General features: G+C 31.4%; 7 protein-coding genes and 1 long non-coding RNA gene across 11 annotated transcripts in view; 5 read left to right on the top strand and 3 right to left on the bottom strand.

The window, feature by feature from the left end:
• LOC128195750 (uncharacterized) overlaps positions 1-457 on the top strand; it is a 1765-nt gene extending 1308 nt beyond the window's left edge. The window contains exons 1-3 of the mRNA XM_052874153.1: positions 1-15; positions 130-405; positions 449-457. The exon at positions 1-15 is cut by the window's left edge and continues 1308 nt beyond it. Coding sequence (XP_052730113.1) covers positions 1-15; positions 130-405; positions 449-457 — 300 coding nt within the window. The remainder of the gene's footprint in view (positions 16-129; positions 406-448) is intronic.
• A 14594-nt stretch (positions 458-15051) lies between these two features.
• Positions 15052-19491, top strand: LOC108324984 (synaptotagmin-3). 2 transcript variants are annotated; one of them, XM_017557952.2, is made up of 12 exons: positions 15052-15425; positions 15597-15695; positions 15815-15865; positions 15951-16074; positions 16823-16941; positions 17048-17149; positions 17255-17329; positions 17655-17731; positions 18110-18359; positions 18583-18954; positions 19045-19173; positions 19267-19491. In XM_017557952.2, the coding sequence occupies exons 1-12, from the start codon at positions 15315-15317 to the stop codon at positions 19396-19398; spliced, it is 1641 nt and encodes a 546-aa protein (XP_017413441.1). In that variant the 5' UTR covers positions 15052-15314; the 3' UTR covers positions 19399-19491. The 2 variants fall into 2 exon arrangements, with proteins under 2 accessions (XP_017413441.1, XP_017413442.1); XM_017557953.2 differs by lacking the exons at positions 15052-15425; positions 15597-15695; positions 15815-15865; positions 15951-16074 and having other exon boundaries at positions 16833-16973.
• A 2277-nt stretch (positions 19492-21768) lies between these two features.
• On the bottom strand, positions 21769-23774 carry LOC128195925 (uncharacterized). Its single transcript, XR_008247839.1, has 2 exons — positions 23525-23774; positions 21769-21993 (listed from the first exon to the last, which is right to left on the bottom strand). It is a non-coding gene; the product is annotated as an uncharacterized LOC128195925 (long non-coding RNA).
• An 11713-nt stretch (positions 23775-35487) lies between these two features.
• LOC108326401 (E3 ubiquitin-protein ligase WAV3) lies at positions 35488-40270 on the top strand. The gene is made up of 2 exons (XM_017559893.2): positions 35488-36136; positions 37716-40270. The coding sequence occupies exons 1-2, from the start codon at positions 35906-35908 to the stop codon at positions 39672-39674; spliced, it is 2190 nt and encodes a 729-aa protein (XP_017415382.1). The 5' UTR covers positions 35488-35905; the 3' UTR covers positions 39675-40270.
• Positions 40271-43464: 3194 nt separating this feature from the next.
• On the bottom strand, positions 43465-45177 carry LOC108325304 (uncharacterized). 3 transcript variants are annotated; one of them, XM_052874956.1, is made up of 5 exons: positions 45043-45148; positions 44754-44844; positions 44428-44631; positions 43988-44114; positions 43465-43911 (listed from the first exon to the last, which is right to left on the bottom strand). In XM_052874956.1, exons 3-5 carry the CDS (start codon positions 44586-44588, stop codon positions 43834-43836), a joined length of 366 nt encoding a protein of 121 aa, XP_052730916.1. In that variant the 5' UTR covers positions 44589-44631; positions 44754-44844; positions 45043-45148; the 3' UTR covers positions 43465-43833. The 3 variants fall into 3 exon arrangements, with proteins under 3 accessions (XP_052730916.1, XP_017413845.1, XP_017413846.1); XM_017558356.2 differs by lacking the exon at positions 44754-44844 and having other exon boundaries at positions 45043-45177; XM_017558357.2 differs by having other exon boundaries at positions 44754-45147.
• A 1124-nt stretch (positions 45178-46301) lies between these two features.
• On the bottom strand, positions 46302-49085 carry LOC108324720 (BTB/POZ domain-containing protein At5g03250). The gene is made up of 4 exons (XM_017557653.2): positions 48991-49085; positions 48384-48453; positions 46979-48193; positions 46302-46889 (listed from the first exon to the last, which is right to left on the bottom strand). Exons 1-4 carry the CDS (start codon positions 49047-49049, stop codon positions 46380-46382), a joined length of 1854 nt encoding a protein of 617 aa, XP_017413142.1. The 5' UTR covers positions 49050-49085; the 3' UTR covers positions 46302-46379.
• Positions 49086-53246: 4161 nt separating this feature from the next.
• Positions 53247-60290, top strand: LOC108324008 (dolichyl-diphosphooligosaccharide--protein glycosyltransferase subunit 1B). Its single transcript, XM_017556789.2, has 9 exons — positions 53247-53449; positions 53941-53985; positions 54871-55502; positions 56415-56562; positions 57108-57287; positions 57392-57460; positions 58283-58372; positions 59782-59930; positions 60023-60290. The coding sequence occupies exons 1-8, from the start codon at positions 53339-53341 to the stop codon at positions 59902-59904; spliced, it is 1398 nt and encodes a 465-aa protein (XP_017412278.1). The 5' UTR covers positions 53247-53338; the 3' UTR covers positions 59905-59930; positions 60023-60290.
• A 2626-nt stretch (positions 60291-62916) lies between these two features.
• On the top strand, positions 62917-69501 carry LOC108325585 (protein ENHANCED DISEASE RESISTANCE 2). Its single transcript, XM_052874955.1, has 22 exons — positions 62917-63046; positions 63137-63307; positions 63885-63959; positions 64087-64140; positions 64224-64289; positions 64365-64426; positions 64649-64776; positions 64849-64895; positions 64981-65081; positions 65182-65277; positions 65363-65427; positions 65513-65584; positions 66227-66373; positions 66472-66758; positions 67125-67188; positions 67272-67447; positions 67948-68049; positions 68165-68215; positions 68301-68444; positions 68547-68642; positions 68794-68895; positions 69161-69501. The coding sequence occupies exons 2-22, from the start codon at positions 63152-63154 to the stop codon at positions 69251-69253; spliced, it is 2184 nt and encodes a 727-aa protein (XP_052730915.1). The 5' UTR covers positions 62917-63046; positions 63137-63151; the 3' UTR covers positions 69254-69501.
• The last annotated feature ends 1750 nt before the right edge of the window (positions 69502-71251 follow it).

The raw sequence follows: 71251 nt of genomic DNA, 5'->3' as shown, positions 1-71251 counted from the left end.
ATGCAGTTCGACTTGGTGGTGTCAACCCCAGCGGCTGGAGAGGTTAGGACGTCTACCATGTGCGTTAGATGTTCTGTTGAAGTAGAGGGGCGTAGATACAAGGTAAACTTAATATGTTTGCCTCTCAAGGAATTAGAAGTGATTCTGGGAATGGATTGGCTGAATACCAATCGCATCCTCATAGATTGTGGGGCTAAGGAGTTGATTTTTCCTGAGGAATGTGAAGAAGAGTTAGGAGTGACGCTCATTCAAATTAAAGAAGATATAATGGAAGGCGCCAGTTGCTTCTTGATCATGACGCATGAAGACCGAGAGCTGGCGGATAAGAGTTTTGAACGTTCGTTCAATAAGTACGCTGAAGGACGAACGGTTGTGGACGAATTCCCGGACGTTTTTCCGGATGAGGTGCCTGGATTGCCTCCCGTTCGTGAAGTTGAATTTACCATAGACTTGGTAACTACGGCAGCTCCTATATCCGTTCAACCGTATAGAATGGCACCTGCTGAATTGGTGGAGCTTAAAAAGCAAATAGAAGAGTTGATGGACAAGAGGTTCATCCGTCCAAGCGTGTCACCTTGGGGAGCGCCCGTGTTATTGGTGAAGAAGAAGGATGGCAGCTCTCGGCTTTGTATTGATTACCGTCAATTGAATAAGCTGACCATCAAGAATAAATATCCACTGCCTCGCATTGACGATTTACTGGACCAGTTGCACGGAGCGAGCGTTTTCTCTAAGATAGACTTGAGGTCAGGCTATCACCAGATTCGGGTCAAGGAAGGAGACATCCAGAAGACAGCCTTCCGTTCGCGTTATGGACATTATGAGTACGTGGTCATGCCGTTCGGTGTGACGAACGCTCCAGCAGTCTTCATGGACTATATGAACCGCATCTTCAGGCCGTATTTGGACAAGTTCGTGGTGGTGTTTATTGATGATATTCTCATCTACTCCAAGAGTTGTGAAGAGCATGAGGAACACTTAAGGGTGGTACTTGGAGTGTTGAGAGAAAAGGAACTGTACGCTAAGTTATCTAAATGTGAATTTTGGATGAAGGAAGTGCAGTTCTTGGGTCACGTTGTGTCCGCGGGTGGAATTTCAGTTGATCCAGCTAAGGTACGAGCGGTTTTGGAATGGGAGAGTCCGCGCTCGGTTACTGAAGTTAGGAGTTTTGTTGGACTGGCGGGCTACTACAGGCGCTTTATAGAAGGATTTTCTAAGATAGTAGCACCGTTGACCCAGCTGACCAGGAAGGATCACCCGTTCGCTTGGACCGATCGGTGTGAATCTAGTTTTCAAGAGCTGAAGCAGAAGTTGACGAGCGCTCCAGTGCTAGTAATTCCGGACACTGCCAAACCTTTCGAAGTGTACTGTGACGCATCTCACCAAGGTTTGGGGTGCGTTCTTATGCAAGAGAAACGAGCAGTGGCGTACGCATCACGGCAGTTGAAGATACATGAGAAGAATTACCCAACGCACGACCTAGAGCTAGCAGCGGTCGTCTTTGCTCTAAAGATTTGGAGACACTACTTGTATGGATCCGTCTTCCAAGTCTTTAGTGATCATAAGAGTCTCAAGTACCTCTTTGATCAAAAGGAGTTGAATATGAGGCAGCGGAGGTGGCTTGAGTTCTTAAAAGATTATGAGTTCGAGTTGCTTTATCACCCTGGTAAAGCGAACGTTGTAGCGGATGCTCTAAGTAGGAAGGCGGTTCATATCTCGGCAATGATGGTTAAAGAGCTAAGTTTGGTGGAGAGTTTCCGAGACCTGAGGTTGCAGTTCGAGTTGGAGCCGAACAGTATTAAATGCTGCACCTTGAGGATATCAAGTGACGTGTTCGACCGAATCTGGAGGAAACAGCGAGAGGACGAGGAATTGGTGAAGATTTTTAGTGCGCTCGGTACGGATCAAACCAAGCATTTTAACGCTGGAACGGACGGCATGTTACGTTACATGGGTCGTACGTGCGTTCCGAATGATGGCGAGCTAAAGAGAATTATCTTAGAAGAAGGTCATCACAGCCGTCTTAGCATGCATCCAGGCATGACTAAGATGTATCAAGACCTTCGACGTTCGTTCTGGTGGCCAGGAATGAAGAGTGATGTCGCACGATTTGTGGCATCATGTTTAACCTGTCAACGTGCTAAAGCGGAGTATCAAAGACCGGGCGGCTTACTACAACCTTTGGATATTCCTGAATGGAAGTGGGACAGCATTTCAATGGACTTCGTGACTCACTTGCCCCGTACGGTCAAGAATCACGACTCTATTTGGGTGGTAGTGGATCGTCTAACAAAGAGTGCTCACTTCCTAGCTGTCAACTTGAAGATGTCCATGACTAACTTGGCCAAGCTCTACATCAAAGAGATCGTTCGTCTACATGGAGTGCCGTCCAGCATCATCTCTGACCGAGACACAAGATTCACCTCTCGGTTTTGGCAATCGTTGCAAAGCGAGCTGGGCAGCAAACTCCAAATGAGTTCAGCGTACCATCCTCAGACGGACGGTCAATCCGAGAGAACAATCCAGACGCTCGAGGACTTGTTGAGGACGTGCGTACTCGATCACATGGGCGTTTGGGATGATGTACTGCCGTTAATAGAGTTCACCTACAACAACAGCTTCCAGTCCAGCATTGGGATGGCTCCTTTTGAAGCACTATACGGACGCAAATGTCGCACGCCACTTTGTTGGTTTCAAGAAGGAGAAAGCATATTGACTGGACCAGAGCTCGTTCAACAAACAACGGATAAGGTGAAATTGATACAAGAGAGATTGAGAACGTCCAGAAGCAGGCAGAAGTCATACGCAGATAAGAGGAGACGACCACTAGAGTTCAAAGCTGGCGATCATGTTTTTCTAAGGTTGAATCCAACTACTGGAGTAGGAAGAGCGTTACGATCAAAGAAATTATCTCCCAAGTTCGTGGGGCCGTACCAGATCACAAGGAAGATTGGACCAGTTGCATACGAAATGGCTTTGCCTCCTCAATTGTCCAACCTTCATCCGGTATTTCATGTCTCCCAACTCCGAAAGTACGTGTCTGACCCCTCGCATATATTGGAACTGGAAGATGTTCGTCTTCGTCAAGACCGAACGCTGGAGATGAAGCCAATTCGCATTGAAGACGAACGCACTAGGTTGCATAAAGGGAAGGACGTTCGTTTGGTGAAAGTGGTGTGGGACGACAAAACTGGCGATTCTACTTGGGAAGTTGAGGATGCCATGAAGGACTTATACCCTCATCTATTCCCTGGTAAGTCTTCAATTTTCGAGGACGAAAATTTTTTTTTAGTTAGGGGGATTGTCACGCCCCATTAATTAACCTGCTTATTCACCTCTCTACTTCCATAAATGCACCTTGCCACGCGTACACCTCCATTTGACACGCACGCCCTTCATTTAAAACGCACTCACGTTCACAATGCATGCATGCTGACAAGTGTCACTTTGGAACGTTCCAAAGCGTTAATGGAATCCAAGTGGCAGCCGGCGAGTGGACGTTCGTCCTGCCTGGGAAGAGAAACTTAATTTCTGGAAAACTCTTCCCCTTCTCTGCACACTTCATCTCCTTCCTCAAACTCTCTGACCTCTAAAATTCTCTACCTTCTCTCTAGAACCTCCATTCTTCTCTCTACCATAACTCACGTTCTCCTTCTCCGATCCAATTTCAGAAATCGTAGAGGAGATCCAGACGTCCTGAGCTTTCCATCAAACCGAACCATTTCCAGTTCTGGTAAGTTCACTTGGACGTTCGTTTCTGGAATCTCTGCAAACTTTGATCCAACTGCATGCATGGGCGTGAACTCAGTTCTTTCGTCTTCTTTTTGTAACTTTTTAGTGGAAGAGTCTAAGAGGAACGTTGAGAATAGAAAGTCACCTTGGACAAGTAGAAACCACTCATCTTAGAACGCGCACTACAATCCGGGTAAGGGAAGCTTATTGGTTTAATTCATGAAATTTCTGTACTGCATGTGCGTTATGTAATGCTTGAATTATGATTTATGATATTGGACTTGGGAGTTTATGAATATGATTCTGAGATGATATGAAAAAAACGATGCATGTATGTACTGGAAATTATATGCTGAGTGTATGAATGTTCTGTTACGTTGTATGTGGATGATTTTGTTGTTTGAATGTTAGTATATGATGTTGATTAAAAGCATGAGAAGCATGGAAAAATACTATGTTAAGATTGATTAAATGCATGAAAGTTATACTGGAAAATGAGTTACTGTAAAAGAAGATTTATATGAAAAGTGCATGAAATTGAACGTTCGTATCGATACGGTCATTGACCGTTCGGTATTATCAGTAAATTCTTGTATTAGTCGGACCCTTTCATTTGGAAAGGACTTCCTTTGAGAACGAACGCCCTCTTATATAGTTTTACGTTGTGCTTTCGGCCAGACGTAAACATCACGAGTGTTGTGTGAGAATTGAGAAGTCTGATAATATCCCTTTGAACTTTTAGTCAAATTATTAAAACATGAACTTTAAATATCTCATCTTATATAAATTCCAATTTCTATGATTTTGAATTCAGCTAAGAGCCTTGACCTAAAAACGTACGTCCTAAGTGGCGTTCGGTCTTAGACCGAACGCTCGTTCAAAAAGGCAAACGATTAGTAGCGCTCGTCCTTATGTCGAGCGTTCGTCTTTGGTAGCGTTCGACCTTATGTCGAGCGTTCGTTCGTGATAGCGCTCGTTCTTTTGTCGAGCGTTCGTATTTGATAGTGTTCGACCCTTGTCGAGCGTACATCCTTAATAGCGTTCGGCCTCTGTCGAGCGTTAGTCTTTAATAGCGTTCGGCCTTGTCGAGCGTTGATCTTTAAATAGCGTTCGTTCTGATCTCAAATAGCGTTCGTCCAAACAGTGAATTAACGTTTGTCTTTTTATGAAAGTGGAACATAGAATGAAAATGTGATGTTGAGGGAAGTATAAAATGTGCGAACCATATATGAATTGATATTATGATTTTGGAATTTGAACGAGCGTTCCAGGGTGGAACGACTCTTGACTGGATATTGATATTTGTTGTATGAACGTGGTAAGCTTAGATGGTGATCCATCCTGATATTCCGTGAGTGCTCGTTCTCAAGTAGAGAGGAGTAGGTCATGCGTGGGAATGGCAGGAGGTCTAGACCATAACTGTAACTTGGCAAAAAGACTAACCTCAGGTGGATACTGATGAGCATTCCAGTTACCCCACCTGAGTGCATGGATGCCTTAGCTACACAGGTTTCATACAGTCCGGACAGTCAGTCTAGTATCAGGAATTTTGTTGAATTAATGTATGATTTGAATGTATGCGTTATGAATAAATTGATATGTTTGATATGTGTGAACTGTATGTTTGACTTGAATTAAATTCAATGAGCTTACCCTTGCGTTTTCCATTGTGTTGTCCCGTCTATGTATACCCGTCTTGTCGAATGCAATGATCATCCGTGTGGATGTGAGCAGATGGTGAGGCGTTACTTGAAGAAACGCTGGAAGAAGAAAATTTGGAGGACGCCAACCTCGTCGAAGCTGAAGTGAAGGCCGAACAGTGAACGTTCGGTTCTAGTTAGTGTATTTAGGATGTCGAGCGGCTGTGAGCGAGCGCTCTTTGGTTGTTTGTAATAGTTTGGACGTTCGGTCAATTTTGTAAACCGTTCGTCCTTATTCTTTTGTAAACGCTCGTTATTTAATGTATGAAAGGCCGTTCGGCCATTTGTTTATTATCTTTTCCCTTTTCTTTTAAAACTGTTTTGGGTTATTAATACGTGTAATTATTCTAAGTATATGGTTGATGACTGTATAATTTTGGGATGTTACACTTAGTCACAATAGTATATATTTTATATATGAATTATTTGATGAAAAATGTTAAAGTTATATTTTTTTAGATATAAAGATTTGAAATATTGATATTTTAATATCTTAATTTCTATTTTGATAGTAAGCGTTAATAAAAAGTATTAAATTATGTTGTGAACTATTTGGAATTGAAATAGTTGTGAAAGTTGTTGATAAAATTTGTTGGTTTAAGTTTGAATTTGAATTTAAAAGTTGTAGAGATATGTGTTAAAAAAAAACTTCTAAAAAAAATTACATAGGATAATTTTGAGATTTTAAAAAGATTTGGAGATGGAGGAAGAAATGATTGGAAGTGCAGGAAGAAGCTTCATCGAGACAGATGATCTGTGTACTGGGCTATAGAGAGGCCAGGTTAAGGCCGTATTATTATGGGCTTAGTCTTGAGAAGAATAGGAAGAGTATTTGCATTTCATTTTCCCTTCCTACACTCCTATTATAACTAACTGCATTACCATATTAAGAGGAAAAAGACTAATACCCTCCTTTCACTGCACCACGCTACTCTTGCTGCCAGCACTGTCATAATCTGGCTGCACCTCCATTAAAGAAAAAGAAAGAGTATTCACTTTGAAAAAAAAAAACTCATTTTGTAAAGCTCACTTTATAATACATTACATATATTTTGAAAAGTTTATTTTCGAAAAATTGTTCAGAAAGGTAATATATATATATATATATATATATATATATATATATATATATATATATATATATATATATATATATATATATATATATATATATTCTGGAAAGTTTAATCAAGAAATTTTGTTTTGGAAAGTTGATTTCATAATGCATTTCGTTTGTTCCGAAAATTTTTACGAGAAAATTTTATTCCAAAAATTTTGTTCCAAAAACCTTTTTTCAAATATTATGTTCCAAAAAGTCTGAAAACTTGCTCTGAAATATTTCTACGATAAATAATTTTGGAACTCACTTTCACAAAGGGTAAAATGATTATTTTGAAAATTTTGAAGTTACAGTAAGAAATTTCTTATGGGGTGCAGAAAGGAAAAATCTTTGAACTTACTTTTTGTTTCTCACTCTTTGCACCGCCATTTTCTTTAACAACAAAAATATTATTTTCATAAATTAATTTCTGAAAAGCATTTTTGAGAAGAGTGTTCCTCCTTCGACCACTAAATGCTTCATGTACCATCTTATGCTTAATTTGTCCTTTTAATAAAACGGATGTCAACATTTATTTCACCTTGAATGAATGTTGATATCCGTGAACGGATTTTCACATCCGTAGAAAGTTACATCTTTTAATTTATTTTTGTTATTTTAGTTTATTGTTTTTATTTTAGATTTCATTTCAATAATGTTTTTATTTGTATATATAAAAAAACAAAAAAATTTAAATACTCTATAAATTAACTTAAAATTTAATAAATTAATAAACTAAAAATTAAAAAAAAACCTAATGTGGCATATCTATTTAACTAATTAAAAAAAATTAAATAATCAACTAAATAATAATAAATAATTAAAGTAAAACAAAAATTAATTAAATTAAATTAATAATTATTATTTCATAAAATAAAATAAAATTAATTTATATATAATTATGTAATATATTATAAAAAAACAAAAAATAATTAAATACTCTATAAATTAATTTAAAATGTAATATTTTAATAAACTAAAAAAAAACTTAAACAGATGTGACATATCCGTTTAACATAATTAATTAAAAAATAATATAATTAAATTAAATTAATAATTATTATTTCATTAAATAAAATAAAATAAATTTATATATAATTATGTAACAAATTAAAAAAAAATTCTATATATTAATTTAAAATATAATAAATTAATGAACTAAAAATTAAAAAAATTAAAAAAAATATATAAATTTTGAATGGATGTAGCATATCCATTGAAGAATTTTTTTTTAACATATGTTGACATCCGTTGAATAAAGAAATGAGAGTGTAAAATTTTTTAAAATATAAAAAATAGTTTTAAAATTTTTTAAAAATGTAGTAGTGCACAAGCAATGTGAGCAGTGTGGCGGTGTAATGTGTAACTCTTTTTGAGAACTTGCAACTTAATACTCTATAAACTAAACTATTATTTAATATGCGGTTTAACTACCAAAAGAAAGTAGCTTCTGAAAATGACTTAATTCGGTTATTTTTATGTTATGTTCCTTTTTAAATAGCTTAACGAGTCGAACAACGTGACAAATAAAACATAATAAAAAATAAGTCAACATAATCACAGGCAAGTTTTCGTGTCAGCATCTTCATATTTGACTCTATTGTCAATAAAGATGGTAAAACCCATATACAATAGAAAAATACGTGTTTTCAAAAGTGAATGTGATCATCCCAAAAGCTTTTTACATGGTATAAGGTGATTTTAATTCACACTTTTTTCCCTCTTTTCGTTTCTGTTTACAAAAGTATTTCAAAAAGTAGTTTCAGTTGGAAAGTTGCGTTGGAGCTCTAATTAAAGTTTTACATTACACAAAAATAGTAAGATGTTAAAAAAATCTACGTGCTTGTAACAAAATTTTAAATCAAAAAATATATTATAAACTCTCATATAATTACTTATTAATTAGATTTATTTAATTTAAGAAAAACGTTCTGAAATTAGTTTTTTTAAATGGCCAAAAAGTAGCCTGAGCGTGTAAAGAGATAATATTTTGGTTTTGTGTCGATGCATCAACCATTTTTAGCACCATTGTCAACAACAATTGTAACCAAACCCTAAATTCAAACATAACATAATTTAAGGATGTTATGTTTTTAAGACTTAAGAGATGAAAATTCAATTGCCTCCATATCTGACTAAAATCTGGAGTCATAATAGAAAACTTGCACGTATCTTATGCAAAATATTTACTGCTTCACTATGTTACTCAATAACTTCATTTTTTTTTTGTTTCTTCGTGTTACGAAAATTTGCTATTATTAGTATTAATCAACAAAAACATAAAAAAAACCAAATACCAGGAAAGATACGAAGTACACTTGAACTTTATTAGAAGTTAAAAGCATGGTTTATGATATCATACATAATGAGTGGTTCACCAACCTTTAAGTGATTAACGTAATAAGCAGTCATAAATCCATAAACTTCACAAATTTTCAAACTTTTGGTCCACGTGTCATTAGTTCATCTAAAGACTGTTTTTTTTATCAATATTTCACGTAACTTGACAGTGCTCGCAAATAGAAGACCTAGTCAACATTACTCCAATAGTTCTACGCCAGGTCGTCACTGATTAACATAATCATTATCGATATAATATATTATTTTCTAAATGGCACCTTTAGCTTATGCTTCTTATACACTTTCCTAAAATGAAGACACGTAGCATTATGCTGCAATTACTTGCTATAATATTGCATATATATTTTTTTTTTATTATGTTTATTAGTAAAAGATAGTGTATTTAATTATTTTTCTTAATAAGTTTACTTAAGATAAAGATTTTAGTTGAACCTATCAAACCATTTATTAAGTATGTGATCAAACCATATGTGATGTGTGAGTCATTTTATAATTGCTTTAGTTGAAAAACACATAAGAATTTGTTCTCACGTCGTTCTCTATATCATTTATTTAATTATTTTCGTCGTTAACATATTTCTTCTCTCAATTTATTGTAATGTGCTTTTGATTATTTTCCTTTTTTCCCCTCTTTTTAATGCACAAGCACAAAATGTTGTTTTTTTGGGTCAAATACGAAGAAAATAAACAAGGGCATGGAGTGTTTGAACACATGCAATGAGATCTTAATCAAGAAGTAATATGACCATAATTATTTTATTTTAGGGGGAAAAAGGAATATTCTTAGTTTCCCTTTTTCTGTACTATGTTAATGAATTGTTCATATACGCTACCGAATCATAGTTATTTAATGGAAGAAAAGTATTAATAAAAATTGTACTTTTCAGAAAATTTATTGCCCAAAATTAATGGACCATACCTTAATTGGTTATATCCTACTATAAATGATATATTTTTCCAAATACCTTAACATGCCATCAAAATCCATTACTTTCGCATCAAACAGCTGTTCGGGGACATTTTCTTATCAAATGACAACTATAGGTTTATTTATAATAAATTATTTGAATTTTAAATTACTATATATTATTTTTGTTTGAAAATTCAAAGTCTTTACCATGCTTATCAGTTTCTATAATTTCGTTTTATATATATAGAGTCGGTCAAGCACATAAACACGTGCATGTGATTCCAGCCATACGATTTATTTAGTGATCTTAAGGAAATGAAGTAGCTTGGTTCATTGTATCAAATTTGTTAGTATGAAATATGTAAGGTATGCTTGAGTATACTCAATTTCAATGTTATATTTATTTTGTAGTGATAGGCATTTTTATGCTTAACTTAACACTCATCGTAATATTTATTTGTTAATTAAAAAATAGCGCTCAGTTTATCATTGCTTACCCTTTGTTCACTTGAATGGATTTAGGGGAGAGTGATTGAGTGGATTTGAAGATAAATTTTTTCTTGTTTATTTGAGTGATTTTGGAGGTAATTGAGATTGAATTTGGAAGCAACGTTTGTGAGAATTTAGGATTTGATTGATGTGACAAATTAAAAAAAAATTTACTTCTAAATCCACTCTCACTTACCTCCAAATTCACTCAAATAAACAACAAAAAAATTTATTTTCAAATCCTCTCAAATTCACTCAATCACTCTCCCCCAAATCCATTCAAGTGAACAAAGCATTAATGTTGTATCAGATATAGATGAGTTTATGTGATTTGAGAAAAATAGAAGATGTTCAAATGATCAAATTGCTATTTTCTACTTTATATTTTAGTAAAAAACAACTTTTAATGTCAAGAAACATATCAACTAGCTTAATTGATCAGCTAAGTTTCATAATCAAATCAAACTCAACTAAGACAAATAACATGATAAACATCCAAAACAAACCAAATTCAGTAGATACAACTCAATCAAAAAATCACAAATTTAAAGATATCTTTAACTTAAAAATAATGCAATTAGTCTCCCTTACCTAGAAGACTAACTAAACAATTCGAGAATCCTTATAAGACCTTCAGACGCATAAGAAGTTCTATATGCCCCTATGAAAAACACAAACACGATTATGGTACATCATTAAGATCACTGATCAGCATAACTTTTATAGAAAACTCAAATATTACATGCGAATCAAGATTGTCCACGTGCACATAAAGAACAAACACCAAGAAAATGAGTTAAAAATTAACTTACTCTATTGAAAAACCAAATCGAATAGAAGCAAAATAGCTCATTGCAAAGATCACTCTAATAGTCTTATATTTTCGAACAAAGGAATGAACAATGAGATAATATTGGAAGAAGAGAGAGTGGTATATAAAAAAAAAGTATTTAAAGAAATGATATGATTTTCAAAAAATAAAACTTTTATAAAAATTTTATTTATACTTTAAACTTTTATTATTAAAATAATTGAGTTTCACAATAAAATTTATTTTAGAAAACCTAAAATTTTCATTACAAAAGTATAGAAAAAAAATATAATAAAAAAAACTATAAAGTCAAAATAAATAATATATTCTTTTTGAAATTGTAATAAATTAAATGTGTCCATTAACTTGTTAAAATCCACATAGTACTATCTATTAGTGAAGAAGAGAAAAATATATAGAAATTAGATAGATAAAAAAAAGCTAGAGAAAAAAAAATATATATATATATATATATATTATATAACAGTTTACTTTTTTTATATACTCTGTGTGTAGAAAGTTTATAAATATATATTATTAATATAGTTATTATTTTGAATAATTGTATTTTTTTTCATCTACTATCTTCTATTAAACCTATAATATTTTATTTAATAGATTACTCTACTAGTGAAATTTTGATTTAACTTAGTCTGCACGCATATTTACAAAACTGACCAGATAAAACAGTGTATTGGATTATGATTTCAGAATATTTGAAAACAATTTAAAAAAATATGCGTATACTGGAATCAAAAGTTCTAAATGTTATAATTAACTTTATTGATATTCAATTAAGATAGTTATAAAACTCCAAACAACTGTAATTTTTTTTATAAAGTAATTTTTATTTTAGATAACTAGATAAGCATCAAATGAGAAAAATAAACATCCGGATGGTGGTTTTTTCATTGGTGCTCCTCTACATTCTTGCTCATCATAGGTCTCGTGTTTTCCACCGTCTTTATTATTACGAAAAAGACAATTTAAAATTATATCTAAAATTTATTATTTAAAATTGTTTTAACAACTATGAAAATGATCAAGGAAAGAGAGTTTTGGAAAGGAATATTGTTGTTTGAAATATTTAAATATTACATGTCTATTTACTTTCAGATATTTGTATTAAAATTAATTTATGTTTCAATAACTGTTCAAACTGAAGTTTCAAACATCTTCTTTCTCTTTCCTTTTTTTCTAGCTGCCAAATGTCCGCTAAAGCAACTTTATTATAAACTTCCAACGTGATCATTTTCAAATGCTGACAACTCAGCACACGTTTTCCAACTGTATCAAAAGAAATAAGATATCAAAATAATTACTAAAATAAAACTAAGAAAACAGTTACAAAAATAAAGTTAAATATTTTTTTCTAACATTAAATACTTTTATTTATTATTTATCTCTTCACATAAGAATGTTCAACTCTAATTTAAATGTTAAATAACAAATATTTTATTTATTATGTAATATAAAAAACTTATATTTTTATTAAGGTATTCTTAATTTTTGTTTCACTTAAATAATTTAGATTTATAAATTATTTTTCATTTTATCATACCCTTAATTATATCTCTATTTTCTTTGTGTGATTTCATTTAATGATCAATCAAATTGTTTTTAAAACAAATTGATCGTTTTTTTTAAATATTTTTAATTTTTATTTAATTTTATCATATAATAATATTATTTTGATATTTATATACAATTATTTTTATTTTCTAACTCATTATCATAATTTTAAATTGTATAAAGAATATTTTTACTATAATAAATAATTTTATATAATTATCATTAATCTTTTTATTACCATTCAACCTATTGAAATTCTTCATCGTTAAATTTCAATTATTATTAGTTTAATCTTCATTTTTTATGTGATATTTTTCAAATTATGTGTTATAAATTATTTTAATATATAAAAAAATTAAAAATGGAAGTAAGAAAGAAATTTAAAATATTTTTTAATTTGAATATTTTTTTTTTGTAATTTTTTAAAAATATTTTAAAATTTTACCTACTTTGTTTCATTAATATTTATAAATCTAATAAATGTTTTGGTTTTTATAAAATTTTATCTAGTACTTTATTTTGATAGAATTTAAAAAATGGAAGTAAGGAAAAAATTTTAAATATTTTTTAATTTGAATTTTTTTTCCCTTTTATAATTTTTTAAAAATTATTTTTAAATTTTATCAATTTTTTTATTAATATTTGTAAATTTAATAAATATTTTAATTTTTGTAAAATTTTATTTAGTACTTTATTTAAAATATACACAACTATAATTTCTTTTATAAATATTTGATATTCAAAAAATAAAAAAATTATTTTAATATTGAATAATTGATAATATTATATTTTTTTCTACTATAATTTTTTTATTTTATAATAAATTAATTAATGGACATTAAAAAAACATATAGACACATATATTAATATACTCGTTATCTGATTAAAATGAAAACGAAAAAAAAATTAATACTCAGTTGAATATGAATTTAAGAATAAGAATAATTTTTTTTTATTTGAAGATAAGTATGAAAAATTAAAATTTTATATTCCATTACCATCTCTAAACACCGGTATGGAAGTGGAGAAGAAAAAAAACTAAACAAGTAACGGCAAACTCTCTTGTTATTCGTTTTTCTTTTTCATACTTTTTTCTTTGTCCTTTCTGAGCATTAACTTATCATAAATTACAATTATATTATTTCATTATCTAGTGTTTAATGTCATAAATTACAATTATTTTACTTAATTATCTAGTGAGTAATGCCATGTTTTATACTCTCTTTCTTTCTTTATTTTCCTTTAATTTTTTCGTCTTTATTTAAGACAGTGTACTATTTCTGATATTTATGCGTACACAAACATTTTAATAAATTCTTGAAGGATAAAATTTATGTGAATTTTAAAATATGCGTATGCGGTATTTTTTTTTCTTCAATATTTGATTAAATAGAAAATTAAAAAAGGTTTAACATATTTTGGGTCAATTTTACATTTTATTATTTTAAATATTATTTTCCATGACAGGTTGAAACATTGCGTATATTGCAATGAATATATATCAATTATGATAAAAATAATAAATATCATGGTAGAAATATAAATATAAAGACTAGGTAATTATAATAATTAAATATATTATTAGTCTATAAACTTATACGTAAAATTGAAATTTAGAATTCAATTTTGTTTAAACTTTTTGAATCTTTAAATCTAATGATTGAATATAATTATTTTATCTCATCTCAATTTTTAATGTTAAATAATATATTTTATCAAAGACTAAGCACATATTTAATCATATTTATAATGTTATTACCTAAATACTAAATATTGATTATGCTGATAAATTGAAACATATATTAATATATATTTTTTTCACCATAACAATAATACTTTTTCATGTAATGATCTTAATATCTATAATGTAAAACCAAGAATTTTAGTTGTATTACTTATTTTACTCAAATAAATAAATAATTATCACGACTAAGTTAATCTAATTAATTTTTTGTATATTATTCCTAAAACAACTTCGATTTAATGATTGTACTTTTCAATTAATTTTTTATTTATGATATCAAGTTTCAATAATAAATATGTCAGAAAAAATTGAGTCGATATTAATAAAACTAATTGACATCAATTAATTTTTAATTAATACGAAATTAGTTATGTTCATATTATATTTGAGTTTAGAGGAAATATTATGTTTATAAAAGTGAATATTGGAAAAGATAAAATTCGAGGATGGTTTAAAATACAAATAAATTTATGGAAATTAAAAAATGACGGGAATTAAAACATATTTGACTTCCACAATAATAATTACTAATAAATATAGTTTGAAATAAAAGAAATAGTAGAGTAGCAACTTGGAATGGATGACACATAAGATTTTGTGGTACAAAAAAGGAAGGTGTTCTTTTTTTGGCGTTGAATGTAATAACATAGGCAAAGGCAGGACCTTTGTATTGTATTGCATTGAAGTGAAAACAGAGGGTGGTGCGGTGTCTCTGTTCTTTGGCGCTTTGTCTCTGTTCTTTGGCGCTTTCATTCGTAATCTTTCTCAAACACATCGCACCCTTCTAGTGTTTCTCGCTTTCCTCGGAAACTCTTAAATCATTTTCTTGGGTTTTTCTCCTCTGCTCAGTTTCACCACCATTCACTTCTTCTTCTCCTTTCACCCAAAGCATCCAAATGGGGCTGCTGAGCAGTTGCTTCGGGATTATCGGTTTTACTCTTGGGATACCTATTGGACTCCTCGTCGGCTTCTTTCTCTTTGTCTACTCAGAAACCAAACTCGTCAAGGTTAATAACTTCTTGCATGTTCGTTATATTTTATTCGAATTCTTTTCTCCGTCACATGCATTTCTTCTGATCACTTCGGGGGAAACGATTTTGGGGTTTACTCCTGTTTTTCGTTTTGAATTCTGGGTGATATTCAAAATCTGATATTTTTTTATTTATTCAATGTTGCAGGACCCTGTTGTTAGGCCGATTAGTGAATTGGGCCCACATGCTTTGGAGGAACTTCTACCAGAGATTCCTCTCTGGGTGAAGACACCTGAATTCGAACGAGTTAGTTTTTGTGAATTGTGATATTATAATTTTTTTGTTTTCTTTTTGGGTTTTATTTTTTTTTTAAGGTTTACGACGATGGTGGTGTTACTGTGTTATTGATTTTGTATGTTCTTCAGATTGATTGGTTGAACAAGTTTTTGTCGGATATGTGGCCTTACTTAGACACGGTATTTCAGTGATTCCATTTCGATTTGGGTTTCATGGTGCTCCTGTTGGATGATTCTTCAATGATATTTTCGTTTTGGTGTCCAGGCAATCTGTAAGATTATTAGAAGCACGGCACAGCCGATATTTTCTGATTACATTGGGAAGTATCAGATCAAAGCAATTGAGTTTGACAAGTTAAGTCTTGGTACTCTTCCTCCTACCATCTGCGGTAAGTCTTTTTTCACATCATCCCGATCTTTTGTGCAAATACTTAATTCAAATTTCTGTTCCGCAAACACCAGTGTTTGTCTTATAATCTGTGAAATTTCACCATCCAAAGTGGAATTTCAGATTAGAACATGGTTAGTAACTATAGTTTCACCCAGGACATTTTTAACCAATCCATTTCAGCAAAAGGTACACAAATACAGATTGACATTAATGTCATGTAATCTATCTTGGAAATGAACGAGAAGGTTGTCTTGAGAGTCCCAGAGATTTTTAAGTAATTGTAGTGCTTTTTTCCTTTTTCTTTTCTTTTGCATCTTGGGTGCAAGAGTGAGCACGCGTTGAGTGAAATTACTGGGTGATTATACTAGGAAAGGCAAAGGGAGTTATACTCTTGACTGCAATAAACCAGAACATAAATATTTGATATATCTCTATTGTAATCTCACTGGCATCTGTCAAGAGTCTTTTGCATAAAAATGCATGATTAAGGATGAATCCTTTGGATGTTTGAAGTACAAATTAACATCATAAAATAAATTTCACTTGAATAATTCCTGGTGAGAAAAACAGCATTTTACTATGTGCTTTTCCATCCATCCTCAGAAAAGGCTAATTTACCTTATATAAGTTTGCAGAACATTTTATTGGTGCCTTTACCATCTGACAGGTTATAGGACGTATTACGATCTAGTTAAAGTAGTACTATACTGTTTTTTGTTTTAAATTCCTACATGGTAATTTTGCAGGTATGAAAGTTGTAGAAACAAATGAAAAGGAATTGGTGATGGAACAAGTTATCAAATGGGCTGGCAATCCAAACATAGTGTTGTCTTTGTATGTGTCATCTTTGAAGATCACCGTTCAGGTCAGATAAGCCTTGAGGCACAATCCTAAATGGTAAATGTTTTTTCTTTTTTGAGATCCTTCTAGATGATGCTTTCCTTCTGGAAATTCATTTTGATTCTTTGCAGTTGGTGGACGTACAAATATTTGCAGCACCACGAATAACTTTAAGACCTTTGGTGCCTACATTTCCATGTTTTGCAAATATTGTGGTATCTTTGTTGGAGAAGGTAAACGAAACACTTTACTCAAGCCTATTTTCATTTCTTGCCTTTTCTGATGTTTAAAGTTAGAAGAAATTCTTTCTTATGTAATTAATTATGTTTAATTTCCAGCCTCACGTGGACTTTGGGATGAGAGTATCTGGAGGGGATATCATGTCAATACCCGGTATCTATATATTTGTACAGGTGCTTCCCTCTGTTTTTATACCTTCTGATTTTAATTTCTATTTGCATTAGTATATTTGTAGTATTGAACTTACTGGTAAATTATGGTTAACCACTACGTTCTTGTGGCTCTAGTTTGTGCATAATGCACTAGTCCTGTGCTCATTTAATCTTCAGTTATTTAGTGATCTGCTGGATTATTTACACCCCTGCATAAATTTATAAAGGGCTATTTTTGTTGCTACTTTCTTGTCATCATATTTTTCTTTCCTGCATTTCCAATTTCCATTATATTTCATAACTCGATTCGAGTTCGAGACCTAACAAACATAGTTGTTGCATACAGGATACAATAAAAAAACAAGTTGCAAATCTCTATCTCTGGCCTCGAACCCTGGAAATTCCTATTCTTGATGAATCAATGTAAGTTTGTATCCAATGATGAGAGTTCTATGTGTTAACAATATTAATTTTTTTCTGGCCTATGACCTTTCTAAAATTTTATCCTGCCTTTTAAAATTATACATAAACAAAAAATGTTTCCTGCTACTTATCTGAAGTTGAAGGATGACTTGTCTTCAAACGCTCATAAAGGTGATAACATGTTCTTTTTCAGTGTTCTACTGTTGAAGGAATTACACAAAAACTGCTATCCAATATCTTACTAGAAATATGTTATTATTTAAAACATGATCTATGAAAAATGTTGTTAAAAGAAATTCTGCATTGCTGATGTTTAAGTTCAAAATCTGTCTGTTCTATGAAAAATGGTTCCTGATGCTTTCCTCACATCTCTTATAGGGTGGTAATGAAGAAGCCCGTGGGGATATTACATGTGAATGTGGTTCGTGCTCAAAAGCTCTTAAAGATGGATTTGTTGGGAACTTCTGATCCTTACGTTAAACTAAGTCTTACAGGAGACAAACTTCCAGCAAAGAAAACCACTGTCAAGAGAAAGAATTTGAATCCTGTGTGGAATGAGAAGTTCAAGATTGTTGTAAAAGACCCTCAATCTCAAGTTCTTCAATTACAAGTTTATGACTGGGACAAGGTTTTCCTGTCTTTCATCTGTTACTTGTTCAATTTTGACAGAAAAAGCGTATCATAAAAATCTTATCCATAATAGTATCTTTCTTCAATCTTGTTCTTCATCTCTGTCCATTTGATCCAATGACATCAGTTGAAGAAATCAAATACTTTTTTTGGTCAAAAGTTGTTGGTGACTTTGCAATTTCTCATGCCCATGATTTTTTTGTTAATTGTATTCTTGTAAGGTTGGTGCACATGATAAGCTGGGAATGCAATTAGTCCCTCTGAAGGTTCTTAAGCCGTATGAGAATAAAGAGTTCACACTGGATTTACTGAAGGACACAAATCTGAATGAAACTCCAAACAAGAAGCCTAGAGGGAAAATTGTGGTGGATTTGACTTTTGTTCCTTTCAAAGAAGACAGCAGCAAGTTTGGTGGACCTTCTGAAGGATATAGCAGGAAGGAAAGTGGAATCGATGTTGTATCCGATGATGAAGTTCAAGAAGGAGCAGGTTTGCTTTCAGTTGTTATAATAGAGGCAGAAGAGGTTGAGGGGGAACATCACAACAACCCATTTGCAGTGCTCACCTTTAGAGGGGAAAAGAAAAGAACAAAGGTACACCTTTTCCTTCAGTATGTACAATTTGATTCAGGCAACTTTTTATGTTCATCACAAAATTTATTCCAAAATTAAATTTTTTTACAGATGATGAAGAAAACTCGTCACCCGCTATGGAATGAAGAATTCCAATTCATGCTAGAGGAGCCTCCTCAACATGAGAAGATACACATTGAGGTCCTGAGCAGGAGGAAGAACTTGAGTTTTCTGTCAAAGGTAGACAGATTTATTGAAATTTGATTTTTTGATAAATTGAATGAATGTATTTATAAGCGTTAATTAGGTTGTTTGATTGTGTATGGTATGCAGCAAGAAAGACTGGGGCATGTGGAGATTAACCTTAGGGATGTGGTGCACAATGGTCGCATTAATGACAAATACAATCTTATAAATTCAAGGAATGGAGTGATGCATGTTGAGATAAGATGGAAGGTGGTTTAAGAAATCAAACTATATACCGGAGTTCACATATCTACAACACATTTTCTCTTTTCCACCAACATTTTTGGTACAGATATCTGTATATATATATATATATATATATATATATATATATATATATATATATATATATATATATATATATATATATATATATTCAATCAAGTGTTGTAAAACTTTCTCGTAAAAACGTTGTTTCTAATAATCTACCAAAATATATAATTAGAAGAAACTCTTTAAATAGTTCATTTTTAAACTAATTAAAAATATATTAAATGCTCTTGCTCCTTCACAAAACCCAAAATATATACAACACAATCCTTTTAAACTAGAATATGTGTCCATTAATTAAAGTAAAATTCCTTTTTAATTTGAATATGTTACTTTAAAACCATTTAAAGAGAATTTTATTTCGATTTAAATTGTATAAAAAAATTATTTTCTTACTTGATAAATGAAAAAAACAATTTAAGTATAATATTTTATATACTCTTTTTATATGATAGAGGATCAATTGGTAAAATATTAGTGCAAAGTCCGAAAGATAGTTTTCAGAGAAAAAAACAATAGTTAAAAGTATATTTCAATTTTATGTTTTTCTTCTAGTTATACCAAACAAGATTATTATTTAAATTAATTTATAGTTTTTTTTTTCAAAAGTAACTACTTATTAGTTTTTCACTTTTATTTTAGCATTTTAGTCAAATTCATCCCAATCCCTCTTTCAAAGTAAGAAAGATGCTTCATATTGACGAGAGAGAATTTAATCCAGTTGCAACTACTAAATTAGTTTTTAGGTGTAAGAAAATTGATTCATTAAATAATGAAACCTGGATATTTTTAAATCTTTATAGCAAGTAAATATGTCATAAATGCTTTATCTTTCTTAATAAAAGCATTAAATATCTTTCTTAAAGTACTAGTTAACCAACATGGAACATAATATAAAAGATTTCATTCTTCTAAACAAGAATAACTTCTAGCTGGGAGATTCGATTTTAAAGGCATTAGAAAATCAGGTTTAAAGTTAACGAAAAATAGTAATTATATTTTTAATTTAAAACTATATTTAAAAGAATTTTATTTTTTACTTTTTTTAAATTTTAATTCTCTAAAAAATCCATATTTTTCCTTTATAATTTTGTAATGATTTTTTTTTAATTATTGACTTGGATACTACTAAGGAAGTCGTATCTTGAATAAAATTTTTATTATGATTAATTTGGTATTTTCTTTATATTTTTAGCTCTCTTTTATTCTCATTTTTTAGAAAACCCATCACATATATGATCGATTGAGAAAAATAAAAACGTTTACTAACCTAAGTTTATAATGATATACTTGTTTTTTATGTTTCAATTTTGGAGAGCAACTTATAAGATATTTGAGCATCTCCATCTTAATTTTTTCTTAAGGGATATACTCCTAAGAAAAGTTAACTTGAATTATTCAATTGGGTTGATAGCAATTTAATGGAGAAAGAATAAAGGATGGGAAATCTTGTATTTTTTAACCTTAGCTTTACAAAATTTAGAATTTTTGTATGCTGAGATGCTTGATTTCTTTTTGACAAACTATATAGTTACAAATATAATGATTTGATAAATATTTGAAACCAGTGTCGAAGATAAGAATATAGCTTTTAAACCTTTTTTTTTGGCATTTTTAGTCCATAATTGAGAATAATTAAAAAGCGGTATCAACTTCATAAAAGTATATTATATTTGGTTGAATAAATGGCGTTGAATGGTAGACTTTATTTCAATTAAGTTTTGATTCAATTTGAGTTAGTTCTTGATTTGTCAATATTTATATATCATGTTTAAGCGACAAAATTATTTAATTGAGTAAGTTTTAAGTTATGTAATTGAATGTTGTTGAAGAATCTTATATCTCAATTTTCTCATATAATGACTTTTTAATGTTACCCCTAATCAATCACTAAAAAATTGCTTACTTTCAAGTATTGAAAATCAATTTACCAATTTAAATTTCGGTCCGTAATATGAACAATTTTTAATTTAATAAAAATGGTTTTCACTGATCACAAATAAATACAATTTTTAATTCAATTAAAATATTTCTTAGTACCTATATTGATGACAAAAATACAAACATTTAAAGAACAATATATCTTGGCTAAATCAATGGAAAAAAAATACACATTATATGTTTGTGGCTAAAAAGATAATTTGAATATTTTAGCGAAAAAAATATCGGTGACTAATCTTATTTAAACATTTTACCTATTTATAAACAATATTTTAACCTGTTTATAAACAATTTTCTAACCTATATATAAATACTACTGTAACATCCCGATTATATACGTCATGCATATATAATAAAGACGTCATCATGCATAATATAGGAAAGCAGTCAAGAGTTAATTCAGTATTACAGTCATCCTTAGAATAGTGCGGAAATCACGACTAGAGTACAAGGGTTTCTCCAAGGGAAATACAGGGAATTTAAAACTTAAATTACACACGAGTTCTCCCAAACATTAAGAATTCACGAAATAAGACTAGTTATTCTGAGCTGCAACACTACCGTCTTCATCAAGAGCTGCTCCCAAAGTATCCTCCTCACCATCTGCTCTCATCCAAGTGGATGATCATCGCCAAAGAACATACGCAAGCAAATACAAACAAGCAAGGGTGAGCTAGATATAAAAAGCATGTTATAAAATTTCACACGGCATGCAAAAATCATCCAAACCTAGTAAACTCACATCACTAGACTTATTACTTTATACCCCGACTTGTTGCTTTATAAACCGACTCGTCCGGACTAGAATGATTGCCGAGCTATGGTGGGTCGTGCACTCGTGGTGGCCTCTACTGCTTTGCAAAGCCATTGCCAATGGGTTTCACCCTACCACACTCACGAGGTTAGTCCGTTATTACTCACCTTGGAGCATACTGGAAGCCTCCAAGACTAGGACCTCCTGCTACTCCTCACCACATGAATCAATCTTCTCTAATTGAGAATGACAGACCATTGGAGTTTCAGGATAACCCCCAAGACTGAGCTCCCATGCAAATCATCCCACACACAATAAGGGCACCACCATGTATCCTCTCCTTGAAGATCATGGAATTACGTCCAATAAAATAGGGCACCACCATGTAATCTCCCTTGAGATTCATGGAATTACGTCCATGAATTATAGTGTTACTTTGAACCTTATCCCAAGTCATGAATAACCCGAAAGTACCGTATTATCCCAGTAAATCTAACATACCTCATACTATTCACATATTTCATATCACAGCATATATATATATTTCAAACATTCTGCACATAATTCAATTAAGAGAGAAATGAACTTAAAACAAAATTACTATTTGGACGAACGTTATTCGCCGAACGGTACTGGACGAACGCTTTTACCAAAGGCCGAACGCTATTCCTCAACAAAGCCGAACGCTGAGATTGATATTTAGGCCGAACGCTCGAATCGAGTACTGAGGCCGAACGCTATACTCACCAGAACGAACGCTCGAAGAACGCTCAATATATATCTTAAGGACGAACGCTCAACATGTCACTAAGGACGAACGTTCACTAGGACGAACGCTCACTAGGACGAACGCTCAGTGGGACGAACGCTCACTGGGACGAACGCTCACTGGGACGAACGCTCACTGGACGAACGCTCACTGGACGAACGCTCACTGGACGAATGCTCACTGGACGAACGCTCTCTCAGATTGAAGGACGAACGTCACACTCAAATTGAAGGACGAACGCTACACTTTAAGGACGAACGCCAACGCTCGTCAAACTGAAAGGCGAACGCTCAGCATATTATGGCCGAGCTTTGTGGACGAACGTCTCAAATTGGCCGATCCGGACGAACGCTCAGAACGAAAACCGAACGTTCAGAATTTGGTTATTTTGGACAAACGTTCAGAAAATACCGAACGTTCAGAAATTTGGTCGACCACTATTTGGTCGAACCCCAATTTTTAGACGAACGGCGTTTCTGCAGAATTCTGCAGAATCGCGTGCAGTGTTCCAGAAACTCAGAAAAACTTCATTTTTCAACCCAAAAATACCCAGATTTGCATCAAACACAGCATAATTCAACAATCAAAACGAAAAATCTAGCTCCCCTTACCTCTTGAAGATTTCCCTTGTGAATCTTTGAATCTATCCCCCTCAAGGCTTGCAGCACCAAGCAACTCCAGCAACTCTAGCAACTCTGAACTTCACCTCCTTCACAAATTTTTGCAGCAAGGATTTTCTTCCCATTTCAGAACCCAACACCCCCTTATATCTTCCACGTCTGCAGCTTGTTGAATGGTGCCAAAACATGAGAGGGGAATCACGGACGTTTGTCTCCTTTATTTTCTCAATAAAACAAAACTTCATTTCTTTCTATGGGCGGTTGCACTGATTGCTTCTTCCATCCTTTTCAAACTAATAATAATAAAAGAAAGGGGTCCTTACAACTACAAATCTAATTATTTTAAAAATAGCAATCAACTTCAATATATAATAAGAATAATATAAAAATTAAAAATATGTTACACGAACTAACATAAAACGAAAATAAAAATAATCCTAAATAAATATACAAATTTTAAAGTCATCGTATAAAATAAACACTGTTACAACAATTAATATATAAAAATTGGGAAAGGGAGTAAAAGTTTTGAAAAGAATAAAAGTACATTGGACTTTAAGTGAGAGATAATAACATGCAAAACAAATTTTCTCTTAACCCAGTTAGTTGAAAAAGCACACAATTGAAATACAACTTGAAAACAATGCAACATTAAAAAATATATTTATGTGAACTAAACAATGAGATCACATGACAAACATATCCTACCAACCAGAGAAAATGAGGTCAACTGAATATTTAGTAATCGGTCGCTAATTACTATATTAAATATATTTTAGCGATAAAAAAATTCAATCACTATTATGTTAAAAATATTTGGTGACCAACAAAATTCAATGACTAATATAATATTTAGTTTGGTTGTTAATTACTATATTAAACATATGTTATCAATTAACAAGTTTTTGTGACTAATACAGTATTTATTTTTGTGGATTAAAACATTACATTTAGCGACAAAAGTTTTTTTTGTCATTAATTATAATATTAAATATATTTTAGTGACCAATAAATTTTCAATATCTAACAAAATGTTTATTTGGGACACTAATTCAGTTACTAAAAACATTTTTCTTTTTTTCATATAAATAATTACCGATTTAGCGATTATATGTTATTTGCTGAAATTTTCTATTATTATTTCAATTGCTAATAAAATTGTTGTTCCTAAAAAGTAATCAATCACTATTTTGGTCGTGAATTTATGACGAATGTTATTTGTTGACTATTTTTTGTTACAAATAACAAATTACTTATTTCGATCGCTAAAAGACTTGTTTTTTTTTTAAATTTAGTAAATTTGAATTGAGATACGTGTTGATTAATTTGATTAAGTAAAAAGTAGATACTTGAATTATAATGTAACTTAGTTTGATTGTATAATTATTGGAATTATTATTTAAAGGAAATATAAATATTTTACTAATGAATAAATCATATAAATTAATATATTAGATAGTAAGAAACTAATAAAGATTTTGCACAAGACTTTACAAATTGAGTTAGATGTTAGTCTTTGGTTATTGAAAGTTCCACATCAACTAAAGATAAGATTAATTTATAATATATAAGTGAATATAAATCTCACCTTACAAACTGATTTTGTGGGATTGAGTTAGACTTAAAGTCAATTTCTTAACATAGTATTAGAGCTATGGTTAGAGGATATTCTAGCGATATTTGTTGTTTGTTGGACGGCGTGAGGGTAGTGTGTTGGAGGTCCCATATCGACTAGAAATAAAACCAATTTATAATATATATAAGTGGGTGCAAATTCCACTTTTTAACCTACTGAGTCTTTAATTAACTTAATTTTTATACTTTGAAAGAAGCCAAACTTATAGTTATTTGATAATATTTATTATGACAAAGCTTGATATGTCATGTGATTTAGTTTTGGTAACTTTGTTGAAGCAATGAGATTGAATTTTTGACAATAATAATATGAATGAGTTGTGGTTGAGTTTATCAATTTTTTTGTAGTCAATTATATTACAATTATGATAATATAACATTCAACGAAATTGTAGATAGAAATAATAATCCAAAATCCACACAAATATATATATATATATATATATATATATATATATATATATATATATATATATATATATATATATATATATATATATATATATATATACTTTCATACATATGTACAAATACATGTCATCCAAAACACATTATCAAAACTCATCATATAAAATATGAGAAAGAGCTAAAGGTTTTCATTTATTTCATTCCTTTTCAAATTCTTATGCTCAAATAGACGTAAAAAAATTGGCCGGAAAGGAAATAAAACTTCCATCAAAACTCAAGTCGAAGCTTAAATTTAATAACTATTAATTCAATAAATTTACCATCAAATCTTCGTAATCTAATTTCACATTAAAAAAAACCTTAATAATTTTTTCCAATTCAATACTTATAACTTTAATATAAAATTTTAAATTTAAACCTATTAGCTTGAGTCCCTTTTACTTTAAGGTAGAGATTGAAGAAGATGAAAAAGAAAAGAAAAAAAAAAAACAACACTGAAAATTCTCTTTATTAACCATTTCACTAAGAAATGGAAAAGAGAACCAAGAAAAGGAATGAGAGATAGTATAAAAAGTTTAGAGAAAAATGATGGATTGGAGGTGCATCATTGCAAGATCGGGACCCCAATGCCAGTATTGGATTTCATGAAAGGAAATGTTCGAAAACATGGGTCAAACGTCCTTAGGATTTTTAATATATTTTAATCAAGGTTAAAATGAGGATATTTCATTTTATGGGGATGCAAGAAGAAAAAAAGAGAGATCCAGGAAGAAAGATTCTGAAATTTGAAAGAACTCCTACAGTCCAACAAAAAATTAGCCAGACAAAAACGAATTGGGATTAGAGAATGTCTTTATGCACCTCCATAATTTCTACCTATATCTTCATACATTTCAAAACTATAATTTTATTCTCTCTTTTTTTCATTTTCAATTCCGAAATAGAAAATTAAAAAATATTTTCAAATATACAATTTAAAATATAAATATTTAATTTTTAATTATATAATCTAAATATGAAATAAAAAATACATTATGAAATTGGAAATATATATTTTATATTTTGAATTATACCTTTCAATTTTTATTTTATATTTCAGCTTATGCAATCCCAAATACAAATTTTGAAATCTAAATTATACAAAATGTAAAATAAAAATACATTTGAAGAAAGATTATTTTACGGTAGGTGGAGGAATAAGGAAATCCATAATTTGTCTGCGCATATGTGTAATTTTTAAAATGATTATTTTACGGTTTTACAAAATGATTTTCAAATGATCTGTTGTAGAGATTTTCTGAAACAAACTTTCTACAATTTAATATGATTTGCATAACAGGATTTATAAACAGGAATTCTGAAATGTGATTTCTGTAACAAATGCAATATCTTTTGAAATAAGTTTTTAAGAATGAACTTTCCAAATTAAGTTTTTCAAAATACATGAAATGTATTGGAAAGAAGTTTTTGGTACAAGCTCTTTTTCAGCAATATGTTCTCTCTTTCTCTCTGTTTCTTATGATGCAATGCTGGAAAACATAGTGGTAATATGGTGAAATGAGAAAAGATATCTAAATCTTTTTGTTGTTAGTATGCGATGCAGAAGCAAAAGCCTTATGAAGATTGTCAAAATTTTCCAGAAATGGTAGCAATATGGCCACTTCTGTTGTTTGGGCCGAATAAAAATGGAGATGAAAGTTGGGCCTTCACACGTGTGACGTCATATTTGGACTGAATAATGGCCCACATGTCACCACCGATAAATAGAAAAGTTTCTTTTCAAGGTGGACCCAAAAATTCGACATCCCCTTTCCTTTTTCTATTTTTTTGGTAAGCTTTTCTCTCTCTTTCTGATCCCAAATAAATAAATAATTGCTATACTCTTCTTCTGAATTGAGTAGACTTAATTTCTCTATTTTGATTTATGAATTTTGTGAAAGGTTTCATAAGCAATAGATTATTTTTGGTAGGACTTTTTAAGCAATAGAAGATAGAAACCCAGTGCATCCTATTTCCAGCTTTAGTTTTTTGTGAAAGACCATGATTAAAAAAAAGGGTCTTTTTGGTTGTCGAAACAGTGTTAATTTTCTTGGGAATTATTTTCTGAGGCAATGATGTGAATCAAGAAAAAAAGCTCCTAAAAATGTTAACTACATAGCAGAGTAGGAAACAAAAGAGATGCACGCATAGTAAAGGAGAATGAATTCACTCTAGGGTAATGCCAACATGAAAATTGAAAAGAACCCAATGAGACTACTTCTCTGGCAAAGATTTACATGAACCTTCTTTGCATGTTTGTCAGGTATTTGATGTGTTTCAGGTACAGCTATGCAGAGAACACAAGCAAGCAAACAAGCTAGCTAGCAAACACTAAAATTAAATAAAAGGAAGCTTAGAAAGAGATTTGCATTTGCACAATCTCGGACAACGATATTTTCAACATATGGACCCACAGAATGTATGGATTAGGTTTGACTTGTTCATTATCAACACATGTTACATCATAATTAACAAAAGCCACTGTTCTTTGATTCTTCCCTTTGCTACATCTGCGTGGTTGCAACTCCTTTTAATATCTCTCACTCTTAATATATATCTTTCGAGATTTCCATACGAATAACAACAACAGCAGCAATAATAAGAATTCGAAATAATATCATAACTTTATGGACAAAATAAAAAACAACATGTAGTGCTTGACCTTTATATCTGCTGATATTCTTTCACTATCACCATCTCCAATCAGCGCCAAGAAAATTGTTATCCTTTGTACACAATAAACTAACTTATCTTAAACACCTTCCATTAAGCATAAGTCACGAGCAGTGTGAAAAATATTTTAAGCTTTGCTACTTCCAATTCAGTTTTTCCTTTGACATAATGTAAGTGTTTACTATCTTTGGTAATGACAGATTTTATCAGAACATTATTTCATTTGATTCTGTATTTCTGTGAAATGAATTTGAAGTTTGGTTTGAAGACATAAATATGGAGAAGTGAGAAAAGTGGGAGGCAGCATGAGAGGTGAGGTTCTCTAATACACTAAAAAAGGTTGAGCTTTCTCGTTGACTTAGCATAAAGTCTGGCAATTTGGAGGTAGTAAAGGGAATCCTATCCCCTCCCCACAAAGGGTTTGATGAGGATTCTTTGTTAATGGTTCTCCACTCATTACCAGGAAGAAGCTCTGATGGAAAAAACCCATTTTCTCTCTCTTTTTCATAGGCTCTCCCTCAAGGTGTGTGAGGCATGTGTGCCCTCAAAAGGAGGGAGTGAATTGAAAAGTAGTCACTGTCTTTGTTCCTTATTGATGGTCTCTTGTGGGGGAGAGGAATAACTTTTTGCATCCTAGAAAGATTAGGGTTTTTCTCTTTTACTTTTACGTATATATATATATATATATATATATATATATATATATATATATATATATATATATATATATATAAATAAAAGATGGTCTTTTGAGAGAGTAAAGTGAGTGGGAATAGGCAACACCACTCAAAGCTACCTCACCATGATCATTTTTCTCTTCCTATTCTATCTCATCTATGGATTTTCATTCTTCCTTCGAACACCAATACAACAAAATCCTTTTGATTCTCCCAATACACCAATTCTTCCATATTTTTCAAAAGCATTTCAAACAACCTCACCACTAACTAGGTTTTGGATGCTATATACATTATTCACATGCACTGCTCCATAACCATGCCATGTACACATCATGCACCAAATTTCAAACACATCCATTATTTTGTGATGGTGGGCACAGAACAAATCAATCCACAAAAAGCATATATTCTTCTTCCTAACTTTCCACTCATATTTTAAATCAGGTTTCGTCATTGATCAACATGAAACGGTGATGCTTTTGTAAATTGGAACCTTTTCTTAATTAAAGTCAACTCTTCTAGTTTGCTTCCAAGGATATGCTCTTATCTGTCATGCAGAACAAAGTACTGTAATTATTTATGTAAACTTGCAGATCGTTACTGCAGAAATGACGGAGTCAAGTCAAATGTGGTCTGGAAGATATGGGCCGTGAAAAATTGAAATGATCAAACCCTAACAAACTGTTTTGTTGGAGAGAGTTTTCTAGAAAATCACAAAGAGAATTTTCTATTGCTCTTATATATGTGCATTCCATTTTTGCAATAAATTCAAGTTTTTTATTATGCAGAAATTTCAAGGCTCTAGATTTTGACCATTCATTGCCAGTTTTGAGGCTGTGGTTCATTGACCGATATTAATTACCTTGATTTTCATAAATTTAGAAAAATATGCAGCACGACAAATAGTTTGAGATGTTCAAGGAGAACTTTACAGAAGACTTCATTATTATAATTATTACAAGAGATAACAAATGTTTTAATACCAAACTGGCTTACTCAACCTACTCTGGAACTTCTCCTTTCGACTGTTTCATATTTCAGCATCGTGTGGTGTGTGTTGAAAAGAGATAACCAAAAGGGTGTTGATTTCCTAAAATAATAAGTTTGCAGAAAATTGTTTTAATAATGCCACAATATAGGGTTAATAATAGTATAAAATAAAGGAAAAACAAAATTTAATAACTTTTTTTTACAACCTTTTTACAATAATATACTGTGATAGCTTGTAATTGTTTCATTTAAAATATACATACCACAGTGACACATAATTTATTATTGTAAAAAAGTTGTTACCATATCTTATTTCTAAAACAAATGATATCTTGACATATCAAAAGGTGTAAAAAAACATGAAAAAAGCTAAATACTTCAAATATATTGTAATAAATTAAATTTCTAAGGTTAAGAAAACCATTCTAATAAGTATGTTAATTAGCCCTCAAAGAAATTATTAAGTAGGAGGGTTTGATTCATAGAAAGAACATTTAATAATCTAATTTAGAAAATAATATAATTTTCACCATTTGTAACAATAAAAAATATGATTTAACAATAATAAAATAAATATTATTTATTTTATTTTATAAATATTAAATTAATTATTCTTTAAAATGTTAAATAATATGGCTTATTTTTTAAAAATATTCTAAAAAATAATTTATGGATTTAAAAAATTTAGAAAAAGAAGAAAAATTCAAAACTATTTATTTAATTGACTAAACTAGATCAACAATTAATAAAGATGAGATGAGTTCAAACGAGCTGAGTCTAATGAAAAATATAAATTCAACTTAATCTAACTTGAAATTTCGTTTGTTTGATTTGGTAATAGATTTATGCAAATCAATTTAACTTGGCTTGATTACACTCCTAACAATTGGATAAATAAATTAAATAATTAATTGTATTATTAATTTATTAGCATACTTACCTGATTGCGACTGGATTTCTATATAGAAGGATTTTTTTTAATGCTTAAGTCAATAAGAAATTTTCGTAAAATAATTATGAGATAAGAAATTTCCTGTAAGGTCATATATTTATAGCATTATAGCATTAATGTGGGAAAAATATACATATATGATTAATGAATTCTATTGTTCTAAATTAATTTTATTTATATAGTAAATCATATATCCTTATGCTTAGTTTGAACCATTTTGCGTCTCTAAGTAACAATAATAACATTATAAATATGGATTGAATACGTAGAATACAAATAAGGAAGAGTTTGATATATCTTATTAAAATTTAATTATTTATATAAAATTTTATTATATATATTTCATAAATTTATTTTTGAACCTTGACGTTATCAGTACTTCCAAAAAGAAAAATTATTTGACTATTCTAAATTTTAAAAAGTATTCACTGTCTTATATTTTTTATTATTAATAATTACATCTTCTTACTTCACTATTTAAAATAAAACTCATACTAGAAACTTTAATAAATCTAATTTAAGTAATAAAACTTGTTAAATGAATGTACAAAACTACAATATAATTAAAATACGTAAATTAAATGTTCTATATTTATAAATATTAACATACAGTGATCAACTTGAAAAAAAAAAAGCAATATGAATATACAGCAATCTCTACCCACTTTTAAAACACTGTTTTTTTAGCGGCAACAAAAATGAAAGGAAGAAAAGTACACCTAATCTTAATTATTTTATCAATTATTCTCTCTTATATTTTGTAAGGCTGCTACAAAAACACGTAGTTTGACTTTATTTTTCACATTTATATTTTAATTTTTGACACATAACGAAGTATTATTTTATAGAATAATAAATCATGTAAACGGCGAAGATTCTAATTTTTAAAATTATTAAGAAAAACGCAAGGTGGATTATTCCAGATTCAAACACGTTTTTTTATTTATATAATTTTAAAAATTATTTTGACCGGTGCTCGAATCGTTAAAGACTAATTCGGTATATTAATTATTTGTCCGATGTATTAACTGTTTCTTTGGACTAAATTAAAAAAGAAAAAATAGCGAAGAAAAATCCGAAAATGGCCAAACACGGTGTTGAAGGAAAAGAAGTGGACCTTTCCCTAACGTGATTTTGACTTAAAACCCATTTTTGACATGTCAATTATATTGCTAACAAGTAACATAATTAGGGCACTTTGGGTAATACAAAATTCATCACTGTGCTGAATATGATTTCTGCAATTATAGATTTTGCACGCCAAACATTTGCTTCCATTAGCATCATATAGGTCAACCTCCTAAATCATATTTACCATTCATTCATTATTCAACTTGATAATTTAAAAAGCAGAAAGCAATTTCATTAACTGCAAAAAAAAAAGGTGAAAAAGAAGAAGAAAAAGAAATTTAAAGAAATGAATGGCATGTGATGAGATCCATTGGCAGGCACTAATGTCAACAGGGTTGACAAGGCCACCACAAAACAACTGCTGTGATGACATGCACGTGTGCCATATTCAACATCATCATCTCATGTGAGGGGTAAACAAATAAAAAACGAATTTAAAAAAAAAATAAAATAAAAAGCATGGGAATTGATATTTTGAATGATTAAGAAAATCTGAGCATGTTGACTCACCGGTGAACAATGATCATCCATGATGATGCATGGGAGGGCCATGGAAGGAAGCAAGTCATGTACACACTCAATTATGGGATATAGTTTTTAAGATTTATACAAAAACCATTGTCTCTTCAAAGGATTATGTTATGCCATGTTCCCACCTTCTTCCACTAACCCTACTTTATTAATCTTGATTAGCCTCAGTGAGCATAAAATGAACCACTTATGCTCATGCACATTTACCAACTTACCCCTTTCGCAAAAAATAAATAAATAAAGGTGAAGGGGCTTAAAGGAGGATTTGACTGAAATTGCAATAATTGAAAAGCTGTTTTCATCAATTAGGTTTGATTATGCCCACACTTGTCACTAATGCCACTGTATTAGATTAGATTAGGTTTCATACATCCTCCCAGGGTGCCTTAAGGACTTTCATTCAGAGTAATTATATAACACTGTATTATTATTATTATTATTATTAGTATTAGTATTAGTATTATTATTAATATTACTATTATTATTACTATTATTTTAATATTATTATTAGTTACGCATTAAAATATATGCCTACAAATTGTCTCCTTCTTTTACACCTTAATGTCAAATTGACTATTAAATGTTGGTTCCATGATGGTGGCGATGATCTGCATTGACAAATTCATTCTAAACGCAGTCGTGTGAAGTGTTGTAGATAATGCAGAGATGAAATGAAGGGAAAAAAAGAATGTGAGAAACGAAAGTTTATTTGACTTTTTGGCTGATTGTTATGAAAGCTTAAGTCAACTGGGTGATAGAGGATTTTGTTAAATGAATTAAAATAATAATTTAAATTATTATGTGAAAGAAATATTGTAATGTTCGTTCCTATAATAACTGTTTTTATTTTATTTTATTTTTTTCTTCTTTGATCCTTTTTAAGTATTTCTCAAAAGCTGACTAAAAATGTTATTATTTTGGAAGATAATTAAAAGGGGATGTATACTTTCTTAATTAAATTAGGTTCTATTATAGTTGTTATTCAGTTTTTAAATTAAGTTTACTAATTTTTATAATTATTTGAAAAAATATTAATTATAATTTTTTTTGTTAATTATGTTCAGACCATATTCAAACCTTTTACATTGATATGTCAATTAAAAACACATAACAAAGAATGTGTTTCAACTTTTAGCGACTTTCGTCTTAAAAGTAAAGTTTAATTTTTCACATACTTTGATAGAATTATTCAAGTTTTATTGTTTAGTTTTTTTTTTATTAAAAAAGGGTCAATGTCATTTATTCCATTAGATTACTATTGATGTTATTTAAAGATAATAATATGATAATATAACACATAATATTTTATAAATCTAATTATTTTGGATAAACTTAACAATTATTACTCTCTAATTGGTGTTAACATAAGGATTACATTTATTTTTTTAACAAAAATACATACTACATTGAAATAAAAAAGATATGATGGAATAATATTAAATAATTTTAATAAAAAGTAGAAAAAATAATTAAACTTAATATCGAACTAATATAAAATATAAATACATTAAAATATTGACAACCAACCAAATTCAGCATCAGAAATTTATTTTTATTTTTACTTAAAATATATAATTTTACGTAATTTCATGTTGCAAGATAAATATATATATATATATATATATAGATATATATAGATATATAAATTAAAATACTGGATAAACTTACGTTGTTTCAAAATATAGATAACTCAAATGACCACTTACATGGAAATAAATTATAATTAACTCAAATTATCAATCTTCCATCTAATAAAAATGAAAAAAGTAAAGAAGTGATTAAGAAAAGAAAACAAAAATGGTAAATAAAGTGTTTACTTAGAAAGAAATGAATATAAATATTTTTATTTACTATTAATGTTGTTACTCTATTTAGGTTAAAAAACTAAGCTACTTAATTATATCGTAGACAATGATTATGTTTGTTTTTTCATTACTACGCGAGAATCGACATCCCATTTCTCTTCGTTAACAAACCAACAACTTTTCTTCCTTTCTTTCGACACAGTACACCAAGTCTACCAACTGGTCCAAATGAAATTTAAATCTAAATAAATGGTGATGATGAATTTAGATTTCGTTAACCTAAATAAATGCAGCAATCGATATTCAAACCAAGTCAATCATAACGAGTCTGTCATAAAATGTGCGCACTTTAATTGATATTAATACTGTAATAGAAAAAAAAATTCTCGTACTTGATAGCAAAAAAATAGCTTTTTCAATACTTTCGTATTAAATATGCATCAGCTAATCATCATCTGCTATTTTCATTATATATATATATATATATATATATATATATATATATATATTATCCGATAATAGTAATAATATATTAATGAGATTGAAATTAAAAAATAAATGAAGTTTCACCTTGTCTAAACAAGATAAACAATACAGAAATAAAAATGACCCACGAATTTATTATCATGTAACTTGTTAAAAGTCTTGCTAGTACTTTTAGTATATAATTAAATGAAAACTAGAAAACTAATTATATTATTGTATATATATATTTTCACATCATAATATACTTATGTGTGTAAATCAATTAAGTATTATACGAAGAAAAAGAATGTAAAAAATAATGAATATTTTCTTGAATTTTGGAAATAATATTTAAATGAAGAATTTGAAAAAGATTAACATGTAAAAGAAAATAGTTAGGGTAAAGAGGAAAGAGGAAAGAGCAATAAAAGAAGAAAGAGATGAACATGATGACATGATATGATCTGATGGTAGTAAAGAGGAGATAATAAAGCAAAGCAAGTAGTAGAGCAACCAACTTTTCCCATTCAACCAAAACGTGCTTTCTAAATTTTTTTATATATAATAATAATAATAATTTGTTTGAAAATGATTTCATTTGATTGCTTTTACCCTGTCTTTAATCTTTTGGGTAAAGGAGCCTAAAAAACAGGTCAAAATACTCCTCACTCACACACACACACACACACACTCATCTCCAGCACACCCAGTCCATGGCCGCCAACAAAAACACCGTCAATAACAAACAACAACAACCAACGTAACATCCTCAATATTAACAACGACCAAACCAAACCAAACACTTCCTTCTCAAACCATGCTAGTGCTACATTATATTGCTTGCTAGTACCTCCTGCCATCCCTCTCTTCCAACGCATATATTTATTCATTCAGTGGCCTCGGTTTTCGTGCTCCCTTCCTACTTTTCATAAAACCCCATTTCTTCTCTCTCTGCAAAGCTCGAAGCTTTTCACCATTTGAGATCTGGGATTTCCGGGCTGGAGCTTTTTCCTTTCTGGGTTGCAGCATTTTCGCCGTCAGAGAGATCCCAACGTCTCCTACCATGGCAAGCAAGTGGAAGAAAGCCAAGGTCGCGCTTGGTCTCAACCTCTGCATGTTCGTCCCCAGAACGTTAGACGACGATTCGCCGCCCCACACGGTGGTTTCCGAGCGCCTCTCCGACGCCGCCCTACTATCTCCGGCCAGCTGGAACACCAGCTCTTCCCGCCCCACCACGCCGCTTTCCTCTTTTCACGGCTTGAAACTTTCCAAAAGTAGCAGCAAATCCTCCAAGGTCTGGGTTTCATTCATTTCCAACTACTTACTCTCTCTCTCTCTCTCTCTCTCTCTCTCTCTCTCTCTCTCTCTCTCTTTCTCTTTCTCTTCCTGTGTGTATGTTTGTGTTTTTCATTTAAATATTTTGACAAGTTCTATTTTGGTCTGGTTGATTGTGAAAGTTTAGATGGACTAGAAATGAATTTGCGCAAAATAAGAAATTTTTGAACCGTGTTCAAAATAAGAAATGAATCCGGGTTAAACTTTGTTAACATAAAAGGAAATTAAATGTCTTTAAGGGTGTTTGGATGTTTTTGTCAGGGAAGTAACGATTTGTTATTACCGGGTTTTGTTGTTTTAATGAACTGTCTTAAGCTGTTCATGAGAATGAAGTGGCATCTTTTTGGTGTCTGAGAATATCGGTCTTCTGTAACATGGTTCCAGATATAAGGTTGGTGTGTGATTTAATTGTGAAGTTCATTTGAATTCGTTTGGTAGTATCGCGTAATGAGTTTGAACGATTTCTTGAATAGCACGTGGTGTTGTACTTAAGGACTGATATTCAGGGCGGTATTACCATCTTTTCGGGACCAAAATGCCTTCATAGTTGTTGAGTTCCTTGTGTTGATTTGGTTTCTTTAGCTTACTTCTACCGTACTGCAACTCGGGCTTAGAGCTGTAATTTATTGACTTGTACCAAAGTGTATACAAGGGACAAGTGATTTAGAAGTTTTGTATCAACAGTTGTACTTTTTATGTGCCTTGAGCTGATATTACTGTTTGCTGCATGCTTCAATGCCCCTTTTATGGATAAGATTTTTCCTTCTTTTCCTTTCTATTGGCCAAGAAATTTTTTTCTTCTAAAAGCAATCCTTATACGATGTATTGGTTGGCTTATTCATCTAGTGAAGTCATAGTAGCAGTTTTTGATGACTGGTAGACCTGATTTGCTGAATAATCAATTTTTTGATTGCATACTTTTGGGCCGGTACAAATGCTGTTTTAGTCCCTTTCTGTAGCATTCAGGTGTGCCTGACCGACTAGACAAGGTGATTAGGTTTTTCACCACCCCTCTAAATCTCTGTAATTGAAAAGCCTTTTGCTTATTGGGGATCTTATGAATGATAGCTAAGCCTTATTTTGGCAACATGCTAGATATGAAAAGGAAATATCATAATGGCAAAGGGGTGTTTTAAGTCAATGTATCATTGCATTTGCCCTCTGTCGTTTTCGGAGTTGTTTGTTTCAACAGTATTTTATTAAGTAACTTGGTAATATTCAAACACTACATATCTTCGACTATAGAAGATTATTTCCCACTGTGCATATTATATGTTGAATTAAATAGCTAAAATACTTAAGGTTGGAAAATGAAATTGCAGAGGATTTTTTCTTTCTTAACTTCCGTATATCAAATATGAGTACTGGAATTAAAATATTACTGTCTTTTCTTATTTGTTTGACTTTTTCCTTTATTAGAACTAGAACTGATTTTTTATACAGGTACTGTCTTTATTTGCATGAAGCCTTTAAAGTCTGTGAAATAGTTTTCATAATATTATATATGTTCTTACTAGCTTTTATTTTCAAACATTCAGCAAACCTGCTCAATATGCTTAACCAAAATGAAGCAAGGATCCGGCCATGCTATATTCACTGCAGAATGTTCACATTCCTTCCATTTCCACTGCATTGCTTCAAATGTGAAACATGGAAACCAAATATGTCCGGTGTGTAGAGCAAAGTGGAAGGAAATACCCTTATCGGGTCCCAGTTTGGATCCTATCCCTGGCAGAGTTTCACCAAGTCCCATCAATTGGCCCCAAAATGATGCTTTGATGGCAGTGGTCCACCGTCTACCCCTACCTCATCCTCACCGAGATTTAAATAGGAGGCATGTTGTGCCACTTTATCAGGCTTCTGAGCCAGGCATATTTGACGATGATGAATCCTTGAATCATCAAAATGTGTTTTCTGAGCGAAGTCCTTGCATTGAGAATACTGAAGATACTGAGGCTGCTAGAGCTATAGAGATTAAAACATTCCCAGAAGTATCTGCTGCTCCGGGATCCAAAACTCATTCTAACTTCACAGTTTTGGTTCATCTCAAAGCTGCTGCTTCCGCAGACACAGCTGCAGTTAAAAGACAAAACCTTAGCAGAAACCAGGCAAACTTGGCACAGATTTCACAGACTCCACGTGCCCCTGTCGACTTGGTCACAGTGCTTGATGTGAGTGGTAGCATGGCTGGAACTAAGCTTGCACTACTCAAAAGAGCAATGGGGTTTGTCATACAGAACCTAGGCTCTAATGACCGGCTCTCTGTTATTGCCTTTTCTTCCACAGCTCGTCGCCTTTTTCCTTTGTGCAGAATGACCGATTCTGGGCGACAGCAGGCACTGCAAGCTGTTAATTCTTTGGTTGCAAATGGTGGTACCAATATTGCAGAAGGGCTGAGAAAAGGTGCCAAGATAATGGAAGATCGAAAGGAAAAGAATCCAGTTGCCAGTATTATCCTGCTGTCCGATGGTCAAGATAATTACACTGTCAATGGCTCTGGAACTAACCAGCCTCAACCAAATTACCAGTTTCTTCTGCCCACTTCTATCAGTGGTGATGATAGTTCAGGATTTCAAATTCCTGTGCATGCTTTTGGATTTGGTGCAGATCACGATGCTTCACTGATGCACTCCATTTCAGAGATTTCTGGTGGCACGTTTTCTTTCATCGAGACTGAAGCCGTGTTACAGGATGCGTTTGCACAATGTATTGGAGGACTTCTGAGCGTAGTTGTTCAGGAGCTTCAAGTGGGAATTGAGTGTATACACCCAAATCTCAGTCTCGTCTCACTAAAAGCAGGAAGTTACCCAACCCGTGTGGTGGCGGATGGACGCAAAGGATTGATTGAAGTCGGAGACCTGTATGCGGATGAAGAGAGAGATTTTCTAGTGTCAGTTAATGTCCCTGCTGCATCTGGCAATGAAACATCATTGATAAAGGTGAAATGTGTATACAAGGATCCCTTAACTCAGGAAACAGCAACAATAGAAAGTGAGGAAGTGAAGATTAAGCGGACAGAAATGTCTGGGCAGGTAGTAATGTCACTTGAAGTGGACAGACAGCGCAACAGGCTCCAAGCAGCGGAGGCAATGGCCCAGGCTCGTGTTGCAGCTGAACGGGGGGACCTGAGTGGAGCAATATTAATTCTTGAAAACTTTAGAAAGATGCTGTCGGAGACTGTTTCGGCAAAATCCAACGACCGCCTATGTGTTGCATTAGATGCTGAGCTTAAGGAAATGCAAGAGCGGATGGCGAGTAGACATGTGTATGAAGCATCTGGGAGAGCATATATACTTTCTGGATTGAGTTCACATTCATGGCAAAGAGCAACAGCAAGAGGTGATTCCACTGATAGGTCGAGTCTTGTTCAGGCATATCAGACACCATCAATGGCCGAGATGCTTACTCGATCTCAGGCCACGTTACTAGGTAGTCCATCAGGGCAGAGGCTTCTCCAGCCACTGTTGTCAGTCAGATCACAACCAAGGCCACGGTGATCCAACTGGGATTTTGGGAAACCATCTTCAAATTAAGCCCTTCCACTGATTTTGCCATTTTGGCTTATGAAATATGTGGGAGAGGGTGGTAGTACACGGGAGTCATGAACAGAAGATTTCTTTGAGCTGTGATTTTGTTGTTTAATATATGTAAAAATGAATAAAATATTGAGGAAAGGGTGGAGGGTTACTTAAAACCAATGGAGAAAAGGGCAGTAGACAGGAATTTACTACACTATGTTTCTTCTATTTTGGGGGTTAAAAGGTTTTCTTTTGGCTTCACTTTTCTTTCCTCTAATTATGTCGTTTTTTTGGGGTGGCGTACATACAGAAGAATGCCTTTTTTTTTTTTCTGGGACACCTGGGTATAAAGCTTGTAGCTGTGCAAATGGTTGGGATGATCTCATCAGTATAATATAAGTTTTCAATTCTTTCTGAACTTGTTCTTTTCAGTAATTTGTCTTTTACATGTCTCCATCTCTAGGCATGTACGAAAAAATGGCACAGTTTGCCAAAGTAAATGCTCGTGAATTCGAAGGTTTTCTGGATTTTACAAGTTGGATAAACTTAAATTTTAAGATTTTATTAATAATTTTTTTAAATATTATTTATGTCGAGACTATTTAAGATACTTCAATTATCGATTAATAATAAATTTAATTTTAGAAAAATATTTAACTGTGTAGGTGAGTTTTTCTCAACACTACCGAACTCTGACTTGCCAGATTAATGGTAGTTGGGCAATGGTTGAATGCACCCAAACTTTGCATAATAATACAACTCGTCCACCTGTTGAGTTTTATGCGGAGTTTGTACTAGCACGTTCAAAACTCAATCAGTTTAATGATCCGACTTAAATTGTTTCAAAATTTAGTGTACTACTTATTAAAGGTTGTCCAAGTTCATACATTTACATGTATTTTTAATTTTAAGTAATGAATTTTAAGTCTAATTTAATTTTTTATATTAAAATATATAAGTTTTGTACAATAAAAATTGTTAGAATAATTTTTAATATGTATCAAATAACATGTTAAAAAATAATTTTAAGTTTAATTAAATCTCTCAAAAACTAAATTGTAAAAGGAGGATATCCAATAATATGCTTGTGTTCTTAAAATTGTTTTTAAGTTTAATTATGTTGTTTTTCTTAGTAAAAGTTGTTGAAAGTCTCAATCGACTAGAGATAAAACCAATTCATAATATATAAGTTCACCTTACAAACCGGTGTTGTGAGATTGAGTTAGACTTAAAAGTTCACTTTTTAACATGGTATCAGAGTCAAGTTAGAGTCTATCTTAACTATATTTATTGTTTGTTAGACATATTGTTTTACCTACTATCGGATAATTATCGGATCACCTATTAATGTCTAGTCTGGGGCTTGAGGTATATATACCTCAGCATGAAATGTGTGTGTTGGAAGTTCCATATTAACTAAAGATAAAACCAATTTATGATATATATATATATATATATATATATATATATATATATATATATATATATATATATATATATATATATATATAAATAAGTGGGTGCAAACCTCACTTTACAAACCGATTTTATGAGATTGAGTTAAACTTAAAGTTCACTTCTTAACACAATTATTTGCTTCATTTCATAATTGTAGTCTTTTACACTTACTCTTTCTTTCAAAAATTATTGTTCTGTCAAAAATAAAGACTATGTCAGTTATTTTTCCGACCATTTCCTTTACTTAGTAGTTGTGTCGACAATTAATTCAAATTAACTCAACTAAGTGAGATAAGATGGGAGAGTGTTTTGAATAAAGTTTGCAATAAATGAATTCGTATTATTTTTTTGGTAATAAATAACTTTAGGTCATTTGTTTATATAAGACTGTTTAAAGTTTAATAACTTTTTTAATAAAATTTATTATTGGAACGGATGGCACGCTGTAACGTTGTTTGGATAAGTAGTTTTAATTACATGAGCAGTATTATTTAAGAAAAAAAATATGTTTTGAATGATAGTAATTACTAAAAGAATGTGTTAGTGGTAAGTGTTACAAAATTAAGTTAAACATCCAGTTTAACAATTGTAGTATGAGAGAGAAATTTTATGTGATAGGTGCACAAAATTAAGATAAATAATTTATTTAAGCAGTCCCATATAGATACTCTAAATAATGTACAATGCTATTCTGTACACTAACTGAAACATAAATAAATGATTTATTTATAAACACTAGCTGAAAAAAAAATGAGAAACACAAAAACATTAAACATCTAGTCATTAGTTGTATTCAGTCATTGGAATCTTTTTAGGTTTGATTTTTATACTAAAAAAAGGCAGTAATTTATGACTGCTCTTGTTAGAAGCATATAGCTCTCTGGTAAACAGTATTTTGAGATGAGTAATATTATTAGCAGAAAAAACTGTATAACTAAATTTGCACATCTTTTCTCTTTATCTTTATGAAATCACTTATCTCACATTTTTTTCTCCTCTTCCTAATTATCTAGTTTGTGTACACACTGTTGAATCATTTTCTTACATATGTTAAAAAACTAGGCTTTTGGGATTAGAAAATTGTTACTTCATCGCCTTAGGAGCAGTGGTATGATGTCTGAAGTGGTCCAACAGAATTTTGTTTTTTTCTTACACAGCACTCTAGGTTGTTTGCATATAGGGAGAAACCATGCAAGTCACGTGTGACTAATGTATTGCACTGATAAAAGTCACGTGCAAGCAGGTCTGAAACGACAAATCCAGTGAACCCCATCCCTGCCATACATGGACATGTTTATAATTAGTTGTAGTGTGGTTCATCATTCTATTCTAGTTATTTGTGATCCCGTTCTCTTGCACAATTGTAAACAAGTCCTCTTGTTTCTCGCCATGTGTTTAGATGATGGACTATGGCTCATCATGTAGACTTACACAGGTTGCAGACCGACTAAATTTAGTCTCAAACCAAATATTAAAACCAGAGTTTAATAGTATGTCCAAAAGCCAAAATATAGGTATTTGGATTCGCAACTTGAATATACTAGAGAACTATCCACTAAAGACCAACAATAAACTAAGGCAAGTTCTAGTTGCCTTGGTCTATTGCAACAAGAGTCATTACTTGTCAGGGATCACGATTTCATGATTAGAATTTGGTAGCTGGTTTCATGGAAATTCTGTCAAATCATTACCAAAACTTTTGCAGAATTTTGGGGAATGGAAAATTCTGAACTAGTCTCTTGAAGAATTTAGCAGAATCCAAATAATTTATTGTTGCATAAAATACACTTTGATCACAACTTTCACCAGAAAGCTTATTTCGTTTCCTTTTGAGATCCACTTATCGTGGTGTATAGATATTTTCGTCCTTGGCCTCAAAGTTGTGGATCTCAACAATATCAAAGATATATAGGGCGGATTCTTTTTCTAGATCATTGTACATATATTTGCGACTTTGGAAGGTGACAGTGTTCTAAATTGTATTTGCAGTTATGTGGTGATAGTTAATGCAGTAGAAAATTGTTCATCAAAGACGTAATTGCAGTCATCATGCAATTCCTGGGAGTAAAAAGTTTAATGTTGCGGAGGCAGTTGGGGTTTTAAATTGTAGTTTAAAGAATGGGTGGAATATTGTACTTTGCTTGCAAACAAGTAACCACGTCCTTACAAAGTAATTTCAGAAATGTATTAATCTTTTTTGTAGCCTATAGATATAAACTTTCGGTACAGGTCAGTAAATCCGCTTACCGTTTCGAATAATTCTACGAGCAATTTTACTTGATAACACTGAAAATGAACCACGGGTGCTGAGTTTTGTGACGGCAAAAGTGGCTCCATTAGGATTATCGTTATAACATCCAATGTGCATCACTGCAAGATAGGTAAAAACGACAAACTAAAACATGACAAGAAACATTTACACTTTTTCACCCTTAGAGCCAAGCGAGTACCTTTAGCTATTCCCAGCACCGTACTTAAAGATCCTTGGTACACAAATTTCAAAATTTTATCTCAACTTCAACTCCCATAATGTCGTAAGCAAAAGTCAAAACACTAAAGATGAAGGGCCATACCAACTTCACTAGCAAGATGGAATTAGCTTTTGACTCCATAAAAGTTTATTTCCAGAACGGTACATGAGAAATTCTGACAAAAGTTGTTTCCAATCCGCAACTCTACACTAGTCTTGATTGCCTTCATTTGGTTTAGGAATTTTCTTGTATTCATAGCTGTTAATGTCCACCTTTTGTTGCAAAGCCTATGCAGCAACAAATAGAAATTAAATTATGGACAATCTAGACGACGCTGTATTGTTAATGAAGAGGAAAATAGACCTTTAGCTCATCGTCCAAGGAAATCTGTTTTGGATTGTACGCATGCACTGGTCCTGTCCTAGACAATGCTTTTCTTGTTTCAATTATTTCCCACTCTTGATCATCTTTCACCCTTGCAATATCCTTGCTGGGCAGACACAGTTGCATTATATTTTAGAATGAGGACGAAGTAAAACAGAATGAGCAATGAAAAAAGAAGGGTTGGGTAAACACAAGAAGTTAAATTTTTATACACTGTCTCTACAAGAAATTTACATTGTCAAATAATAAGAAAATGTGATAAACGTAAATTTAAAGATAGTTGTTGTGTAAACAAAAATATGTTCGTGTGCGTGTGATTGAATGACAGTGAAAAATATAACGAACACATTAATAATTCTAAAGCCAAAACACGTCAACTATTTTGTCTTAAACACAAAGCTTATTGGGCAGTAACTAACCTCCCTTGCAAGAGTTGGGCAAGGCCTATTGAGCCGAGGACAGTGAGAGAGATCATAGGAAGGCCGTATCTCAAAAATGGGCTTCTCCTTCCCCATCTTTTGAATGCTTTGTCAGTTGTGGCAGTTCCTTTTGCTGCCCCCTCACTCTGGACCGTAGTCATTATTATTGGTCACAGAATTCAAATGTTGGCCTGAAATCTCAGCCTAGTGACATGACGAGTGAAAAGAAAACTCAACCGATTACCAATTCATTCATGCCACTAGATTTGGCATTCTATCAAACATGTAATGTTCAAGCCACACAGAGTCGCAATAAGAAAACATACACGCAAACTCCAGCCACACACACAAGCCTCGATGCGACTACAAACTGAAGAAGGCTTCTTTCACGCCAACCATATGCGGTTGTTAACTAACCTTAGGGTTCAGAAGATTGGGGCATTCAGTTTTGGGAATGAAAAATGTAATTTTTTTTATTAATTGTTTGGAAACGATTTGATCTGGACAGAAAGGGAATGAATTGAAATGATTGGTTGGATAGTGTAGGGAGTGATTTAATTATGGGAAGCAGAAGGGTAAGATAAGAAGAGGAACATTCAGAACAATAAAACTTACCTCTTCACAACACAAGTCCTTCTCAAACACCAAAGATTTTCGCTTCTTTATTTTTTCTCTGTAATTTTGTTCCGAAGAAACAACTTTAAATGGTAGTGTTCTGTTTTCTAAATAATCCCCTCCTATATGCCAATATCTAATGAAAACTTAGTCTAAATTTATATTCCAAAAATATTATTGAAACTTATGCCTAATAGTTTCTGAAACAAATTTAGATTTTTTTTTTTTTTAACCCGGTGTTCGGATTAGATTTCAACTCTTCTTGATTTGCTTTTAATTTTAATCCTTTTAAAAAATGTATATTTTTTCCAAATATATATACACTAATAGTATAATTCTACTTCTTAAATAATATTTTATATAAAACAACATTTCTTTCGATACATTCAATAGTTTTCATTAGATATTGGGAGATAGGAGGGGATTATTTAGCTCTTTGAGGTGTCGATATTTTATAAAATCATTAAGACAAGTAAACATATGATATGTATTAAGGTTGTATTATAATAAAATATTTAATTATATAAATATAAAAGGTACGTATTAAAAACAAAACAAAAGTATTGCGTTGTAATAAATGAACAAAATATACAAATATATTTATAAAACAAATCATTATTCTGATTATCATGATTTTGCAAACATATAATTCTTATGCAGAAAACCTCACAGTGCTTAAATGTGTCTCTTTTTTAAATTCTACATTACAACTCCCACATGATAACAACCTGGATAACCATGTCTGGACACTTATTCAAATGTTTTGTTTTTTACGCTAGTCAAGAAACATATAGCCAACATTCTTTCTCAACATATTGTTCAAAGTTTTCTACTTCCAACTTTCGATAAAAGAAAAATCACTAATAGTAAACTGACCAATGTCTTTATAAGATTAGTTAGATAAAGGTTGAAAAACGTTTAAGAACGGCTAACATGAGGGTTTTTGCAAGTTGTAAAGTACTAACAAATAGTAGATGGAAGTATGGGAGAATTTCAGGATTGTTTCAACTAAACTATTTTACTGATGTAGTCTCTCCTTCATTGTGCAATGAACTACTCTTAAAACTTGAATGTTCAAAGATACTTCTTTGAATTTGGAGAAAGTGATCGTGAATGGAAGAACATAGATATATATAGAAAAGCTTCTTCAGTTTTCCAACTAAACATAAACGAGGGTATGGCAATAGCCATTTATGCTGACTAGAATGGCCTTGCCAAAAGAGAAACTGTTTCCAAGTTCTAATGTCTAAGTATAATAAGGGAAGCAACTAGATGATCTTAAAACTTCAAAGAGAAAAAGGAAAAGCATTGCAAATTGTTTTTCAACTTCAAGTCTTTCATTTCACTTCCATGGCCTTTTCTTCCATCTGGGCTGTAGTTGCTGGTGATATTTTGGACTTCCGGCATGGCTTGGAGACATTGGCATTAGAGGGTTTAGGCACAAGCTTCCAACCCAATTTCCTAAGGAGCACGTTCCAACCTCCCTTTGACTTCATCATTTTTTCCATATCTTGCTTCATGCTCAAGTATTCCTTCTCAAGTTCAGCCACTCTCTCTTTCATGTTATCAAAAGCCACAACCGGGTTGTGTGGAATGCTGCCATCATTTCTTATCAGAGGCAGATTTGCATTCAGGTTTTGTGAGTTCTCAACATTGTCAGAAGCAAAGAACCAGCCAGCAACAGATGTGCGCAGCTTCAGTTGTTCAAAGAACAAGACTTGGACTACTACACGAAGTGGTAACCTCTCATTTTGAGCTGCATGTGTGCTGGCTTCCAATGACAGCTTCTGGCAATTCATGAGCCTGCAGATTTGTTCCTTCTCCGAGTCTGTCAGCCAATGATGATTCTGAAATTTTGAGTCCGTTAGTATCCTTCATAGACCACATCACATTTTGCTACATTTAAGGAAGGAAAATTACAGATTTTATTTTGTACCTTGAGATATATATCAATGGCACGGTATAAACCGTCATCCAGGGTCCTGACATGATCAGGAATTACAGCAGCAAGTGATTGAAATTTTGGTAACTTCACATTTACATCAGGTGCAACTTCAGCTAAATAAGAATCTATCAGGTTAGCCACTTTTGCCATTGGGCTCAGAGGTTGAGAACTTGCAACTATTTGCCTTTCTTCCTCTATATCATTAGACGTAGTATCAATTAGGTCATGCTCTACAATCATGAAATGGTCAAGCATTCTTTGGACACAGTCAATGTCATGAACAGTCTCCATTGAGAATCCAATATTTGGAATCAAAAGATCTTCCAGATCTGCTTCATCTAATTGAGAACCAATCCTTTTCTCCAAGCTTGAACAGCAAGATGAACTAGCATATAAGGCCATTGCTGTCCGCAGACACCCCAATAAAAACTTGGTTGGTGCTATGCCCTTTTCATTTGGCAGCAACTCCACTATTTCCTCAATAAGATTCCTCTGATCTGCTTCAGAAGGGGTAGAAAGAGATGACTTAAGAGAAGACGAGTTTCCACTCTGTGAGCTTGTTTGACTTCCCAATAAGGGGATGTGCTTTTTTGCATAGTAAACAAGGGATCCAGCAATTCTATTAGGTTTAATGTTTCGTGCACTAGCACCTCGTATGAACCTTTTATACAATGGCAAACTAAGAGAAGATACATCATCAAACCACCAATCTTCACCTGATGCCTTTGGTGTTAGGCTTATTCCATTCCACACTTCTGCATCCTCTGGACTCTGAGCAACACTTGGACCCGATGAGACAGGCAAATTAACCAAACTTTGATCTGCTACTTTCAGCACCAAAGAGTTTATACTACGTGAAGCGATGTGAAGCTCTTCAGCCATAGGTAAAACCTCCTCGCATGTTTTAAGAGCAACGAGAGTGTCTGTCCAGTAACCAAACACATGATTAAGGAATTTTTCTGTTTGCATGATGAGGTTCCCCTCTCCATAGTTCTCACTCATTTGGAGGTACTCTGCTGCACACCTGAGACCAACAACATTCGATGCAGTCAACTCCATTTTGACACCATAACAAAACTTAGCAACATGCAAAAAGGCCTTGGCTCCTCCAGGTAGACCATGCAGTTCCAAAACAGACTTATCAGGTTCGCATGGTACTTCTCTCATCAAACTTTCTAGCTCTCTGCTTCTTGATATCAGTGGAAACTGCTAACGCGGCAAGAAACGGATTAATCATGCAATGTGACTGGTAATGACAACAAACAAATGTATATAGTTTGAAGCATAACAGATGCTCCTATTGTTTTGTGATGCATTCAACGATATCTTAAAAACGCATGTTATGTATCTGGAGATATATTATTAGAAAGCAACAATAGAAAGTAAGAAAACACACCTTGTGGAGATGGAAAGATGTATCACCAATTTCAATGATGATATCACTTGGGAGTCCAGTTGAGCACAGCCTAGAAGAAGCCAACGAGGTTACTGATAATTGATAAACTATAACAAGATTTCACTGATAAAGAAAATGATGAATCATGTACAGAGTATATAGACAGTGTTGATGTAACCGGGTTCAGAATTCGGCTTCAAATTTGTCGCTATAAACCAAAGAACAAGTAGGAATTTAATTGAAGTTATAATGTTCTCACATTGTGAATTCGATTTTGAACATCTGTTGGGAAAAATCACACAACAAATGGAATCATCCACGCATCCAAAAGATCTTAGATGAGACACACACAAAGGTTTATCATGTTGGTTATACAACTGATCTACTTTGTTTGAAACAGTGAAAACATATTCACTTCCATGCATGCATTCATCAGCCACCAATAGACAAGACAGAAACTTCCTCAGCATTAACCAAAACTAGTATTTCAAGCTTGTCAAAGGATGAAGGGAACATGCTATAACAGTGACACAACGTGAAGGGACAAAGATCGCTTATGAGATTATAGAGATGTAATTAAACAATAAGAAAGTGGAAAAGAACTGACCAACTTTGGCCATAGAGGTAAAACATTTCAGATTTGGATCCCAGCTTCATGCACGCCATTTGTGGCAAAATTTTCCTTCAAAGTGGCAAAGAAAATTAAAAGCTACATGATATCTATTCTCCTTTTTCTCTTTGTTTCTGTTTTGGGTACTGAGATTTTTTCCACGTTTTTCTCTCACAGAAATAATTTGTTATGCCAATGTGTAGTGTGTATACTGATTCCGGTTCTAAAGGTGGAAATTTAGGAAGAAAAATAGGCTACAGCTGTTATGCTAATGTGTAATGAGAAGAGTGATTCTCTGTTGAAGCTGTTAGAATAATTTCGTTCTCGTAATAAAAATAAAACACTATATCTTGGTTGGGTTGTGAAGACGAAAATAACTATGTACTAAATTTTCACTTATGTAAGGAACTACATAGCATATTACATGACTTTAACAAAAGTTCTCTGTGCTTAAATCATGCTGATGCTCCATTTATTAGATTCTAATGTCAGTAACATTTATCAATAAAATAATTATTATATTACATTAAAAAATATATTTATTAAATTGTAATAAATAATTGATTTAAGAAAATCTATTGAATTTTATATTTATAAAAAATAATAGTTCACGTTAATAAAATTTATTACAAGCTTCTATCAAGAAATTATTATAAATTAACTATAAATAAAAATAATAATATCTAAAGTAAAAAAAAAGTTATAAAACATATTTTAAAAGAAGAAATCATATACATATTTGATTTTATAAAAGAAAATAAATTTTTGGTAAAAATTGTAACAACCCGAAAATTCAAGACAATTCATAGCTAGATAAGATGGTCTTTTAATATATATATATATATATATATATATATATATATATATATATATATATATATATATATATATATATATATATATATATATATAAAAGAGACAAAAATAAACCTAACTACTATAATAAATTTAGACTCTTACTATTAAAAGACTAATGTAATAAATAGACTCGTAAGACTATGCACCTATCTATTGTTCTTTCTCTCCTTTTCTCAATAATAATAACCAAGTGAAACATAATATAACTCATCGAGTAGTAACATGGTTATCTACACTAACTCCTAACTTTCACCACCTAGTTATCTTTCTTTTTGTGAGTTAGATACTAGTAGAGTTAAAATAATACTATATCCCAAGTCTCATTCAATATACTTATTAAACTCATCATAGATTAACATTTTTCCTTGGAAATAACTAATTTAACACCCTTGAAATTAGAACTTCACATGTACACATGCATTTTCACACAGATGATAAAAATAATAAAAGGTATTGTACAAGTAAAATCATTTAACAAGATATAAATCATTCAAAATATGAAAATATATCACATAGGTACCGCTTAATGCTATAGAACCATTGTCATCACTTCATACATTTCTCATTCTTATCCACAATTTATAATATTTACACACACACAACATTATACCGAGTAACCAAATATGTTACATTTATTATGATAAGCTCAAATTTGATTTTTCCTTTATGTATTCTCTTAGCCTCAAGAATTAACACCTCATTCATGTTTACAAACAATTCGTGAATCAAACATGCTTTTAAATTACATATTTAACAAAATCCGCACACTACACTGATATTAAGAAACTCCCAAATTTTGCAATGGTAAACTCTCAATCAACTTCACATTTCTAACACAATTTAACTTTTTTATTTAAACAATGCCTTTAACTTTCTCGTATTTAAATCAACATGCAATCATAGATACACACTACACTACTTAAAATTAAAAAATATTAAGTTAAAATGTAAAGGAAAATAACCTCTTTACCTTTTGCAAATTTGACTTAGAATCCTACTTCCTATAAGACAGCTTAACACTCAATCCCTTATCCAAAAAAAAATAATCAACAATCTAGGCAAAGTTTTTGTGTTTCCACTGGAAGAGATTTTAAAGAGAAGGAAAAAAAATCACATGCAACAAGAAAAGAGTTGCAGGCAAAGGAAGATGCAACTTATAACAAAATGACAGAAAATGGAATTACATTATAGGTCTTTATTGAGTTGTTTGGTCTGGTGATCCTTAATTTTAATTGGTACTACCTCAATTGATAAATTCTATCTAAATTGAATAACATTATATTCTAGTATGTGAGTTGGGTTAGGAATGTACTTTCTTAGTTGAGACACATAGAACACATTATGAACATTGGTTATACAAAGCAATGTCATAGGTTATAAGGTCAATCCTCCTCAATATTTAATAAGGTTCCATAAATTTTGGTGAAAGCTTCTTCTATTTTATAGCTCTTCCTGCGTAGTAAGATATCCTATATCAAATTCTAAAGATCTCTTCAATTCAGTCAGAGAATAAATGTTTTGCAAAAATGATATAATAAATGAAGTGAATACAAAAGGTAAAAATATGAACTAGGTCAGAATATATATATATATATATATATATATATATATATATATATATATATATATATATATATATAAATTACTATTATAATAATATATTAATTCATTTAAAATATGTATTTTCTTTCTAATAATATTTGTATGTATTGTTTTTTTATTGGTGAATTAGACATAATATGATTCCTGAAAATTAAAAAAAAAAAGGTTTAAGAAGTATATTATTTTATTATGGCATTGAATCAAGGTTTTTTTTTTAATTATCTGATACAATTTTTTAAAAATGTACAAAGATTTATTAGATCCGGTAGAGAAAATTAATCAATTTCAATATAAACATTGTTTTGTTATCTATTAAATTAGTTTAGTCATGGTTATGTTACTTAATCATGTTATTTTTATTGTAGAATAATATTTTTAACAAATGTTCATCGAATTTAACTTGTTATTTGGAAAAGAAATGGTTTTATGTGATTCAAAATTGGCATACTTTTAAATAAAAGTGATCAATGATGGTAAGTAAATACTTTATCATTAGAAAAGGAAACGCGTGTTACCTCTCAATTTTCATTTTCAAAAAAGCATTAAACCAACTTTTTTTTATTATGTAAAAATATTAAGTTTAAAATAATTGTTTTAACCTAAGTTCATGCCTAAAGGAAGATCCTAAGATAGATCAACACTTTTATTTTTCACATGTATAAAAATATGAGATTAGTTTAAAGTGAGAAAGTGATGGTCTATTAAACTAAAAGTATCTTATAAACTTAAACTACCTATAATCCATCATTTCCTTACTTCTTGAAGTTAAATTTATTGAGATTAGTAACAAGAGAAATATATTAGTTTGTTGATTGGACTTAGTAGACTTTAATTAATATTTACAAGACTGTTATCATGACATCTATTTTTTTTTCTTACTAAATTCAAATATGTTATCCTTTATTTTTTTTTTCTGTTTAATCTTAAACCATTTCTCATCAATAAAAAGTATGAGAGAGAGGATGGAGAAGAAGAAACATGAGGTGAAATGAAAGATTAAGTATAGAGATGGAAGAGAAAGGAAAAGAAAAAGTATTAGGAGGAAAACTACTATTTAAGCCCTTAATTTGTGGATTGATTCTGATTTATCTAAAATTAAATTTTATTTTTTTGGTCTGTTTAATAAGAAATATTTTATAAATTTCATATTTCAAAGACTCTTATAAAGTGGGTCGTGACATAGTTGGGATGGAGTTGGCTCCCAAACGTTAAATTAGTTAATTTTTAATACATTTTCAATTATTTTCTTTCATTTGTTTTGTAAGTTCTGTGTGATATTTTACTAATAATATTTTTTTCTTCCATATTAATATTTTTTTATAATTTTATTTTAAAAATTTATAAAATATCTTTTTTTTTAATATTCGCTAGTATCCACGAATATTCACATATTTTAAAATACTTGTACGTATATTTTAATATCTAATGAATAACAAGACACATAACTAGTTAAATTTTTTTATTGTGAAAATTATCCGTATCCGACCTAACTCGTTGTCAATCTATGTGTATACTCATTATCCATTAAGATTAGATAAAAATATTATATTGATTGGATATGAAAATGAAAATGAGTTTTTTTTTTTTTGGAAAATGAGTATGAAATAATAAAATCTGTCTCACTCTCCCTATTGTTATTCCTATCCCTGGATATCACTTTTATATTTTTATTATAATTTTAATGAGAGTAATTTGGGATTTATAAGTTTTATGGGGGTGCAGGAAGAAGCAGTACATCTAAAAAAACCCAATTGTTTTTATTTGACCCAAAGTGATACCAGAGCATCCTCTACGGTTGAATTGGGAGTTACTACACCCCAATCTAATAAACCCAAAATTGCAGTGTAGACTTCAGAGTCTTCCTCTGCATCTGTCAACACCTGCAATGGCAATGGTCCCTCAACCTCTGTTAATCCTTCTCTTCTTTCTCTCCCTTCTGTCAATTGTCAACTCCTCTCCTTCACAACACATTCAGATCGTCGATGCCGAACGCAGGGTAAGTTTTTTCTTTTCTCGATAACACGCACGTCGGCTTTCGATCAAGATCCGTGTCAAAATGGGAAAATTGTTCTCCTCTGCTGATTAGTGCCTAGAAAATTTGAACTTGCTCTATGGGTATAACAATGAGTATCGTAGATTCATCTGAATGGTAATTCTTGTGTGAACTATGCGTGCCATCTGTGTTTTGTTGCTTACTCTTGTGTTTTTTAGAGTTCTGGAAAATTGAGATTACATTATTCTTGCTCGTTTGTTAAAAAGAGTTGTAGTGTACGATTTGGGGTGCGTATAAGTGGACTAGTTTGTCCTGTTCATGGAATACGATTTTTGATAAATTAAATAGATGACTTTTATTTTTTTCTTCAAAACAATTGTTATATTTCTGTGTTCTCTTTTTGAGGTAATGTTGGATGTGTTCCACTATATTTGGCGCCGTCCAAATGCTCATTTCTATATATTGCATGACTAATATGCCAACGATCCTTGCAGATTGACTTGACCTCCCACATTATTAAGGTGTACTTGACATTGAAGGTAACCTCTCCATACTATTACTCTTTTGATAGTAGGATTGTGTTTGGATAATTTTTCCCTCGAGCATGTGTAGGATAAGAAAATTAGAAGAAAAGATGAAATAAGTTTTTTCATTGGCTAAAGTTAGTTTATGTACAAGTGAAAAGTCAGATTTTTGAGAAGCGAGATTTTTTATAAATTAGTTTACACACTAGTATTAACTTATGGATTTCTTTTTAGTTTCTTCTTCTGGAAATGCTTATGGAAAAGTTTATCCAAACAGGTCCTAACTCTGGTGTTTGTCTGGGTTTAAGCTTTGCATTTCTGTAAACTATGTTCCATGTTCAGCAGGGAATAGGGACTTGGCTTTAAGTATAATATTTGATTAAGTACTGGCATGTAAAAGTCATGTTTAAGTTGGCTAGATGAATTTTATTTGTTATAATTTTATGAAAAGTGGTTTGAACCAAACTTACGTCTATACAAAACAATGTGATGACATTAGCATATCTCAACCATGCATAGAGTTTTCTGAGTTTCACTTCTGCCAAATTTGATTAGAGTTACCTTTTGCAAACACTTAGGGCATGTTTGGTATGCACAACATGAAAGGGGAAGGACCTTGTGGGAATTTATTCTTTTAATGATAGCCATCAACTAAACATTTTAGCAAATGCATGAAAAAACAAAAATCACGTTGGGGGGTGGCGGGGTTGGGGTTGCCGGGTCTAAGAATGATTGAGTCTATCAAAGTCTATAACATGTTTTGGATTCGCATACCAACAAATCATTATTTGTTTGGACCAAATTTTAACTTGAAATTATTTGTTTCTATTTCTTTTCTATGGATTGTGCTATCAAATACAAAATTTGTTGATTTTATATTTCTGAGCGTTTTTCTTTCAGGTGGAAAATTTGGGGACATCTGCTGCTTCTGAAGTACTTCTGACCTTTTCGCCCGCTGAAGTTGAACATCTAGCATTACTCAAAGCCGCTGCAACTTCTGGGAAAAGGAAGAAGAAAACTTACGTTCCTCTTGATGTCAAATCTGCTGAGCAGCCTGATGGACCAAATGGAACTAAGTTTTTCTCTATAACTTTGTTAACTCCACTTAGTAAAGGGGAAACCACGACACTAGAGGTTCTTTATATATTGACACGTTCTTTGGAACCTTTTCCAGTGGAAATAAGTCAATCAGAGCCACAGTTGGTTTATTTCCGTGATAGTGCAATATTATTGTCTCCCTATCATGTCAAACAACAGACAACTTTTCTCAAGACACCAAGCACTCGGGTAGAATCATTCACGGTGGTGGACCCCACTAAACGTGCTGGTACAGAGTTGAAATATGGGCCATATGAAAATCATCCCCCGTATTCATATTCTCCTGTACTTGTTCATTTTGAAAATAACAATCCATTTGCTGTTGTTGAGGAGCTAGAACGTGAAATAGAAATATCTCACTGGGGAAGCATTCAAGTCACTGAGCGATATAGCTTGGTCCATGCCGGTGCTCAACATAAAGGTGTTTTTTCAAGGTATATTTGTTATCTCTGTTTTACTTGATGCTATAGATCTGCATTCAGTTCTTTGGGAAACATATATATCCGTTAAAATTTAGAAGAAATAAAAAAGTTACATACATGTCAAGATAACAGGAGGAAATAGTTATTAGTTTAAGATTTTAGAATGATCTCTTTCTAATGTTTTTATTTATTTGTTTTATGCTTATTATTCTTATGTGTGTTGTAAGTTGTCAAAGTTCTCATCTCACCTCTAGAAACATTGTCTAGTTTCTCACAATTCTTCCTGGCTTGATAATTTGGTAGTGTTGTTATTAGGATATTAAGTTTACTACTAGAAGCTCTTAGAAGCTATTAGAAGATTCTAGATTTCGCTCTGTAATTATTACTATAGGGTTAGAGTTCTCTATATATAAAGGCTGATGTACTATTTCAAATTAATCAATTGAATAAAAATCTTCTTTCCTTCATATTAATCCTTGCAAGTGGTAGTAACTTCAAGTATTGTCTTTTTACTACATGTTTTAGGGCAACATTTGATGACAGCATCTGTGAATTGTTTTTTAAAAATTAGTTAACTGCTGAAAAAGGACCATTTTAAGATTTTTATCACATCCGGGCAAGAACAGATAGATTGGCACTTTCTTCGTGAGCACCCTGTGTTATTTATTCTATATTTGTATAGATTGGCACGGACTCATACTGTAGTTTTACTCCAGTATTTGAACTTCCGAGAGTTGAAATGGCCTCAGTTTTAACATGTAGTTTACCAATTGTTCGGCTGGATGAAAGTAAATGAAACATTAACTTATAGTATCTCTTGGTTTATGTTATTTTTATATTCTTCTAAATTTATTCTGACATTTTATTTTCCCCTTCATATATAAATTTTTTCTGTGTGCATAACTGGAGTTTTTCTGTTGGCAGGGTTGAATATCAAACTAGACCCGGTGGTACTGGTGTTTCATCATTTAAACATCTTTTAGCAAAACTACCCCCTAGGGTCCACTCAGTATACTACAGGGATGGAATAGGAAATATTTCCTCTTCACATCTTCGTACAGATTCTCGGAAGGTAATATATGTTTTTGGGACTTTAAAAAAAGGATTATTTTTCTCCCATCCTTCTTGACATCATCATGCACCAATTCTTTTCTTTTTCTCCCTCTTTCTTTTGCAAAAATTGGGGTGAAGAACACTAGAGAAAAAGTATAGTGCTGTGTCAACTCAAATAGGTGACCACATGGCTGTGTCATCATAAGTGGGACATGATGCTTTTTCTGCTTGAAAGTCATGTCATTCATGTCAACATAAAGAGCACCGTCATCTTCTGTATTTGGTCTATATGTATACTTTACTGGAGTACTGGTTAACACTAACTTCATAATGAATCGATAGAAACTGAAGTATGAAATTATGAATGGAAGGGATGATTTCTTCATGGGCATGCTTCTATATTAATGAAGAGTAGACGATACAAGTGTTACTGTTGATATATATAGATCACTGAGGGGTTTAGTCTTGAATGACAAATAGATCATTTTTGTTTTTCAACATAATCGTTCATGTAAAATGTCATGTTTTCTGATTCATACTTATTTACACGTTTATTGTTTGCAGTCAGAACTTGAAATTGAACCTCGGTATCCTCTATTTGGAGGCTGGAAAGCAACCTTTGTCATTGGCTATGGACTACCGTTGCAAGACTTCCTTTTTGAATCTCCAGATGGCAGAAGATACCTCAATTTTACTTTTGGTTGCCCTCTTGTCGAGACAGTGGTTGATAAATTGATTGTAAAAGTGGGTTTGTTATGTAGCTGAAAATTGTTCTCCTTGCTTCAACTGCTTTTGTATGCAAACGTGGAGGTTTAATTTACCCTTCTTGTTGAACCATTAAAATTCAGGTTGTGCTGCCGGAGGGATCCAAAGATCCCACAGCTGAGATTCCTTTTGAAGTAAAGCAGCATCTAGAGGTAATGTTCTCTTAAGATAATGATTTTCGTTCAACATTGGTTTAGTTTCAACTTTCGACTGCAGTCAAAGCTTCATCTGCATTAAATCTTAGATGGAACATGTGCACTTGTGACTTTTAATTGCATCAGTTGCATTTCTCTATCTTATAATCAGGGATCAATGTCTATAAGCTTTCAAAGTGATCAATTTAGCTCACAGAATTGAAAGAGGCCAGGAAAAAATCCCTCTACCAAATAGGGCATTTCAATCAGTACCATGATGAATTGAGGATATAATGTATAAATATATTATATATACTTCTTTACTGTCTGGTCGAATTACCATCATACATGATGATTTGACCTTCTTGAACTTGTGCATTACATATTTATATATTGAGAAAATTTCCTCAAAGTGGGACCTACTATTTTATAAGTCTTGTTGAGTAGAACGTGTACTCGTTGTAATGCACCAGTACTCAACTTGATTAGTGGTGCAGTGATTTGTACTATAACGTACATAACGTATAATATAAATTCTTCAGAGTCTCTTCTCTTCCCCGCCACGCACCTCCATCCTATAATTAGAAGTACACAACTTATTGCGAAAAGGAAAAAGGGGGTGGGTGTATCAATATGTTAAAGAAATTTTTCATTTCGTAATCTTTGACTAAAATAGTATATTGTCTAGATATATAATTTAACTTCAATTTCTCCAAGATAATTCTTTTTTATTCTCTAGGTATAGTTTGATTCTCCTATTGAAGAGTTTCACTTGCTGTATTTGTAGCATAAAGCATTTGACTCCCTGCAGCTAAAGTGGTTTTAATTTGAACTTTGCAGATCAAGTATTCATATCTTGATGTTGTCGGCAGGACAGTGGTGGTTCTAGAAAAAAGAAATGTAGTTCCTGAGCATAATACTCGTTTCCAGGTATTTACCAAATCTAATGCGAAAAAATAAATAGAAAATTATAAAGCTGGTTAGGTAAGTGAGCATTTCACGAATTCTAAGATAATAATTTTGCTTATTGCGGCCCAAATCAAGGACTAATGCTACTTTTATTTAAATGTGATGATGTTGATGCAACAAAATTTGTTGAGACCTTGTTAATGGGAAAAAATGATTCTAGAGCATATGTTTCCTGGCAATGCCAGTTAATAAATGAGGCATTTTAAACAATGTCGTGTTTATGCAAATGGATGGAGGTCTTATTGCAGATGAAAATTGTGTTTGGCTTGAATCTGTTTATTTACCCTGTTTGGTAATGTTATGCCTTCGGTTCTTAATTTTTGGCTTAAAGCTTACAAACGATGTATGGAAAAATTCTTCTTAGACCCCCTTTTGTTTGCCCGTAATTTTTTCTTAGTGGCAAAATCCAAGAACAAAATGTTTTTTCTGGTTTTCTCAAATAATTTTAAACAAAATTCTCTTTGCCTTCTATTCTCAGACGACAAAACATGTAAAAGCATTAGGTTCCTTTCTCTATCACTACTTAATTTACTCTGATTCTTGTCCTCGTGCCCTTGTTGGCTTGTCTTTACCTTGTGTTTGGATAAGACATTTGTTCAATTCTAAGAAATTGAAATGAATAATATTTTAATTGTTTGTAATTGATTTTTCTTCATATTTTTTTTGAATATTTTGTTTGGATAGAGCAATTATCCTACATTTAAATTTTTCTTGTTTGGATAAAGTAATTAAATTTCTCTTTTAAGATAAAATTCCATTTTAAAAATATTTATTTTAAAATATAAAATTTTAAGATTAAACTTTACAAAAAAATATTAGTCAAATTTTAATATTTAAATAATATTTAACAATTTAATATTTTTCAATATATATGTATTTCTGTATAAAGAGAAAATGACTAGTGGTGGAATTTAATTTTTCTTTCTATTGAGTGCATTTCAAATTCTATTGTTTTAGTTATTTGAAAATCCTGCTAAAGATTTATAAATTTCAATTTTTCTTTTAGTTTCTTCATTCAAACAACTCATTTTACTCCGAAGAATTTTAAATTCACTAAATAAATGAATCACTTCTTAAATTACCTCATCTAAACCCATTAGTCTATATTTGTTTATTAGCATGCTCGTTATATTGTTTATTTTCATATCTGATAGAATTTTTTTCTTCAGAAACCTTATAATTGAATTTGCAAAAGTAATGTAAAACACTTAGCACTGTCTTTAATATTTGCAACTACAATAATGGAAGGCATAACATATTGTATAATATGTTATGAAATCATGGACTTATTTTCCAAATAAATTTCTACACAATGAATTACCTTAAAGTCTGGTATGGTCTAACCAATTTTTGTTTTCATTTTTTGGTAGGTATACTATGGTTTTAACCCTATATTCATGCTTGCTGAGCCATTGATGCTGGTATCTGCATTTTTCTTGCTTTTTGTTACTTCTGTGGCATATCTTCACATTGATCTTTCCATACGCAAGTGAAGAACATCTAACCAGTTTCTTGAAAGGTACGTGTTAAATCCCTCTTCTGACTATTTTTATGATTAAAACATTCTCTTTGGCCGTGCCCTCTATTGAAGTATTGTGCCTTTCTTAACAGGCAGTGACTGAGCAGATCCAAGGGTTCCTTATTTTTGGAATTTCATATTGCATTTTTGACAATATTGTGTGGTGTTAAGAGGACTGATTGCAATTATAGAGTTTACTTGCTTGTACAATTTTCCAATGGCAATTTGATCTTAGGCACTTAATTGTAAGAAACCTGTAAGATTTTACTGTGTAGGCATTAGAAATATTTATGTGAAACTTAGCAATCAATATACAAACTTGAATGAAATTGAAAGGAAAGAGTCGTATTCAATAATCTATATTATAATCATTTCGTTAAAAGACAATCCGCAATGCCTTTTTGGATAGGGTAACTTTTAAGTTAAAAGTAGATTTTCCTAGTTAGTTTTGCTTTGTAAATTTATAATATAGCTACAAAATCTCATTATAAATAAACAATATTCATAGTGGAATGTGAAATTAATGTGAGAAATACCATTTAAACCGAGTTTTTGGTCGGACTGTTTGGCATCTTAGTTCGAATCAACACATTACTACATTCATACATTTTAGTTGAGTCATCTTAGGGTCGTAAATAGTCTTATTAGTTAAGCTATGTTAAATTATATAGTAATGCTGCTTGTTACTTTCTGCACCCCACACTTTCTTTGCGTACCTCCCATGAAAATAACATTTTACCTTATCACATGTTTTTCAAAATTTTCGGAACAAGTTTTTTAAAATTTTCAAAACACATGAAAGGCGTTCTAAAAAGAACTTTTTAGAATAAGGTTTCATTTGGAATGAATATAATATTTTCCGACATAAGTTTTTCAAAATATTTTACATAAAATGTTTTGTAAAAAGTTTTTTTTTTTTTTGTGTTTTCTCTCTTATTCTTTTTCTTTCTTTGATAACATTATTTTTCTTTTTCTTTGTAATAATGCTAATGATAAATGTGGTGATAGTGACAACAGTGGTAGTATGGTGTAGCGTTTAATTTTCTTTATTTGTATGGAATGCAGTTAATAATTGTTGATGTAGAGGAAGCAATGGCCAGACATCATTTCGGCAATTACTTCCTATCATTTTTTTCCTACACACTGTTATTTTCGGAATTAACTTTCCGTAATATAATAAATAATTTCGGAATTTGTTTTTTCAGAAATCAATCTCTAAATTCTACGGAAAACATTTTTGGAAAGTTTTTGATGGGGGTGCAGGAAGCTTTATCCCATTTTGAATACAGAAGCTTTGCCTTTTAAGGGCCTAAGCAGCTTAGATAAGAACTTTACATTTAATTTAAACAATCTAACAAGCAAGAATGAAAGTACTATCATATTTTTAAAATTTTATAGTAACACTGATTTGTTTGTTTGAATAGTATTCTTAACGTATACTGACATGAGAAAAAAAAAAGGAGATAAAACAATTTAAAGGAAAAAAATAAAATAAATTAGAAGAAAAAAAAGACAAAAGAAAATAAATTTCTTTTAGCAGTTGTAATTAAGCTATACATAAATTTAGGTCAGATTTTAGAGAGGGTAAATGGAATTTTTTTCTTAAAATTATTTTGTTTATAGTAAGATATTTTGTATATTTAATTTAGTTTTTCAATTATGTTAATAATTTCTAACGTATCTTTCAAATCAATTAATAAATATGCATTACAATGTAATGAAAAAAAGTTTCTCATGTTATATTAACATATGATGAGAAAATTCTTTTTAAGAATTTTTTATCCTAAATTTGTTGACTATCATTATTAAGGTTAATCACCAACATATCTGAAGTATGATCTGTTTTGGAGTTTGTGTTTTATTATGATTTTACTTTTAAAAGATATTTCAGAATGTTTTGTTACAATTTTGTTTTTAAAAGACATTTAAGAATGTGTCATAATGATTTTGTTTTTAAAATATAATTTTAAAAATGAAAGAAATATTTAAATTATTTTAGACTTTAACTTTTAAATAACTAAAATTATTGAATGAACTGTCTTAAGTCTCAATTTTTAAACCATTAAAATTATTGGATGAAATAAAACCAATGTTAATTTTTAAAAACAAAAACATACACATACGTAAAGCTAAACGGAACTGGCTTTAAAGAAAGCCAGTTTTGTCGTCACAGGATTAATGCAAGACAACGATTCCCCGCAAGTCATGTTTGAAGATTGATTATCTCTTAATTTCATCTTAATAACAACAAAATCACTGTCTTGCCTCACAAACAACCTCCTATCTTCTTCCTATTCAACCATAACACTTCATTTACCTTTTTGCTCTCTCCTCTACTCTACGCTGTAAAAATCTTTTAACCATTTACTACAATACTCATTAATAAAAAAAAACGATGAATTTCAGTTCATAGTCCCCTTAACTGAGTTATATTCTCAAAACACTTTTTTATCCCTAAGAAAAATCTTACTTTATTCGAATAAGATTATCTCTAATAAAATATATTTATGATAGATACTACTACTATACTTGAAGATGCTCACTTCTTAAGTGTATTACGTGATTGTATACGTCAATAGTATAAGTAATAAAGAAAGAATTTCATTAAATAATAACACAAACTAAATGAAACTTTAATTTTGATTATAAAAGACACATACATATATTCCTATTTAATTGATAGTTTACAAAATTTTACGTGGCAATCAAACTAAAAATAAATTTAACAAAATATCGGGATTTAAAGTTTTTATAAATGAGATAAAATGTGAGACTTAGTCAAATGAAAAAAAAAAGTAATTTTAATGTAATATAATGATATAACAATTGATCAAGAAATAAATGATGTGATTTTAAAAGAGGAAAATGTATTTTAGGTAGGTGGGTGAGTAAAAAAGGAGAAGGGCAAGAAAGTAAATTGGGATTGTAGTATATGATGTGGTATGAAGTAGAAGGAAAGACGCAGAAGACGGTTATTGGATGAAGCGGGAACATAGGAAATAAAACAAGAAGAAGAAGAGCAACAACAACCACCGTTGTCACTGCCCTCACGATTTCGATTCTCTGATTCCCTTTCGCGGGGTCAGGGGATCGCCATCGTCGATCCCCTTTCTCAGGTTCTTTTCCTTCTTTGCTCTCATTCTCATTCTCATTCCTTCCATTTCATGCAGCCTCACAAATTCCAACACTGTTTTCTTTCTTTCTAGCCGATTTTCTTCCAAATGGGTATTCTTCCGCAGAGTGAGAAGAAAATGGAAGGCTGGCTTTATCTCCTTCGCGCCAATCGCTTTGGTCAGCATTACTCACGGAAGAGGTACTTTATTCTCAAAGACAATGTCCTCCGAAGCTTCAAAACCCAACCCGCTTCCCCAACCGAGGTAAATACTCCTATAGATCAAATCTTTCATTTTTCAACATAATCCACGTCGCACGATTCATATATAGCGTTGTTCTTCTCATTTATGTTGGAAGTCGCACGTCGAGTAGAGATAAAGCCAAATGATAATATATAATAATATATAAGTGAGATGCAAACCTTACTTTACAAGCCGGTTTTGTGGGGTTGAGTTAGGCTTAAAAACCCACCTTTTAATATTTTACGTGAGTGGTGAGGAGTTTGATCTCGGGTCCTTCTGTATGAAAAACTTTTGTCCGAAGAGATCAATTTCTTGAATGGACCTCACTCTGTTCATTGGTGTCTGTCACATAGTAATACATTTTCGATTTATGTTCGAGAAACGTTTCCTTACCATGTTTGATTATTTGATGTATCCTGGAACGTATAACGTTTTAAAGGCTTTGGATTAATTTATATTTTCATAATAGCTTTCTTAATGTTTGACGTGTGGTATGTGTGTTCTTAGATTTTAATAACAACAATATTTCTGAAATTTCCTTTCTTGCGATGATTGAGTTGTCAATTGTGATTAATGAAAGCGTTATGTTAATTTTCAGGAGCCAATTAGAAGTGCAATAATTGACTCTTGCGTTCGGGTTAATGATAATGGAAGGGAGAGTATGAACAAAAAGGTAAGGAACCTGCGGCTCTTTCTACGGGACAACACTAGATGGTTTTTATTTATTATTTATTTGACAGAGCTGCATTGTTTCCTTCAACATTTAATAATTGTATTTACGAATTGTTTCCATTGTGCAGGTGTTCTTCATGTTTACTGTTTATAATGCAACAAACCAAAGTGATAAGCTTAAGGTGTGTTGAAATTAAGACTCCGAGCATAATATTTATGACAATTTTTCACTGATTATTCTTAATCTATATTTCATATTTTTTAGTTAGGAGCAAGTAGTTCAGAAGAAGCTGCAAAATGGATACGCACCTTGCAGGATTCTGCAATGAAGGTTCTACTCTGCTATCTTAATGAGTGGATGGTGTTCTCGTTATAAGAAGCATATTTTATTGTTTTTTTTTTTCAGGAGTGCCCGTCTCCAACAAAAAATTTAGTGGCTTGTATTAGAAGAAGACGTTCAACTTTGAGGTACATTAACTACTTTTGAATAATATTTAAAATGCTTTAAAATTAGCATAATCAACACTCATCAGTCCTTTCCTTTCTGCTGCAACATTACTAGAAGGCAGTGATAATATTTACGTACCTACAATTCATTGAACTTCCTGTATTCTTTTATATTTATCTAAAAATAAACTAATCATATTATGGAAAGTGTGCCTTTTAATGTCTAAAGTTTCGTTAAAACAGAAACGGAGGCTCGAAAAGCACAGATTGGAAATACATCAACTTGAATCTTCAAACAGAAATAGGCACTGAAACGATTAGCTCTGATGTTATTGCCCCTTCACCATGGAAGATTTTTGGTTGTCAGAATGGTAAAGCTTTAGCTCCTAAAGAACATGGTTACAGCACTGATCTGTATCTCATATAGTTCATTCCTTATGCAGGACTTAGGATGTTCAAAGAATCCAAAGATTGCGATTCCCTTGGAAATGTAAGTTGCTTCTAACTGGTTAACACTTTCATTTTAGTAAGCAGTCAACTCTTCTAAAAAATAAGGAGTTGTTTTCCTTGTTCAGCATTGGGGTGATCACCCAGCAATAATGGCAGTTGGTGTGGTTGATGGAACTTCAGAAGCCATCTTCAACACTCTTATGACTCTTGATCCCTCAAGATCCGAGTAAGTCTTCTTCACTTGAAAAATGTGGAACCACTAAATAGGAAATGTGATCCACATGATTTAGTATAGCTTTTATATTAAGTCACCTAGCTTTTTGCAGATGGGACTTTTGTATTTATCGAGGCAGGGTGGTTGATCACCTTGATGGACACACAGATATTGTTCATATGGAGCTGTACAGTGATTGGTTACCATGGTAGGATATGTATATATATGTGGAACCTTGTATATGATAATTTAGTAAGCGAACATGTTAACACGTCATTATGTCACATGTCCAGGGGAATGAAACCCAGAGATTTGTTGTTACGAAGATACTGGAGGAGGGAGGAAGATGGATCATATGGTACTGTTAATAAAACATTTAGGTTTTGAAGATATGGTTCATTTTAATCCGTCTGTTAACTTTTTTATCTCTGATTCTGTGACAGTGTTGTTATACCATTCTGTGTACCATTCGAAGTGTCCACCAAAGAAAGGCTATGTCCGAGCTTGCCTTAAAAGTAATGTATGCTTTAAATTTGAGATTATTATTTTACCTTTCGATGCCGCCAAATAACTCAATCCTATGGCAGAGGGATACAGGGGATGCAGCACCCTAAAATAAGAAATAAAGAGCATTTATTTTTTATTTTATTTTTTTAGTGTGTGCGGTTTCAGCACATTTTAACAATTATTATCGTATATTTTTAGTTGGAAATATTTCATGTCTTAAAAAATTATAAATTTAGTATTATTACAAGGTTTAACATAATTCAGTGTTAAGTTTAATTTATTTTCGTAACAAAAAAGAAATGAATCAATCAATTACTTTTAAAAATAATTGTGTACTTAAATTATCTTTTCAAATCTGTTTAAAGAACATATTAATTAAATCATAAATAAATATACAAATTTGAATTAGTGTTTTTTAATTAAAAGTTCTTTTTCTCATATAATAAATATATGAATTAGTGTATCCAGGGCACAAACTATAAAAATCCGTTTATAAATTATTCGAGGGTGATCAAAACCCCACCCAAATCCCAATCAACACTTCTCTAAAATAAATGTCTTCCTAGTTTTCTCGAACCAATATTTATTAGTTTCCTAAAATGTGGTAAAATGCCAAGAATAACCATAGAATGGTTTTGAACACTCGGCAGGTGGAGGATTTGTAGTGACTCCTGTAAACAAGGGAACGCAATCAGTGGTGAGACACATGCTTGCTATTGATTGGAAGTTTTGGAAATTGTATTTGCGCCCCTCATCTTCAAGGACCATTACTATTCGTATGCTTGAACGAGTTGCAGGTATGTGGGAGACTCCAAAGTTCTGTCATCTATGTTGTCTTGTCACATTAGTTATAACTGAAATTTCACAAGCTTTTACTATAATCTTCTTATCGCAGCTCTTCGGGAGTTATTTAGAACCAAAGGTGGAAATTCCTCCCCTGAACCTATGACAAAAGAAATTGGATTAACTCTTGGTGAAAAGGAGGATATTAAGTCTGAAGTTTCAGAGGAGAAAAGCAAGTACGAGGAACCTCTTATTGTCCTAGAAGATGATGTAGAACCTTCCGGTCGTACAAATTTAATGGGATTGAATGATTCTGATGAGTTCTTTGATGTTCCTGAACCAACAGAGTATGATCACTTTGACAATCAATGGCACCCTGACTTGGCTTCTGATCAGATGGTACTGTTGCTTACCAACATTCATCCTCTAATTGGTTTCTGAATTTCTATTTTATTTCTTTTTGTACTTTTCCGCGTTGCTAATTTTAGACAAGTTTACAATATGTTTTTTCTTATATAAGGAATCTAAGTACACATTAAGATTTTGTGTGATTGCGTCATATGTTTATTTTCTCTAAACAATCTTGTTATGATTTGTACTTTTCCGCGTTTCTAATTTTAGACAAGTTTACAATTATGTTATTTCTAATATAAGGAATCTAAGTACACATTAAGATTTTGTCATTGCGACATTTGTTTATTTTATGATAAGTGATATATCCTAATAATATCAACTACTGGTGATATTGAATCAATGGATGCACAGGGTATGTCTATCCCCAGAATGTCAACAGCTGTTGGCTTGGTAAAAAAGTTACACGACATTGCAGGTATAATTTAGGTTCTTACTAATATATTTGGGATAGGATGTGCATAACATATTTCTTTTTAATATATTTTACATGCGTTGCAGTTCAGAAAAAGGGGTATATGGATTTGCACGAAGCTAACAGGGAGGAAAGTTCATCATGCCCTTATGGTGCCACTCTTCAAAAGGATTCTAGTTGTTCTTTACCCTGTACCTGGGCTGCTTCTGATCCATCTTTGTTTCTGGTTCGAGGAGAAAATTATTTACAAGACCATCAAAAGGTATTTTAAAAGTTTAACCTTTCGGTGTGTTTTATGTGTTCACCTTAATTTGATGTTATCTCATTTTTACATTTTGGAGTTATATTCAAAATGTAAAAGGAAACTCTAAAAATATAAAACTTGTTTTGACTATTTTACTCACTTAATCATGAAGCAAAAATTAATAAATTATCTAACATTGTTACAATTACTAGTGAAAACATACTAGCCGAATGGTAATACACATTTGCTCATATATCACATTGAAAATATGATTTCTTAATAAAAAAACAAAAAATATCATTACCCTCTCCTTTCTGCATTGCCAGAGGTTAAACCCAGGAGACAGAAAGTTTTATGCCTCAAATTCATTTTTATACGAGATGAAACTGTCATCATAACTTTTATTTGTGGAAGGCTTCAGCGAAGCTAGATGCTAATATTTCAAACTATACTAAACAAATTTATGCTACTTTTTTCATTTGTTTACTTTAAAGGGTAAATAAATTTCTGTTTTCCAGATCAAGGCACACGGCACCTTGACGCAAATGGTTGGTGCAGATTGGCTTCGTTCGGACGCAAGAGAAGATAACTTAAGTAGTCGTTCTGGTTCCATAGTTCAGGTATATTCCCATTTTCTCAGTCTTCTATTTGTGTATTTGTGATAAAACGGTCCTAAAATTACTGTCAAGAAATAACCGCTAAACATTGCCATTTTGTGCTTTTGTATTTATTCAGCAATATGCAGCAAAAGGTGGTCCAGAATTCTTTTTTGTCATCAACATACAAGTGAGTATTGCCTCATCTTGATTGTTACATCCATCGCTCTTAAAATATGAGATTGATAACGAATACTATTTTTATGATGTCTCAGATGCCTGGAACTCCTATGTATTCCCTTGCACTTTATTACATGTTGAAAAGTCCTTTGGAAGACTATCCCGTATTGCAGAGCTTTGTGGATGGAGATGATGCTTACAGGAACTCTAGATTTAAGCTGATACCATACATCTCCCAGGTTCATTTCTGCTTAAATATGGCATGCAACAAACAAATAAAAATTTCAGCATCAATATGAATATCTAATGGTTTTCATCCCCACTTGATTTGTTTCTCCCAGGGATCATGGATAGTAAAGCAAAGTGTTGGAAAGAAAGCATGTTTGGTGGGGCAAGCATTAGAAGTTCTTTATTTCCGTGGGAAGAACTATTTAGAGGTAACATTGCCAAATTAAGTAATACTTGGAAAGCATTAGTGATTTTGCTGTATTACTTTCAGCACTGGTAATATTGAGAGGTTTGATCATCACTTTCAGTTCGTTTCTCGTGTTCTATATGCTAACTCTTAAATTATGTTTGCCTTATTAGCTTGATATCGACGTTGGATCCTCAACAGTTGCAAGAGGGGTAGCTAGCCTAGTTCTTGGATACCTGAACAATTTGGTGGTAGAAATGGCATTTTTGATACAGGTAAAAGTAATTGATCAATGTGGTTCTGTAAGAGCATAAGTTTGATCTCCATAATCCATGAAATAGAAGTTTATATTACTTGAATTAACAAAGTAAAACTCCATTTAGTTATGATTAGATAACAAAACAAATAGCACCTATATAACTGTAAAGTTCTCTCCAAAGTAAAATGTGTATTGGACTTGCTGTAACAAGACCAAGGGCCATTGACACGTAACAACTTTGGTTAACCTTACTAAGATGACACATCTTAAAATGAGTGCAGAGCAACACACAGGATGAGCTCCCGGAAGCCCTCCTTGGAACATGTCGACTAAATCATATGGATGCATCGAAAGCATTTCTGGTGAATTCATAATTTTTAATTTGAGAATTTGTTGGTGTCTTTGAGGAGCAGAAGCTGATACTCCTGCACTTGCAAAAGTTAAGGAAGGAGTAGAAGTGTCAGATGTTGTAGAAGTTGTTGCCCTGCATTCTTCATGTTTTGTCCAACCAGTCAAAATCGATGCTGGTGCTGGGAGTTTTCCTGTGTTTTTTTCCGCTGGGGCTTCAGTTTGCAAAGCAATTATTTATTTCCTTATATAATATATGGTTACACGAAATAAAAAAAAAAAAAAAAAAACAAATTCCTTGACTGCTTCATGTCACGGTTTAACATAATATGCAAATCACAAGTTAAAAATAAAAATAAAAAATGAAAACAGAATTCCAATTTAAATTATATTCTGCTTTTATTGAAAAGTTACATTGATATGCTAAAAATGCCCCATATTTGCATTTGTCAAAAGAGAAGAGTGGGTATTTTATGACGAGGAGAGATAGCAGTATAATATGGATGATGGAATGATTATTTTCAGGTAATAAATTTTTAAAACAGAACTTTAACGTAAGATTTTTAAAATAACAATATATATATATATATATATATATATATATATATATATATATATATATATATATATATTAATAAACATTTTGCAAAAATTCACAATCAATTGTGATATTAAACAAATTTTGACCTTATATTAACGTAGTTTTAATTTATATAAAAGACAAAAATGTTTATAAGATTTGTACATTCTAGTTAATAATTTATTTGATATACACAAAAATAAGTTAAAAAATAATTCAATAATAAAATAACTATATTTTAATGTTACTAAAAAATAAAATATAATTAAACGTAAAAATACTTCAATTAACAGAAAAACCAACAAACAAAAATATATAAAAAAAATAAGCGACTAAGTATATCAACTAGTAATAAATTATTAAACATATGAAAGTTTGTAAAAATAATAATTAAAATATGAATTTGAAACTTCATTGAATTTCTTTTTTCCGATTTCTAAAAACCTTTTTCAACATTCATGTTGACGAAATTCCCAACATACAATATTTTAATATATGAATTATTAATTATAAAGACATAAAGTTAATAATATACAAAATTTAATTACTTAAACTTTTAAGCGAAACACTATATTTAAACTTTTAAGTGTCAAAAATATATTTTTACTTGTTTCTTGACACAAAGACCTTAGAAATTTTTAAGTTTTTTTTTTCAAAAAAAGGTTATAGATATAAAAGACAAAAAGAATACTTTTGTCTTTATAAAATATGTTATATAAATATCATTTTAATTAATGGAGTTAATTATTCCAGATTTCAATAAAATAAAAAATCACTAATTATACTTTTAACCATTGTCCTAAGGACATGTTAGCATTCTCCGTATTATAATTGTATATAGTACCTAAGATAATTTAATTTTAATGAAAAATTACACGAGAGAAAATAGTGGATATTATATATTATGTTTTTTTAATCGTTGTATTCATATTATTATCATGTTTTAACCTGTTTTGTCATGATTTTAAACTTGATAACTTAATCAAAATTTACTACTATTGTATCAACTAATGTTGATAGTAGATATTATATGTTAATAATATAATAAAAATATTAAAACACATTTTCTGTGTAGTGGCTTGGTTGGTACATTATGGTTATATGCCATATTGTTTGCACTTTTTATCCAGTAAAAATGAATTTGATCTTTTTCTTATGATTGGATGATAACATTGTTGTAGAACTTATCGAAATGCATCCGATAAGAAAAAATAAGGTAAAAAAATATTTAAAATGTTTATATTTTTCTTATTGGTTTAATAATATTTAATAATAACGAATCATTAAACAAGTATACGAGGTTTCTCTACAATTAAAAACATTTATTTGTCCTGGGCTCAGCCCACATTTTACGTTAAGTCAATGGATTCATAACTGTTAAACGCACCTCCCTTTTATTTGTTTTTAGTAGAATTTTAAGATTTTCCAAACATGGGCCAGGCTT

The sequence above is a fragment of the Vigna angularis genome, chromosome 3, assembly GCF_016808095.1.
Source record: "Vigna angularis cultivar LongXiaoDou No.4 chromosome 3, ASM1680809v1, whole genome shotgun sequence".
Lineage (NCBI taxonomy): Eukaryota > Viridiplantae > Streptophyta > Magnoliopsida > Fabales > Fabaceae > Vigna > Vigna angularis.
The sequence above is the reverse complement of the archived record's forward strand: the minus strand, read 5'-3'. Positions and strand labels throughout refer to the sequence as shown.

Coding starts and splice junctions, on each gene's coding strand:
- LOC108325304 (XM_017558356.2), bottom strand. CDS start 44,588: ATGACTACGGTCCAGAGTGAGGGGGCAGCAAAAGGAACTGCCACAACT. Junction 44,115..44,427: donor GCCCAACTCTTGCAAGGGAG/GTTAGTTACTGC, acceptor GTGTCTGCCCAG/CAAGGATATTGCAAGGGTGA. Junction 43,912..43,987: donor CCTTGGACGATGAGCTAAAG/GTCTATTTTCCT, acceptor GTTGCTGCATAG/GCTTTGCAACAAAAGGTGGA.
- LOC108324008 (XM_017556789.2), top strand. CDS start 53,339: ATGGCAATGGTCCCTCAACCTCTGTTAATCCTTCTCTTCTTTCTCTCC. Junction 53,450..53,940: donor TCGTCGATGCCGAACGCAGG/GTAAGTTTTTTC, acceptor CGATCCTTGCAG/ATTGACTTGACCTCCCACAT. Junction 57,288..57,391: donor TTGATAAATTGATTGTAAAA/GTGGGTTTGTTA, acceptor ATTAAAATTCAG/GTTGTGCTGCCGGAGGGATC.
- LOC108326401 (XM_017559893.2), top strand. CDS start 35,906: ATGGCAAGCAAGTGGAAGAAAGCCAAGGTCGCGCTTGGTCTCAACCTC. Junction 36,137..37,715: donor GTAGCAGCAAATCCTCCAAG/GTCTGGGTTTCA, acceptor TCAAACATTCAG/CAAACCTGCTCAATATGCTT.
- LOC108324720 (XM_017557653.2), bottom strand. CDS start 49,049: ATGGCGTGCATGAAGCTGGGATCCAAATCTGAAATGTTTTACCTCTAT. Junction 48,194..48,383: donor CATCTTTCCATCTCCACAAG/GTGTGTTTTCTT, acceptor CCGCGTTAGCAG/TTTCCACTGATATCAAGAAG. Junction 46,890..46,978: donor CCATTGATATATATCTCAAG/GTACAAAATAAA, acceptor TCAAAATTTCAG/AATCATCATTGGCTGACAGA.
- LOC108325585 (XM_052874955.1), top strand. CDS start 63,152: ATGGGTATTCTTCCGCAGAGTGAGAAGAAAATGGAAGGCTGGCTTTAT. Junction 63,308..63,884: donor AACCCGCTTCCCCAACCGAG/GTAAATACTCCT, acceptor GTTAATTTTCAG/GAGCCAATTAGAAGTGCAAT. Junction 65,082..65,181: donor CTTGATCCCTCAAGATCCGA/GTAAGTCTTCTT, acceptor AGCTTTTTGCAG/ATGGGACTTTTGTATTTATC.
- LOC108324984 (XM_017557952.2), top strand. CDS start 15,315: ATGGGGCTGCTGAGCAGTTGCTTCGGGATTATCGGTTTTACTCTTGGG. Junction 15,426..15,596: donor CAGAAACCAAACTCGTCAAG/GTTAATAACTTC, acceptor TCAATGTTGCAG/GACCCTGTTGTTAGGCCGAT. Junction 17,150..17,254: donor TGGTATCTTTGTTGGAGAAG/GTAAACGAAACA, acceptor TTTAATTTCCAG/CCTCACGTGGACTTTGGGAT.